Source organism: Anopheles marshallii, chromosome 2, assembly GCF_943734725.1.
Source record: "Anopheles marshallii chromosome 2, idAnoMarsDA_429_01, whole genome shotgun sequence".
NCBI classification, from domain to species: Eukaryota; Metazoa; Arthropoda; class Insecta; order Diptera; family Culicidae; genus Anopheles; species Anopheles marshallii.
In genome coordinates this window covers 81,783,835-81,854,261 of record NC_071326.1, presented here as the reverse complement: position 1 = coordinate 81,854,261, position 70,427 = coordinate 81,783,835, and the positions used below count along the sequence as shown (strand labels likewise).

The window sequence follows — 70,427 nt, the reverse complement described above, 5'->3', positions numbered from 1 at the left end:
TAAATGTTGGTAAGTGTTGAAAACATATAAGCTTCATTCATGTAGCAGTTTCTAAGTTTGAGCATAAGATTGTTTTGTTTAACACGCTTTCAAACGCATTAAAGTCCCTTTCACAATCAAAATATATTGTAAATAAAGACCTTTGCTTTATTTCTCTTTAAGAATTTTTTTTTTTTTATTGTTATGTTCATATCTTTCATTGAATCGGCATTTTGTCGACCTTAACTGCATGTAAATGCCTCTGTTCTTTATTCACTCAAACGTTAGCTCATTGAATTAGAACTGGTTGAAGAATTAAAAATAAAAAAGCAACTGCTATACAAATGGCACAGAGAGAGATGTCTCACATTGCACACTCTTTACATTCCAGCGTAGTATTTTTGGATTAAATGTGAAAAATTCTATTCAATCAATCTCTTAAGGTTGTTGTGCCGGTAAAGAAGAACATTAAGGTCGTGAATGTATTATGATTTATTTGTCTTGTCCAATGGACAATTTGTTTAAGCAAGTCTTTATACTGAGGAGCACAACAATTAACAACTCCAAATTAGTACAACTTGCAATAATTCTGATGTGTTCTGCAACAAAAGTTGCTTCCAGTAGGCAAATTTTCCCTGTTAAAAATGAGACCAAGAACTCCTCCAAGCCTCTTTTAATACCTCTAATTCGTTGCTGAAGTTTTAGTTGCAACAAAACCTACCTTTTTTTCTGACATTCGTCTTTAGTCGTTTCTTGGCGGATCGTTCTCGATTAAGTCGATCGTCGCGCATGATCCAGTGTTACCGGAGAGCGCCATCTAGCGTAAAACTAATCTACCGCCGCTGGATTCAATCCCTTAACTTTAATTCATATATGGCCAATAATACGGCGATAAGTTGTCATTATACAATAACTAATAAGTAAACATAATTATAGCTAAGTTTGTGATTTTTTCAACCAAAAATATTTCCTTTAATTTTTTTATTTATTAGCTGTTATTTAAATGTGACTGTTTTTTAAATTACTTAAATTAAATTAATTTTTTTTTAATTTTAAATTATATTAAATTAATTAAATTTTAAATTTAAATTTAAAGCATCACGATTATATAATCATATTTTTAAATAAATCAACATAAAACCTAACTTTGTTTGGTATGCTAGATTCCAATCAATCAATACTTAACACTTTCTGCCAGACAAATGCAGTTCAGTGCGTTCGGACAAACTGGTAACCCCTGGTAAATTTGATTACGAGCGATGCCGATCGGCTCGTTTCATAAATTGGCTCCATATTTATCCTTCAAAGCTACCACCAAAACCAAACACTTGACTGACTAGTTCGGTGAAATATATCTTCCAACGGCACCAACAAAAAAATACCCCCAACACTGCATTCCACGATTGATGGCGTTGATTAGCATTGCTATCGAATCAAACACACCGTACTAATTGGCACCACGTACAGCACGACTCTCAACAGCTCGCACAGGATTCAAATATCGTGCGGATTGAAGATACCATCGCCACAGACCAGCACTCAACCGCAGTTCGTAGTGAATTATTAGCTGTACTGTTGATGGACGAAGACAACATCCACAAAAAAAGAGACTGCCAACAGCATTTGCCATTCTTCCCAATGTGCCGGACGGAAGGAAACGAGATTTATTGCTCTCGTTGACGCGTCGGGAGTTTTCGTTGTTCTTTGCTGCTGGCCAGCACCACAGAATAATTTAACACATTTTGTTAATTGGAAATCAACACCCAACATCTATTGCAAGGTCAAGCGGGAAATGCAATGTCCTGAATGTTTACACAACACACAGCCAAACAAACCCCTCCATCCCCTCCAAACATTAGCAACATTCATCTCCGTACCGTTTCGTGGCATTGATTTGTGATATTGTTCGCTTTTAATTTTCAACGTTTGGTACAATTTCGTACAGAGATGTCGTTTTTTGCTCGCAAAATCCGTGCGTTTCTAGTTTAATTACTGTCAAATAAAACGATCGCTCACCCAGACGTAATGCGATTTTATTACCGTGCACTAGCAGATGGGAACGATTTTTCACGATCGTGAATCTGCCACAATGGAATGCAAACAGTGAAAATCAGTCAATCGCCGTTTGGTGCATGTGGTACAGTGGCAACAACAGCAACACACGCGAAGCCACACCCTGATTGAGCCATAAATTACAATTTGCTCGCATTAGCACTATCGCCCTCCACTATTGCAGTGGCAAAGGCATTACTCTGTTTTCTCACGTACTTCAACGGATATGTGTGTGGAAGCTCCTTTTTTTATTCTTGGATTTTCTCATCTGTATCATTACGAACAAGTCTTTCAACGTGGAGAATGGTTTAAAAAACGTAGCTTTCCATCGTGACAATGCTATTAAATGCTGACGGAAATAGAGTATGGTATCGTCTACCTTTTTCTCCATAAAACTACTTCTCTGTGTACCACTTCAACTGTGCAATGATCTAGCTTCTAATGGGATCGTTAATGGGATCGTGGATGGAAAAAACCAACAAATTATCTCTCTAATCATGTGTTAAAATGTTCGTCTAAAATCATTCAACAGCTTTCTCGTTGGAAATTAACTTGATTTTATGTAAACCAAATACTTTGTACACAGAACATACGAAAGTTTAACAAAAAAAACCCAAGAAATATTCGAAATTATTAAAGAATTTTAGCTTATTTCGAAGACCTGGACAATAAGTTGGAACATGAATTTTGGAATAGCTGTTTTCGAACTAGATCTTATTCTTGAACTAGAAGTCTTCCTAGGCTAGGAAACGAGTCATGAACCTGAAGAAATAGTATTCGGAGTGAGTGCAGCCCAGCGGATGCATCAGATCAGGAATAACAACCTTAGTTCTGTGTATTTAGATAATTTTGGTGACCCGAGAAACATTATGCCGATCCTAGAAAGTGTCAGCGGCTTGTAAAATTTGTTTTTGTCCCAATGATTGATTTTAATGTCGCTTTTATATAAAATTTCTGTCAGGAACTCATAATAGACTACGCCAAGTTGATCCCACCAACTACCCTATAATGGTCTCGAACTATGGAATTACTATTCATTCACGATTGCAATATAGACATTAGTTGATACTATGTCTCTTAGCTTTAATTCAGTTTAAGTTCAATTAATTAGCTCAATTATAATAAATTACTCTGGTCTTCTTCTTCTTTATTGGCATTTCGACATCAGAAGATCTAATACTACCACTTATGTTACTTACGCCATTAAAATCACTACATGGTAAAGCAACCCATGAAATCTGTGAGCAACAGCAATGAAATATAAATCAATCAAGTAAGAAAAAAAAGTTTGATGAACACGTCACTAACTATTGATAAAGTTGTATAACCACAGCACTATAACGAAGTTTTAGCAAATTTAACAAAAATACTAAAATCCACCATAAATCTTCGTAATAATTCTCCAAGAAGACAAGGGATTACTATGCCATCTGTTATCCCTACACCTGTCCACCTTCTTCTGTGTCCTTCACGCTCGCTTATACTATAATGCTCCCATTATTGAAGTAAATTGATTTTAAATTAATTGTACCAAAGATTTATTTCTGCTCACTGGCGACATCCGGTGTAAGGTATCGGACCCGCCTCAACTACCACAAGAAATTACCTTGTAACATTATAGATCACTGTTACCCGATGGCCAGAGTATCTTAACTACTTAACGTGTCTCTTCTTCTACCCTCTCTTTCTTTCTCTTTCTTGATTTTCTTCATCTTCATTAACTTGTTCCTTGCACTAAAACCACCCTCACAAAACGCACACCGATGGGTTTCCGATGGTTGGCGATGTTCCGAACGATGGGGGATGACTACATGTCCACATGTCTATCACCGACCGGATTATCCTTCGTTCGGTGGCGGTGCGCTAGTGTGCGGTCGATATGCGACGTCGACCGATGCCGAACCGCAGCAAACCTTCCGCATCACGCCGAACGACATCGAGGCGGCACAAGGCGACGAGGTGGTGTTGCGCTGCGAGATAGAACACCTTGCCGGGCGGGTCCAGTGGACCAAGGACGGGTTTGCGCTCGGCTTCGGTAATGAAATCGTCGGATATCCGAGGTTTTCCCTGAACCAGAACCACAGCGACGGTGTCTACAATCTGCGGATCACCAACACTTCCTACGACGATGCGGCCCTGTACCAGTGTCAGGTTGGGCCGGCGAAACACAACCATCCAATTAGGGCGCAGGCCAAACTGACCGTCGTCGGTAAGTACGGAGACATTCCTTTGATTTTGTTCGGCAAGGGCATGCAGGATTAGCCGTGTTCGGGTGGTTGACGGAACCGGAGAGTGTGAGCGTTGCTGTTTGGCAGGAATTAAAGTGACAGTTTGATGGGCAAGAATAAATTTCATCGCATACGGGAATATTGCCAGCAGCTGGAAAGCAAATTAAACCACAAAAAACCCTTACCGGGGGATATTGGGGTTTCGGGAATCAGGTGGGACACACGTTAGCGAATGTCCGGATAGAATTAAAAGATAATTAGTGTAGCTCTCTTGAAGGTGAAATAGCGCCAGGATAGGAAACCACTGACAGTGTGGCCCACTTTTTGACAGTTGATTAATTCCGATTCATTATTTTATATTAATTTTACACGCCAGACAGCAGTGTTATAGATTGAAGGTGTCATTACTTACCTAATTCATCAATTAAATTTAGACCTGTTTGCGAGACCAGTAATGTTGTTTTTTTTTTTACATCCGTTATACGTTTCAGCCACACCCAAAGACTTTCACGGAAAATACGGCCGAACTTAGGGAGGGTCCTATGGAACCTATGGAATACTGCGTTCAATTAGCAATATTGCAAACTAGAAATGGTCGCTCAGTAAACAGTATCAATTACAGATGACAATGATTGATGGAGACTTGCCAATAATATCAAAATTAATTCCTACTAATTCAAAGCAAAGGACACATGCCATAGCACGAGGAATATCCTTCGACGACCCGATTATCACATACAAATTGTCAAGACAAATTTCTTTAAAAAGGAAAGATTCTTATTATGACAGTCGTTTCGGCTGTCCTTTTGGGTTGTTGGAGGAATAAAATTTAACGAAAGGTCAGCTTTCAAACTCATTGATAAGAAGGTGTATTTTGTAACACAAACGGAAACCCGCATTTGTCAAACTGTTTTCAAAGAACTGGTTACAACTAAACTGTAAGAACTTTACGTCAGAAAAAAAAACTGAACGTCGTCAGTAGCTTCTTCAACAACCAACATCAGTGGAATACAATCCACTTTGGCTCAATCTCCTTGAGTATGTCTCAAGTATGAGTATGAAAATTCACTTCTGCACAACGAAATTGTTTCCTAAATGTAACAGAATTGTAGTATTTTATAGAGGTTTTGAACAAGGAAGGTTGTTTGAGGTTTGTTTTTCGCAGGCCTTGCTAACATTTGGCTAGTAAATTCGAAAGCGAACTTAAGTGCACACTACGCAAACAGTCGGCGATGTGCGGCTAGTTATTGCATTATCAAAAGTAGTTGGGCGATTCTGTTTCATTGAACTGAATGAATGAATCAAAATCGGTATGCGAGAGATTTATAAATCCTCAGAGGTTCACATTTTTTTAATCAACATTTGAGGAATCCTCTAAAATACTTATTTTTCCCAAATAATCCTCATGAATCCTCTAATCTTTTCACCGTATACTTTATTTTAGAGTTTTTTTTTATTTCTTTTCTGTTTAATTTAGATTTCTGACATAAAATAATTTAAAGAGAGTTAATATTTTGAGAATAACAGCCAATGAATAGAGCAATGATTCCTCTTGAATGAAGATTTATAATGTTCTTAACATCCACTAATCTTTCAAGAGCCGATTCCTGACTTCACTCCTTCACTCTAAAGACTCGTATAGAATGCGAAAATTATTGCGATAATTCATAAATCAACCACAAGAAAAAAAGTATTCTTTGACAGTGACTATTGTTTATATTTCTTTTGGCTTTATTTGCATTTGAAAATCAGCGATACGCATCCCTCTCACGAACGGATTTACAATACAATATATTTTTCCGTTTGTTTTGACGGGCTAGTCTTGAGACTTTCCGCATTTGTATGTGATAATTGGGTCTTGTATCATTGTTTTATTCCGCTTAATGACATAACTTAATGACCATAAAACAAAAAAAACGGCATAGTACAGCAAAGGCAGGCTTACTTAAAAACCTAGTTGTTTTCTGCGAATAACTACCGAGGCGCGTTCCTTTTAATTTCAATTCGGTGAACATTACAGCGGAAACAGCTGAGCGGATAATCGCGTATCGATAATGTCGCTGCGGGCAGACCCGATAATGAGACGGTGTACAGTACAAACCGTAACGAACCGGTACGAGGCGCGGTGGTTGATTAATGGCAAATGATCATGATTAAAATGTAACACTGCGGCAAGCGAACACCTGCAAAGCGGGAACCCTGTCCCGTGTTTTTTTTTTTTTTTGTTTACAACGCCCAATGAGCTCCACGAACGGACAGCACGAAATCGCACATATCACCATTATTAATGTAGGTTATCAATAGAAGCAATAAAAAATACGCCCCACTTTCGAAGGGGATAAAACACTGCTCCGATGCCGTATCGTATCTTTCCCTGCTTTGGAAGTGTGGTGGCTTCTTCATCGACATACACACACACACACACACACACACACACACACACCCGCCATAACTGATCAAACAGCGATAGTCCGCGTAAAGTCGATTTCCACCGAAAAGGATCCGAAACATTGGCACGAAACGTGGCGCAAAACAATGCGCACACGCACACACACGCAAAAAAAAGCACCACCAGTACCAATTAAACGAAGAGGAAAATAATTACCGGCATGCCAGTTATTTGAATTTCGAGCGTACGTTAATTTTCATTGCTTTCGCTTTTTCGAGCCGGCTCTGCGGAAGTTTGTTCGAATTCGACCAAAAAAATTTTTTTCCCCCCAATTTGTTCGCTTTCTTTCTCTTCCGACCATTTATACCGCATTGGATCATCCCTTTGTGAGATGGTTTTGTTTTTTGCTTAATTTTTCATCTCATTTGTTTCGTGCTTTCGCACACATCGGCCGATAAAACAAAGCAGGCCCATTGCAACATGATCAGGGGAGGCACGGGAAAATAGTGGCAACAAATGGCCGGGTAAGCTTGCAGCTTTTTCACGGGATAACGAACTCATCCATTAATCGGATGTTATGTTTTCTTCTGCTGCATTTGTGAAATGTTGTGTGTGGGCCTTTTTTTTCCTTCTTCTACTTATGCTTCAGATCCGCTCATTTCGCTCTATTTGATGCACATTAAATAACAAACTTGCCGCGACCGAAACACACGCCGACAACGCCGACTCGATCAGACACCGGCCCCTGTCAGTATGCAATCGAAAACACACGTGCAACCGAACTGCCCTGGGTTTCGATGTGGCCAGGCGACCTGCGATTCAAATAATTGTAGAATTTAACGGCAATATTCTCCCACGGTCACGGTTTCACGGCAGCGCCGGCAGGTTCGCGGTGCCGTCGGTGCAAATTTATTAATATGGGCTTAATATTTCCATAGTAATTAAAAATCCGCCAGTCGGGCCCGATCATTCCGCTTGTCTCGCACAAGCCGCAAACAGGTACCTCGCTAGGCGGCGAACGCGAAGGATTTGCGCGTTTTGGGATGGCGAAAATATCGTTCCCTATTGTGTCCGCATGATATTCGCTGCGTGAGGTGCGTTTATTAATTTCTTGTACAAGTTTGCTTCCTGTTTTTTTTTTTTGCGCATTAATATAATAAAAGCCAGTTGATAAAATGAGAATTGTTCATAACAAAATATAATCTTGTGATTGATTGATCTTAATTTAAATTTATTTTTTTAAAGGATTTGACATGATATAAAAGGAAACATCAATCAATAAAGTAATCGATAAAGCTGTTGCTTATTAGACAAATATTTGAAATTAATCCATTGACAAGAAGGCGGCAGTTGGTTTTCGAAATTTTGGCAATCTTTCCATGTGGATTTGTGCTCATCTTCATTTATAGAGTCATAAATTAATTATGAAACCATGTGATGCTTCAAATTTAAAATATTTGTTTTATTACTATACTTAAGTTATTATTGCTTACGTTAATGCGTTGTGAAACTGAAGCTAAACTTTCCTTGTTTTCAAGATATTAACGATCTTTTTTTTTCTACTGCTAACCTTCAAGAAGGCGGAGTTAAGATCACTTGAGTTTTTCAAACTTTTCTGATTTTAACCTCTCCTCTGCCAATATGACCACCAGGTCTACAAGGAGATTACATACTGGGTTGTCCGGTGGCTTTCTAATTTCAACTTCTGTCAACTCTAAAAAAAACTCTAACGTCTGTTTTGGCCTGCTGTAGGAGTCCTCCAAACCGTCGTCTACCAATCCCTCATCTCGGCCTTTCTGGCGGACGCATCACTCCATCTATACCTATACCTACCACACCTCCTCTGTCCATGTGGACGGCCTAAAAGGTCTTTACGGGCTGGGTTGTTCGGTGTCATTATCATTACATGACCTGCCCACCAGAGCTTAGCTGGTCTAATTCGTGGAAGGGCAGTGAGTTCCTCGTGCTCGTAGAATTCGTCATTATAACAGCTCACACGGTCCAAAATCCCAACCCGAACCATTCCCCCGTGACAAGAACTGACTATCCCGGTACGTGGTAAAATAAATCAGAAAAGGCAGATTTGATCTAGTAGGTCGTTTCGCTAAGAAGAAAAAGAACGGCTCCTCAATTGCCCTTTCTCACATACCAGACCAACCATCCTTCTGAGCATCTTCCTCTCGATCGCGTCTAACAGTTTTTCGTCAGTTTTGGACAAAGTCCATGTCGCAGAGGCCTATGTGAGTATTGGAACTATATGAATTCTATTGTTCTAGTCCCAAATACAACCGTCAAGACAGGTGTTTTGAGCCGGTGAAATAACAATATGCGAAAATTTGAATTTTAATGACATAAATCTCATATTTTTGATAACACATTTTATTCCAGGTTTGATCCAAGCAAATTGTAGAAATCATGACAGCTGCATTAAATATCGTATGAGCTGCTGCTTTCTATATTACGCACGTAACTCCTTTTTATGAACTACCAGTTCCATCTACAGCTAGTTACTTCAAGGCTCCGGTGCTATACAGTGGGTGTACGTTCTAATTGTAGTCAGGAGATATATCGATAGACTTATGTAGTACTGTATTCTTAAAGTTTTTCGTAGTAGGTTGTAAATACTTGCGACATTGTGGCTGGTTCTACTCTCAACCCCCTCAAGTTCCTCTGGAGCGGTTCAGTTATTTGCATCGATAAGAAAATTTGTATTCTCAGAATCGATATCTGTTTGTAAATGATTGTATACATCTCTGTTAATAATTGTTAATAACTGAGATATCTCACCACCGGGGGCGGTCTACAGAAATGGAGCGTGGTGAATTACCGAAATTAAGTTGCTCGCGGGGTGCGTTCCGTAAACGAGATCTCTAAACATACGATGCAAGGGTACTTCGTTTATTTTTAATGTACAACATATCTAACTGCATTTAGTTTTGTATTATTACAAACTTCTGAAACTTTTTTAAATAATTTGAAACAAAAAGCTTTGATTATAGCGTAAAATCATGAGCCTGGAGTGCTTTGCGAATAAAAAAGCGTTAAAAAAATCTTTATTTTAAAAGATAATGTTACTTTTAATTCACAATTCCACCATGCGAGAAAAAACAAAACGCAACTATGATTTATTAAAAGTACCATTGCCCCACCAACGGTTCATTCGGCAAGATCAATCTCCGCTAACGCTGCTCCGTACCCTTGGCAAAACCACAAAACCCACCAGGCGTCTCCATTTCCCAGATCAACCGTCAACCGTTCCGCGCGGCATAGAAACAGCTTCCGCATCCACGCATCCATGTTTAATGTGTACGGTGAGCTCCAATTTGCTACTCCGATTATCTTACCATGACATTTAATTTCATCGGTACGCCCGCCATTGCTTCTTCGCCATCGCACCGGGGGCCCGCATCTTCGCAGTCATTTATTATCTAATTAAGAAACGAGTGGAAAACAAATGACACCGATACGGTCGCGATAATGCGCCTGGGATACCTTTCCGGCTGACCGGTCACTCGCGGTGCTGACGAAAACGGAATGGAAATGCCGAAAAACACATCACCACCCGGCACGATGGTAGCGCAATGCATTTTTCCCCCGCCCGGCCGATGCGGCAAGACGCGTCGCATCATTAATAAATTTAATTCCTTTCCCTTTTGCAAAGATCGTTCCCATTCGCACGACGTTCGCGCACCATTAATCATTGATGAGTTTCCTGGTGTGATATGGGGGACAGGGGCGGGGGAGGGGGTCCGAGGACATGAAGCATAGGAAGAAGGAAAGAGAAAAAGGGATCCCTTTTTCGTGGAAAACGATTCGCCACCGCAGTCAACTTGTCAGAAAAGCAGGGAACAATGCTAAACGCCGTATACATTTGCCGTATCACTCTTCCGTTTTTTTTTTTTTCGGTTCGTCGGAAACAGTGGACAATGGACGGTTGTAAAGGAACCGGTTCCCGAGAAGCCGAACGAGAAAAGCTTCGCTAATTTGCTTCGGTCAACGAATTCCACCAATCCAAAATGTATTGCCCCCCACAACCGGCCCGGGCTGGACGAACAGACCCGCGTGCGTTCGTTCGCAACCGTTCCGTTTTTTTTTTTTTTGCCCCGTCTTCTCTGCTTTCGTCACATCATTCTTCGTTTGCTGTCAATTATTTTCCATTTTCGTCCCGTAAGTCACTTTAGCTAACCGTCCTGCATAATGAGACCGTTGCTCGTTTGTGTTCGTGACCATCGTGGCGGTGCCCGAAGACGTCGCTTCAGCGTCACTCGCTGTTAGGTTGCTGAAAAGCTTAACGTACAAAAAAATATCTTCTTCGATATTGGAAACCATAAACCCGCAAAATGCTTTCTTGTATCTTACAGTGCAAATATTAAATGTTAAGAAGAAAAGAAACGCTTCGCTCTAACCGTTTTTACTATCGCTGAAAAACTAACAAGATATTCGTCTGCCGTACGTACTGCATTTCTAAAGCTTATCATTTCGCTGCATGATTGATTGCTCGTCTAAATTGCACTATAATTGACCAACCGAATAGTAACCGAACAGTAGATTGCTTATAAAGGAATAAAAATTAAATTAATCATCACAAATCTCAGCGTTTCAGGCAAACAAAATGTGTGACGTGTGAGATGGTACGGTGCGTAACATAACTATGGGGCTCTTTTAATATTTTTGAATGTAAGGGATCATACTCTAAGCCAGGCTTTCAGGCTTATCCGCTTACAGCTCTCCATACAAATGGCAAGCCAAGTTAAGCCTCGCAAAAAAGGATTCGATTGTTTTTTTTTTAATGAAAGCTTCGGTAAGCTGCTCGATAAATGTCAAAACAAAAAATGTTGCTAGCTGGTCTGAACCGCGGATATGGTCTGAAGATTGGGCCATGTTTTCCGTGTGCTTAAAATGAACACAAATTAAAAAATAAAGAATAGAAAATAAGAATCAAATGTATATATTGTTTCAAATCAATCGATCCCTTATGTCAAACCTGTGTTATTTGACAGATACAGGCTGAAAGCTTCAGCTTTCTAGCTAATGGTAAGATCTGCCAAAATATTAGATATTTTTCACAGGTTTAATGAAAATTCAACCTTCAAATATCGCTGTTTGTAACATAACATTTTAAACAAAAAATGGGTCCTTCAAGCAAGCAGCAACAATTCGTTCAAAATTGTTAACGCTTCTAAAGTACTTTAATTTCAGTGAATTTGTATATATTTTTTAAATTGACGAATATTTTAGAATGACTGACGATTACTGACAATCAAACATAACAAATATTCTTCGTAAAATTCGAATATAGTTTAAGTAGCTATTTTCTTCCATTCATTGTTATTAGATGAATAACTTTTTTTATTCGTTAGGAATGAAAAGGCTGTTATTTAAGCAATATTCAAAACAAATACAAACGTTAATCAATGGTGATAAAAATAATAAGTTGATAAAAAAATTTCAAGGTGATTAAAAATGAATTATAAATATTTCAAAACAAATCTTGACGTGTGTATTGTATTCCACATAACATATTAAAACCTTTTTTATGCATCTCCTTTAAAAAAAAATAACTTAACTTAACAAAACGAAAAAAAAAAACGGAACGTATAGTTTTGCGACGCACTGTACTATTCGTCTGTGCGACGCGTCGAATGTTTAATGGTCTATTGAATGATTCGAGGCTGTTTTTTTCGTCATTTTTTGTCATTCCCCGAAGGTCATCCCGTCCAGTGGCTCGTGCGGTTCTCGGTGCAGTAATTTTCCACCGTCTCGGCGGGAACCATAAACGAAATATTGCCCAACATCAATAATTCTATGCCCTGACCGGGTTCATTTCCATTTATCACAACGCCCTTTTGTCCTGCCGGTACATTTGGAACCGAATGAAAGGTCTCGGTACGTGAAAGAAAGCCTCCCAGTTGCTGCACACACGAAAAAAAAAACCTTTCCCCCGAATCGCATCTCTCCGTTCGTCACGGGGTTATGCGGTTCGAATGTTCGTATTATGTGCAACCCCAAAAACACATTGAAAAATTGCGCATGATGATGACAAGACAGATCACTCCGTCTTTTTTTTTCTTCTCCAAATTATCTTTTCTGACCAAATATGTGAAAGTGAGGACTTTTTTTTGCCTAGTACTCTTTCGGGGCCTTTCATCGACCGCTGTTGTTCGTCGAAGAAACGTAGCGTATTGATTTGTTTTCTTAACGGCACGTTTTGCCCAATTCGGCGTGCAAGACATTGTACGAAAAACGTAACGCATAACGTCAGTCAGTCAAGCGTTATTCGATGCTTCAGCTCGTAAAAGCCAACATCTAATCAATATTTATGCTTCTGTGTAAAAGCTGAATATAGATCGCGGGCATATAGACATGATTCCGGTGAAGGGAAATTTCCTTGTTTGAAATAAATTGTTTTTATTATAAAAAAAACGGTTCCAAAAATGCCTTACTTTACCTTTAGAGCTTCCGAAATGAGTTAACAACAAACCACAGGAATGATTAGCAGTAGTAGTAGTAGCAGTAATAGTTGATGGTTGGGTGAAGAATGCCTAGCGTTCAGTGTATAAATAAATAACAATCCTTCCTACGAAACTACTCGCTTAAATTCGAAAGTTTAAACGCACTTTCCTCGCCCTCCCGGTATGTGTGGTCTACACGCCCGGCTCAATGCTTCTGGTGCCACTTGTACGAACCGTAGTACTTGAAATTGTTCTCATCACACTTCCGGTCCGCCTCCTTCGGTCCACGCGAGCCGTAAATGTATTTGATCGGTTCCGGCCGTTCCTGCTCGACGTAGTGCAGTAGCGGCGTAAAGATGCGCCAAGCTTCGCTCAGCTCGTCCGCACGCACGAAGTGCATCTGGGAACCGCAGAACACGTCCAGTATCAACCGCTCGTACGCATCCGGCAGCGCCACATCCTTGTAACGATGCCCGTACGTTAGGTCGAGCTCCGTTTCCTCCATATCGAACGTAATGCCGGGCGATTTGGTCATCATCTTCACGTACAGTGCTTCGCCGGGCTGCACACGAATCACCAGCTCGTTACGCTTCGGTTTCCCATCAAAGATATCTCCCGGCACATCGTGGTACTGGATGCGTACCTCCGCCTTGCGCTCATTCAACGCCTTACCGCAACGGAGAATGAACGGTACGCCATCCCACCGCTCGTTGTTGATCTTCAGCACGGCCAGCGCGTACGTGGGCGTTACCGAACCCTTCGGCACGGTCGGATCATCCAAATATCCCATCAGCGAATCCTCATCCGTACCGTTCGGATTTGCCACATACTGCCCAAGCACAACATCCTCTATCGATAGCTCCTTGATGCTTTTCAGCACCTTCACCTTTTCGTTACGAATATCGTCCGGATGGCAGGTGGCCGGTTTTTCCATCGCCACCAGCGACAGTATCTGCAGTAGATGGTTCTGCATCACATCGCGTATGATACCGAAATCATCAAAATATCCACCACGGCCCTGCGTACCGAACGGTTCCTTAAATGTGATCAGTACCGAAGCGACATGTGCCCTGTTCCAGGTGGGGCTAAATATCTGATTGCCAAACCGTATCGTCATCAGGTTCTGTACCATCTCCTTCCCCAGATAGTGATCGATACGGTACAGTTGATCCTCCGTAAATAACTTCGCCAAATGAACGCTCAGCACGTTCGAGCTCTCCGCATCACGACCGAACGGTTTCTCCACAATTATGCGATTCCATCCCCTAAAAAGGTGTAAATAACAGTTAATGTAGACACTATAATCAAAAAACAAACAAACTTCCACTTCACTTACTTCGCGCCCATGCAAGTGTTGCGGATGTGTACCGTAACTGATTCGAACACGGACGGTGGCAACGCGAGATAGAACAACCGGTTTGCGGCACGTCCTACCTCGAACTTGCTGATTTCCTGGTTGAGCAGCTCAAAATCACGCCGCGAATCGTAACTGCCCGCAACGTAGAAATTTACCGCCCAAAACTCTTCAAACTTTGCCATCTGATCATCCTTCACCTGGGAGTATGGATAAGGATAAAATAAAAATAGTTAAATGGTTAAAAAATAGTTAAAAATAGATAATGCTTGAGTTCCAGTAAGCTTTTTCCAGTTTTCCATTCTAGTTCCAGCTTTTTTTTTTCTTTTTTGCTGGCACAACAACGGAAAGAGGTGCATATAGGACTGCCATTTCTGGCTTTCTTTGACTTTATATGGTACGGAGGATTAATACGGATGGGATTTTGGACCGGTCCTGTTGTGTGAAGAACGGCGCCGCTAACAATATATCACCAAACCGCTCCAGACATGTTCATTTTACCTCCAAATTATCCACTTCAGCTTGAGAAGATTTCATAAACACAACTTTTCCCACTGGAACTCGTTACATAAAAAAGTATACGCCATTTACTCGATAATTACCTTCATGTACTGACGACATTTCTCCTTCAGCTCAGCAACTGACAGTTTGCTGCGAGCATACCCAATGAATTTAGTGTCCGAAGGGAGCAGATTGTCGCGGAACAACCACCACAGGGTAGGATAAATCTTCTTTCTAGCCAAATCTCCCTGAAAAAAAATACATAAGCCAATGAAAATATTATATTACTCAGTATGGCGTAATGTAACCGCAAGCGTAAACGATACACGAACTGTGGTTTAGAACCTATACGTAAGAGTTTCGTAACGATTTGTTAAGGCTCTATGCAAAAAAGAGGCGATATGAAATACTCTGCTTATAATAGAAATATTAAGAATTAACTTTAAATTATCAGGATTAATTTTTGGGAAGATTTTTCAAGTGATTAATGGCTAATATAAAGTGGAGATTTTTTTAAATAAAATTATGTTATATTTACAAGTGATGTAAGTAATGCAGCAACTTGAAACCAAAATAGAACTGACGCATTACTTATTCAAAAGCCCTCAAAGTTAAGACGCTAACATATAGTTACCATAAATTATCGCTTGAATCGAATCGCAACGCGATTGGCACACACAGACACACAGAACAAACAGTTCCCCAGGTCGGGTCTAAAGTTTGCGTGTCACGCTGCCCTGTTACTTACCGATGCGCCGAAAACGACGAAAATGTGCGGACAGTTGCAGTCGAAGTGGGTACCTTCCGTGTCCATTGCGCTCGACTTCAGGTTCCGCCGGATGATGGCCAGCGCCTGTTCGCCGTCCAACGATTCGCCGTCGAAATTGCGGCTGTTCAGATGTTGATTGCTACCGGACAGTGCTGCAAAACGTCGTGACGAACCGTCATGAAACGAGCAAGATAAACGGCACCCGGCACGTGAGTACGGACGATCGGATCGGTAATTGGCACGATGCAGGCGCAAGTAATTAAACGGTGTACACTAACATACGAGCCCTTTCCCAGGGGGGGGATTCCAGACTTTTGCAAACCAAGAAGCTCCCAACGACCTGTTTTGTCGCTCACGATCCTCACACTAGTACGGCCGTGCCGCGACTAAGGTGGTTCGCGTTTGCGCATTGTCTTAGCGCGCGCATTCGCGCGTTACACCACCATGCGTTTGTGCGTTGTTTTTTATGTGTGGTGCGGAATAAAATGAATCAGCCCGACCGATGATATTCGATAGCGAGGACGCGATGTGCGAATCATGGCACGCAAACACACGACAGAAAACATCGGAAAATCATCAACCGTAAAGCAATCGCATCGCGTGTTGTGGCAATGAGAGTAGCCTCATTCACTCCTTCCAGTGAACGTTTTCATCATCAAAACTATAGCAGCAAAAAAAAACTACATTTTTCTCACTAATTTTGTTTGGCTCACTACAGAATGTTGGCAATGACTGATGGCATCAGCCCTGATATTCTCTTCAAAAACATATGTTCTCCAAAACACACTCTCAAACACATTTCACACATTCAATGGGAAGTATAGTCATTTTATAGTACCTTCAACTAAGAGTACGTAAAAAATAAAGTAGAATGAAAAGTACAAAATGTGACGTTTCTACAAGGTTTCCCCAGAAAGATTGTAAACGAACAAAGTTTTCGGTTCCCATTAGAATCCCATGAGAGTAAATTAGGATCCAAAATTATTTTTTTAAAATGCTAAAGAGGATACTTAAACCAAGGATTTGTGACAGTCAATTTTAAATTGTTCCATCAATCACAAAATGGCGAACATTGGAAGTTGTTAAAAGAAGGTTTGATTGAAAGTTCGTGGCTCATTTGCTTATTAAACAAAAAGATTTCCATTTTAAAAACAAGAGCCTACGAGTACTACCATATTACTGCTAAGTACTACTAAAATTAATAATTTAAATATTTCAATCATTTTTCTTCTTTTTTTTATATTTCAAGCAGAAATTCTGGAAACTTTGCGATTTGCATAAAGCTGCTTTTAAAAACGAGGATTCCTCTTTTCCCTTGAGATTATATTGCATATTGATTTCCTAATATTTACCAGACATTCAAGAAAATTTAAAGTTCACGAAAAAGTTGCTTTTTCATTCAGATCATGCCGTGTGTATATCTTCCCGTTAATATGCCTCACTTACAGGACTCTTCGACAAGCTGATCCGGCACACTGGACGTGGAATCGGACCGTGCACGGAACCGTGCATGCAGCCAGGTACTTAAACGTCTCATTGCTGTCACACACCTCACTTGCTCATCGAAACCTCACCACACCGGGTGATTGATGAAATCAGAAACTTGGAAACTTTTGGGCGATAAAACGATAACTTTCGCGATGCTATAAACCTTGCGGACTCCGATAGCGCAAAACAAGACATAAACACTAAACACTGTGTTGCGCACCTGCGTTCGGTGCAATCACCGCGATCGACTAACGAACGACTGGTCAGCCGAACGATCGTTCCGAACCATGGAAGTGTTAGCATCCGGCAGGTATGTAGCGTAAGGTCAGACAATTATCCCCCACCAACGTGTCCGTGTAGCAGATGCCGTAACCATGTACAGTGCAATAATTTTTCTTACTGTTATGTATTATATTACTAGAATTATATCATGTTACCGCTCGCACCGGTACCTTTTCGATCAACCGCTTCATACGATCGCTTCTGTCACGTGTATGGCACGCTTCACCGTGTACGCGCAGCACAAATTGAAGATCACATTAGCGCCGTCACTGGCGGCAGCCATCGCAACGTGTTCTGCTGATAAGGAGAGGAACGCGTGTTTGTATGCGTTTGTTTACCCGTTCGGTCCCGGTGAAAAGGTCACAACGGTTTGGTAGTATTTCGACGACCCAAAGCCCTCGTTTAGTGACGTAACGAGGAGAATTAATTTTTTTTTTTTTGTTTTGCTGTTGCTGCTTTCCAACGACGCCTAACGATTCCAATTTGTCAAACTCATTGAGGGGAGTTAAAATTACGTAAATTAGAAGACGCGGTAGAAACACACAACACCAATACCACTGCTGCAGGTACGTACGAAGCCCAGACATACATCCATCGCACCACGGTCACGGTACGGCGGTCGAGTGTGCCGTCGAGAAACTGGCGAGTCATTTTCCAGTTGCTGCGAAAGGTAAATATTGGCCACCACCGCCAATCGTCACCGATTGCAGTAGATGGCCATTTCCTTTCGGTTTCGAGTGTGTGTGTGTGTGTGTGTGCAGGTGAAGTTCAAAGAAAATAACACCTGCCGCTGGTTGTAGCAAACTCATTGTTTGAAGCACTTCAAACGTATTGTTTTCTCCGATCATTCCTTCTTTGACGTCAATTATGTTCGTGTTTGTGTGATCGGTAACGTACGTTACGGTCGAACAGTCGCCCAGATTTCAACGATATCGTGGTACTTTATGCCCTTTCACTGTAAAGGTCAATAATATCATACCTTTACAATACGTGTTTTTTTGTGGCTTTGTGTTTATCAATCTAATTTATTTAAAGTAACCGAAATGTCTTTACTACAGGGAGGATCAATCAAAATTATATTTGAGTCCAGATCGTCCAGCGGTTTGGGTGAAATACTAAGTTCGGTAGTATCAACTACCGATACTAAATTGCCCAGCCAGCTTTTAATGGTATCAGATGATAATTTAAGAGTGTCTTTAGTTCTAGTACTAGCACTAGTGAATTTGTTCGGTCTTTTATGTAGTGTTTTGTAGAGTCCATAGTTTAGGCAAAATTTAACTGAGAAAAGAATCCTCTAAAATATTTAAAAAATTTCAATTTAACATATTCTAAATTGATTAACTTTGTTGTAAAATAATTAAAGATAAGCAATGGAATCATTTTTCATAGAATCGAAAAGAATATATTTTTGATTTAAATTCGAAGAAAATTAAGAAAAATTTTAAAAAAACTTTTATGGAGAAACTGAATTTTTGTTCCTCAGTCCACCCCTATTTTGAGTCATTTCTAGAAATATTACAATATTTCAAACCTTTAAATGGGATTAAAATTAAGTACCCCTGGGATGTAATTGGATTAATTCAAATTCCTCCTATCGTTTAAATAACATTTACTAAATAATCCCTCATCCTTTTTGGTGGACCGGTGCATAATGGTAGCGGCGCCGGTCTTCACACAAACGGACCGGACCAAAATCCCATCCAGACCAATCCCCCGTACGCAGGACTGACTATCCGGCTACGGGTAAATAAAGTGACAGAAAACCAGAAATGGCATTCCTAGACCTCTTGAGGTTGTTGTGCCGATGAAGCAAAATAAATAATCCCACAGTTAATTTGCAATCAACCAATCCTAACTTTAATTGACCAACTTTCGATCATGATCAAAATGGTCCTGTTGATGATCGAAAGTTACATCAACAAGCTCTACACGCGATAAACCGATTTATGAGTGACAACACCAGTAGCGAAGATTATTTTTTACCAACGCCCAACATCCACAGCCAATCAACGCTGTGACATAACGAGTTCAAGTAGAGCTTCGTCCCTCTGTTCTGCGGTACATTGTTGTATACTAACAGCAAATACCGCACATCAGTGCATCACAATGTAGCCACCGCGTTAACCTTCGCTCACCTTTAGTTTACTTTACCTGAGAGCTGCAAATAAAAAAAAAGATCAACCGATTCGATCGGTTCGATCTCGTTGCTGACGGTTTTTCGAGAACTTGTCCCGTGAAGGAAGGTTTTGGAAGATCCGTTCACTTTCGATAATGAAAACTTAATCCAGCAATGCCAAATCGTGCAACGTCAAGGGAATTGCATCCATCCCAAAGCCCTTGGCCTTGAGCAGAAACGGACAAGACATGGCATGGGCATGGGTGAGAATAGAGGGGCAGGATTTAGGGGGTCGGTGGGAGACTGTAACGTAAACATAACCAACGTGTAGGACGCTACGCACACCACCAGGCAACTTGAAACCGTTGCTATGCAACATACTGTCGGCGCTGTTAGGTGTACGAGTAAGTTGTATTAGTACAGGGTTCGCTATGCGAACTTCAATTAAGCGACTAGAATTCAAAAAAGCTTAAACTGTTAAAACGTCTTTTTATGGTATGATTATTAGTTCAAACAGTAGCTTTATAGTTTTTAGTTTACACTGCTCCAGTCGATGGTTTGCAGATGGAAGTGTCAATCGTCACTAGGATTGTAAAACATCATTAGTGTTGATAGAACTTGAGCGAACTGGTGCGTTTGTTGTGAAGAACTGAACGAACTGTAACGAAGTATTGCCCCGTTTCAACCGGGTAAATCGATAAACCAACCGTTCAAGGTTGCTTTTCATATTGTTCCTGTATTCCGAAGAGCAGTTCGCTCAAGCTGCCTAAATATAGGTTGTAATCCTAATTATGTTTTGCCAATAAGAAGATCTGCTTTTTCCTTTACTTTTTCTACTTTCTTATTCTTTCTTATCCGACGCTACAACCGCTTTGAGGTCTTTGCTTGCTGCAGCAGTCCATCATTGCCTATCCATTATCCCATCTTTTTTGGCAGACACATTAACGGCATCACTCTCCTTCTATTTGGACCTATTATGCCTCCTCTGTCCATGTGGAAGACTTTAAAATAACCTTACGAGCCGTCTCGTCCGATGCCAATTTAATGACATGACGAGCCCCTAGAAGTATGGCGCGTCTTATTTACTTATTTAGTCTTATTTAGCGAATTAATCGTATAGTTTGTAGATCTGGTCATTGTAGAACATATTATTTAATCAGATTCACAGGGACAAAAATCCTTGTGAGCATCTTCCGCTCAAACATGACTAGAATGGTTTTGTGCGCATTTCTAAAATAATTAACACAATAACTGCTAAACCAGTTATGATGACTATGACCAGCTATTTAAAATCACTTTCATTTAATTTTAATATTCCTATAAAGAACCCAAAAAACATTAGAATATGATTCAGCTACACGAAATTGCTTATAAAGTAACCATGAACATAAGACTATATTGTTGTAAGTATGCAACTTAGCCTTCAAAATAAAAAGAAAAATGTTTTCGTGTAGTAACTGAGATTTAATCTCCTTAAACAATGAACAAGAACGGGGATTAAATAACTTTTTATGTACATAAGTTCGATTTTCTGCATGTTTTTTTTGCCGTTTAAAACCTCCAAACACTTATTTGTACACCCCATCCATTCCACGCACACTTTGATCCGACCATACGCAGCACGACGCGCAGATTACGCTTGCCGGTGTGTCACCCTTTCCAGATTCCGCTCTTCCCCTGCCCCACAAACATTTCTCCTTCCCATAAACATTCCACATGACGTGTGACTAATGCCGCCGAGAGCCACGCTTTATCGCGGTACCACGGGGCACACTGCGGTGTGCGAATTTACCCTTGTCCCAAAGTCACATTCACCACAAATTCGAAGCGTTCTTTCTATGGAGGCACAATGCTCGGATGACCTCCGCACGATCGGGCCACTAGACACCCGCAGCGGGGCAGCGGTTTCGCTCTGACCTTATCTCGCAAGAGAGCGCCACACAACTGGAACTAGCCACGGACGCTGTCGATCCGTCTCGTGCTCGCGTACCCACTGTTGATCTCGGGGCTGTGCGTGATCACCCGTATCACGTGATTTAAATTTAGGATTCTTTGCTATCCTAATCCGGGCGTGCGCCTTTGGCACCGCGTCCTGTAGGAGCGCTTTTAAAGCTACCAGTGGTCAACACGGAACTGCGCCGCGTTCGTAGTTTAATCGCGATCGCGAAGGTTTTCTTATCGGCGTAATGTGTTGATGCTGAAGATGACGCGACTTTTTAAGGTGTGTTAATGACTGCCGCAGTGTGGCGACTTCCCTGCACGAGCTGCTGTTTCTTTTTGCATTGTTTACCTGTTGCCTTTCCACCAACGGACCCGTTGGATGATGAATTGGCCGGATTCATGATGGTGCGCTAATCGGAGCTCAGATGTCGACGTAGAAACTGGTGCAGATATGACCTCGGAAGTGTGGTTGGTACGATGGGTTTGCTGCTGGTGGTAAAACCGTACGCACAAAACGAGTCACAACGCGGCGAACGACTGCGAACAACACAACCGCACGGCACAAAAGAAAGACTGATCGCTTCACTGAGATCTCCCCACGACGCAACACAATGTTGACTGGCAGCCCAAGCAACAAATTTTACCCCGCCACTCGTGTTTCACTGCGTTTCACACCGGCTGACTCCACATACTGAGCGGCTCTTGGTGAGATATTAAACCTATCCCTTTCGTACGTTGTGCTGCTTCTTGTACCTTCTCGCTCTTCTGAGACTTTGTTTTTTTTGCGCTGTGATAAACACATTCGCAGTTGTTAAAGGTGGCGTCGAAGAGAAGTACACGTGTGGATTATTCTAAAATTATTCTAGATTAACCTAGGATATCGGTTTATAATGGTAAGTAAACCGAATATAATCGATCAAATAACATTTATTTTGCTATACTGAAAGTGCTTTACATAGGAAAGTGTTGCTAAATATTACTTCTGCCAGGGCGTCTTAATTTGGCACCACTTTCCTATCTTCTCCCAGAGCAAGAAGCACAAATTATACGCGTGGCCATTTCAGCAATGCAATAATCATTCGCGTATGGCATCCAGGCAATATCCGTACGGCCCCTTCCGCATTCCTTCCTCCTTCTTTACAAACCATCTCGATGGGCCGAACAATCCTGATATTCGGCAATAAATGGGGCAATCTTTTCGCGTTCGGTTCTTTGCTAGTGCAGGGTTCGTCGCTTTAGGTAGATTAATATTCGAAGCATCGAAATAAAGAATTTTTATTATGGTTACAATTAAACAAATTGAATAAAGTTGAATAAAGTTGAATAAATAATCGTTCTGTAAACGTGTGCTTGCAGTCTAGTTCTTTTATCGGAAACATCGGGCTATTGGTAGAAACGTTAATACACAATATATGTTGAAGAATTAGATTTAATTTGTACGCCTTATCGCAGTGGATCGCTAGTGAGTAGGAGTAAACGATGACCTCATTCTAAATTTCACTATCTTCTCTCCACACCATTATCGGACAAGTTATTGTTTACCACTTCAAACCCATTACCTACGATACTTGCTTTCAAAAAACGATCGGAAGTATTTTCTATTTAACGATTCGCATGACGGTACTATCTTATCCCAACGGCAAGTTTAATCAAATACACTCGAGTTCGTGGCTTATCACAAAACGTACTTATCATCATTAGACCTCATAAAATCATAGCACATATCCAGTGGTAAGCATCGACAGCATAGCGTAATAAAAAATATATTTAATAGTGTTCTGTGGTGTAGTCTCTGTCCAATATTGCATTTGTATTGTGTAAGTAGAAATAATGCTTTGGTTTTATTTGGAATAATGGAGTTGACCAAGAAATGCTTGATAAAATTGTCAAAATATAGCCACCCAGCTAATAAATAACCGAATTCAACAGCTTGCTGAAAAATTGTACGAAGTTCTAATCAAACAAAAGATATTGGAAACATTTATACAAGTTCCTCGTAATGGCCATTTTTAGAGGCTTTTTAAGCATTTGTCTCCTCTTTCCTCATATCAAACGCAAAGTAGGCATTGGACATGATTTTTTTGCGTTTCTTAAGGATGTAACAGCACATAATATATGACGCTGAGTAGGTCCCACCACATGTTGACCTTGCCTCCATCGACACGAATCATACTTAATTCGTAATTTTTGCTGCTGAAACATATGCAATTATACTAAACGCATACAAAACCCCCAACTCTTTGTATGCACAACGTTCAGGCTTTCAACGGTATTAATATTTATTGATACAGTATACTGTAATCAATTTAGATCTTGTTTCATTATTAATTTATCTTCTTCAACACCGCATCACTTCCCTTATCTCGGTCCAAAAACATTTCCATACCAAACAGATGCAAAGCACACAAAAAGAAACAGCTACCGCAACGAAGGACATGCAAACGGACCAAATCACAGACAAATGGGTAACGAAGATGTATAAATCTGTCGAAATCTAACGGAGCGGGACAATCGTTCGTCGGTCGTACTTCACAGTTTCTTAGGACGGCACGACTCTTACCCCCAAAAACACTTTCTTAGAACGGTACCCTGATTACGTCCACACACATCTCGCACCCCTTTCAATATTTGGCTACGCATGTGCCACTCGTGTTTCTGGAATTGCACCATACTCATGCATGCACACGTACGGCCAAAAGTTCGGCGAGAAGAATTCCAATTTTCATATTTTCCTCGGTATTAGCATAATTTCACCCTCTTCCCCCGTCACCAGCCAACCACGAGCTCGTTAGTACGCAGCGTATCGTTGGTAAAGGCCGACGATACGTTTCCAAGGGTACAGAAAGATAGGTTCTTCCCGTCCGACAAACACACACGGTATACTACCTTCCAGCACGGGTCGGAAGTTTATATGGTTCGCTACTATGCACTCTGCGCAAAGTTCCACACCACTCCAAGCGCAATGCAATACCCACTACAACAGTCGGGTCCGGGATAAGGTGACTTCTAGCAATAGGATTATGTTTGCTTTTGCCTGTAAGTTTCCTACGTTTGCCACAGATATGATACACCTCTTCCGGCTTGCAGCTGCAACCGTACCATCAGAAGAACAAAACCTCCGGGGCAGATTCGTTGCGTTTGCTTCCCAGATAAAAGGAACTTACTTATGAAAAAGGAAAACCGTGTAATATTACGTCGGTTACCACCAAAAAGCGAAGCATGGTGATGTTGCTGAAAGACAAAGTCAAGCCTTTCAAGCTTCTTGGCCGCAACCAAGCGTTTACAGCAGGCAGAAGGATGTAGCAATTTCAGTATTAAATATGCACACGAACGCATCGTTCTGTCGGGATTTACTCACCCAGACCATTCGAGATATGTTGTACGCAAGTTAAACAATTGCTTTATCAATATCATGTTTAAAAAACAACTAATTTCAATAAACACTACAGTAGCTTTGACTTGAAATTACACAAACTGAGACAAATTAATTCAATCTTTCGCCAAATGAGCTTGAACGTCGCTTGTTGTTGGCTTACTCTCGGACAAAATTAGATTAAAAACATTTCAACTTCAATCTCCTCCCAGTAGTATATGTTCTTATTTGGGAATTAAGGAAAGAAAAATAATAATTTAACTGCTTAATAGTGGATATTTTAAACCCTAATTAAATACACACAATGAACAGATTTGTTGTTTCGGAAATGTGTATTTCGGTTGAGTGTTGTAGTTCACTCGTTAATCACTATAATATATTTGGGTGAATCAGCTTTAACTGTTCTTTTGTTCGGTCTTTGGGAAAAGAAGTACCCACAGCAGAATCCAACATGGGACAAAAATAAGCGCTACCAAATCGAACAGCCAGTTTCCATAGATCTATTAAGGAAAAGGGATGGAAAAACGTTATTACACCATTTAACTAGTTTTCATACTTTAAATTAATTAATTACCATAGAATCGACAACGGAATACGTAAGCGCATCCATTGTAGCTGTGTGCGCTTTGATTAGCAGTGGCTTGAAAGTTAGCTCCGGAAATAGATACCAAGTAAGTCCGGTCAGCACACAGTACAACACCACAAAAGGATTTATCAGTACACAACACAGCCTGGAAACCCTGTAAACACGAAAAAACGATACAAATTAGCTACATCTTCATCATTACTTACATAGTTTACTACTACTTACAACATTGCGCCTCTTGATACGGCCGGTCGAATAAGAATGATAAACGGGACGAGGAAAACGGAGAGACTCAAGCCAAGGGAAAAGTTTAACATTCCCACAGCCAACAGGACGGTTCCCAGTTCAAGCAAAACGGCCACGTGCAATGCTTCCCCGTTGCTGCCATTCAGCGCACAGAATACCGGAAAGGTGATGGCCATAGTCAACACGCCCTGAAACACGCTGTATAGCCCGTATTGTGTGGAAAAGTTAGCCTGATGCAGGTACTGGTTGATGGCTTTGCTGTGTGGCAGAAATACGGCCAATGCGCCAATTGAGTGCGCCACTAGCAGAACAATGCCGACAGAAAAGTATCCAATTTCCATGGAATTTTTCTGTTTCGGATCCACTTCCTCCTTTTCGTCACTGTCATCGCCGGAGTAGTACATCGACAGGTAGTGAATGAACGCTTTGATCAGCAACGATCCAGCCATGAGTGCCAGGCTGGGCATATAATCGCCGATCGAGACGAACCGGTCGTTCGACACCAGCAAATAGAAGAAAAAGCTCTGATGGAACCGCTCCAGAAGATTGTTCAGACTGCGACTAATGCCTTCAATGATACGTAGCATCGAACCGATCTCCTGAAACTGTTGCTGTGCCTTTTCACGCTTCACAGCTTCCAGCGTTAGCGCCTCGATGCCGTACTTGTGGAAAAGCCCATGGTTACCCGTTGGCACACCGCTGGCCTGCGAGAACACCATCGACAGTACATTGAACAGCTTGTCCTGATATCGGAAGGACCGCTTCGGGCTTGACGATGTTTGTTTATACCCGGCGATGATGCCGTTCTTCGAGGACAGTTTCTGCACCAGATTGTGCAGGTCCAGGTTGGGTAGCTGTCCGTTGAGTCCTTCAATTTTAAGATTTATATGGCTGATGTCTAAGCTTTGCACTTCGAGATTAATGGCCGCCTGAATGGAACCGGCCCGTGCACGCAGCATGCCAGAATCGAGAATGCGTCCTTCGTCACCGCCATGATATGCCTCCAGCCAGGCCTGCATTCCCAGCTGTTCCTGTTCGGTAACGAGGAATATTATATCCTTTGCCCAATATTTCTTTTTACGGGCAAAATCGGCAAAGGCCAACATCAAAGGAACGCCAGCAGATACATCCGTGTGAACAGTTTCTGGTGGTCGATATGGAACGCTTATAACGATCGATTCTGTCGATGCAATCCGGGGCGCACGAAGTATTCCGAACACATTTTCACCTTTGAAACGCTGAAATGAACATGAGATCCATTATAACATGTTAATGTAGCCTCAAATACAATCATATCCGACCTACCTTGCCACCACCGAACGGATAGTTGAGCGTGAAGTTGTGTGTGTGCGTTTCCAGCCCAAATCGTCGCATCTTTGCCAACAGCCACGGGTAGGGCATACCTTTGGGATAGCTCTCACGCTCTCGCTGTAGCTCAGCGGACAGTGACTTGACCAGATTCACCGTTTCCATCTCCAGTTCGGAATTTACCAAACCCGGCAGCAGCGCATTCTCCGAAAAGTAGGTAGCAGAGTTAAAGTTTCCGTCCGGCAGAGCACAGAAAAAGCCAACGCCCAGCAGATACAACGTTAAGCAGATGAGCGTATTGTAACGCACCAGCTTGCGGCAATATTTTGCCTTCTGCGAAATCGATGGATTCGTCAGTAAACCCATCGTGCTTGCCAACCTTTTTCCGTTTCCTATTTAGCCGGTACACAAAAACTAGCGAAAATTGCACGGATTTGTTTGGTAAATAAATAAACACCTGTCACCCATCAAATGCACTCCCTTCAGGAACGGGGCTCTTTCTACGCGGAACGTCAAAGCAACCGTTGACAGTTTGAATGTTTTGAAAAGAAGGTGCGTCGTGATCCGCGCGTTGTTCATACGAAATTTTACCGGGAAACATGTTGCCAGAACTTCAGGAGTGTCTTAAAACGGTGCAGGATAATCTGTATCATGGATTCATACCGACTGATAAGAGCGGTCTCCAGTGGCTTAATGTAAGAAATGTAGTTTTTATTTTACATTCACTTCTAACCGTAATTATCTTTGCAGTCCGTATGCGCTGATTTGCATCGTCTTTTACGGATTGTCCACAAGCATCTCATCTTTGATGGAAATGGCAACGTTGGAGTGCTTGAAGCAAGTTTCCTGTGCATCTCACAGATCGTTATGTGTATCCGGTGGTTGGAAAAAACAATCTCCACTGAACTCGATACGCCAAGCAAACGTCAAGGCTTGCCGCAAGCAAGGCAATGCTTTCTAGACCGAATTATCTGGTGCCTGGAACGGCTTAAATCCGTACTGGAAACCGAAGTTTCACCCGAGAGTATCTCCGACTCGAACTTTGTCAGCTATCTAGACTTGGCGCTCAGCCTGATAGCTCCACTAACCGTTGCCAGTGATGCAGAGTGCGCGGAAGATGAATATGAAACGAAGTACAACGAAGTCATCGTGGAGAGTGGCCGTATTCGCTCGGTCGTGGAAGCATTAATATCGCAAACGTTCGGCTTTTGCAATGTACTGCCCGATGCGGACAGAAAACGCATTTCCACCATTTGTCAAAAAGTCCTCAAGGAATGCATTGCTCTGGAGCGGGAAAACGACGGAAAGGACTCGAGTGACAAAAAGCTGCGTGTAAGCATTCTTGAAAGTGCCATCTATCAGCTGGAAACACACGTCAACGAATGTCTGATACGACTGGTGTACGACACATTCGGTGACAACGATCGCCGGCTACTTGCGCAACTAAGAACCAGCATCAGTTCCGGCGTAAGCGAGGAGCAAATAGACGAGCTTACCAAACCGTTCGATAACTTTGTCGAGCGTTTGATGCAGATAGGACTGTTTGCCATATCGTACGCCGATAATCTGAAAATATCGGCCGCCATTCGTAGCTGTTTGGCCTCGTTGGAAGCACTCGATTCGTATCTTATTCCCTCGCTGTACGTAGGAACGGACAGCAATTCGATGGTGCTCGAACAACACTGGCTAGAGGAATCGGCAACGTTGTGCGTGCTGGTGCACAAAATAATCGACACCAATGCATTTGCTCTATCACTAATTGAGCTGTTAGACGAAGCACTGGATGCATTGCAGTTAAACTTCAACCTACCGCAAGCGCTCGCAATGGTTCGTAAAGCGGAAATATTTCTACACCATCTAGAAATCAATTCGCTCGAAGTAATGTTGCAGGACAAGAATCTTAAGATCCTCTACGGTGATTATCGTACGATGGTGCTAGAATGTCGAGCGATCGTAAAATGTGCCGAAAAGGACACGAACATTGATTCGTCGCGCATTATCAAACGTTTCCGAGTGCTTCAGGCAAAATTACGCAAAATGCAAGTCGCTATTAACACTGATAAGGACGTAAAAACAGCGCCCGAGGATGATCTTATATCCCACAAGCAGGATATATTGTCTACCATTTCGGAACCATCCCCGGAGCGGCGTACAATTGTGGCGAACCTACAGGAACTGATTTCCGCCAGCCAAATGCGCATGTCGTCCACAAACATTCTGTACCGTAGCCGTCGTGGCGAGCCAGGAAAGAGGAGATTAGAAGCGGCATCGTTGCTTGAAATAAACACATTTTCCGATATCATCGCTCACCGAAGAGATCGTGCCGTAACGACGCCTGAGAAGGGTTCGATCAGAAGGAAGCCATTAAGAAGTATGGTTAAATGAGTAAAATTTATCAAAAAGGACCATTATTTTAACGCTACTTTCCGTTTTTTTTCTTTTGCAGGAAACAGCCTGCGTGTGGCAATGTTCAAAAAGCAGCAGCGCGATCAAACGGCGGAGTTGTACGAAAGCATTAAAAGTGACATCGATTTGCAGATTACAGGTTTGTAACGTTATTTTCCATGCGTATTGTGTCCGTTGTTGTTTCTAATGTTATATTTGTACCTTCATTAGACATACTCGATGAGTTAACAGACTTATCGAACACGTTCTCAACGCATCCTTCAAGTAAGTTAACGTCCTCTGAAGATAATCCATCAACGACAATTATTCGCAAGTCTATCACCAATGAGGAGATAGCGGTCGTAGATGGTAATAAAATAAGAATCAACATATACACTGATATATGAAAGTGGGATAACAGAAAGTATCTAGTTATGTAGTTAATAATTCTCCAACAGCAGACATGAGGTTGTAACGTCACGTAACAAAACTTCGGGGCGAAATTGTGTGTTAAAATGGACGTTCTGGCCGTATATCTGCACATATTGCATTTTAACCAATCGACAAAAGATGATTTATATTAAACATTCGTAGAATTTATTTCATTGCGTGGGGTATGGTTTTAAGTAGTCAAATAAAAAACATTGTTCCATAAAATCAATCTTACATCTAAGGAATGTAATAAACGTCGTAAAGTACATTATCTACTATGGTAAGAAAAAAATATCTTCCGGCAGGCAACCGTAGCCTGGCATTAATGCACCCGATATCTAGCACACTAAAAGTTGAGCGATCATTAGTCTAAAATCTGTACAATCTGTAAAAATGCGTTTTGCGAGACTTAAACATACAGCCCTGCTCTGTTCCGACCGTCTCAGTCATGCGTTATGTGCTAATTATTATTCACTAATCGACAAATTGCAATGTAACTAATGTAACGTTACATCACTCTCCGTTACATCTCTATTACTATCGCTGGATGTTCCTATTATCCGAAACTATTCGATTTTTCTTTATCACACGCATACCGAACGATCTCCCCATAACGTGTGCGATTCAATTATTTTTATCTAGACAGTAGGAGCTTCCATGAAAGACTGTGAAAATCAAACACTTGCACGCTACTTTGGCACAGTTAAGGGAGGGATAGTTTTGGACGCTATATTAATTGTAGTAGCAAACATGCCACAAACAAGCAAATGAAATCATATGCACTAGCAAACGAACAAACGCCGTTACACGAGTAGTAGCGTTGCATTGCCTGATATTGTAATGTTTTACCGGTTACTAATTACCGTAAAAAGGCAGTGTACAGAATGTACAGTAGGATGTAACAGCACCCAACCCGCAGGTTTCGTTCGTTTGCTAACAACCGTCATATGAGATGTACGGTACGCGAACTGCTGTTGCCGTTGCTGTTGCTCCCATGGCTAATGCTCCCGTCGTCCATTGGCGTAACCGTCGCCGGCACGGCAGGCGGTCCCATCGCAAAGGTTGCGGGCGGTGGAAACAGCAGCTGGTTCGAGGATGGACGATAAAAGCGTAAATAGTGAATGTAACCCTCATCGTCCATTGTGAGAAATTTGCTAAACTCTCGATTCATGATCAACCGTTTCGCCCGTCCGATCAGTTTGATGCACGACAGAAGGTACGGTTTGCTGTAAGAGCCCCGCTTATCGCACCAATATACCGAGTCGGCGAACCGTTCGCCCAGGAAACTTTTCTGCACGGGACTGCCCACGACCGGTGTGGAGAAACCCGAATGGTTGCTACCGTTCGACCGACGGTTTTCGTTCGATGCGACCATTCCATCGGCCGTCCGGCGCTGTATAAACCGACCCGACCGCCGTATGCCCGATACGCTCTTGCGCGGTTGATTGTTCACCACATAGTCGACGCTCCAGAACACGATCAGATCGCCGACGCTAACCAATATATGCGGTGCGCCCGGTTCATTCCAGTTGCTAAAGTACAATTCCGACACCGGGAACTGGTGCGATTCCAGCACACCGAGCTGCCGGTTGAGCTCCCGCTGGTGCAGTATGATCCGACCGTCTTGGCAACCCACGGCCAGGAACTCTCCGTCCGCCGATAAGGCACAGCTGCAGATCACTTTGTTGCTACCGGTGACGGACGGAGTGTGTTTGCTTTGGGCCGGTTTCACCGTCAGCAGCTCGTCGAACGGAGCCAAATCGGACGATTCGATGAGGCCCTGTTGCAACCCTAGATGGTAAACGATACCATCGGCTGTGCATAGTATGAGTGCCGATCGTGGCTGCTGCTGGTAAGCTGATGCACCGTACGAACGTTCGATTTCTTTTTGTACTAATTCCGGTGGTTCATAACGTTTCTCAAAATCATAAATCTACGAGATAAAAAGACAAAAAAAAAAAACAAAACATAAGTGTTAAGCAATGGGGTATTACCATTAACAACCTCCTAATCTCACTTACCTGAATCGAACAACGATCACCAATTAGCAGCAGGAAACGATCGTACAGTAGGTAACACTTCCGTACGGTATCGGGCAGTTCTTTGTCCTCACGTTCGTTCACGTATATTTTGCAGATACCTTTGCCTGCTACCACCAACACTTCCAGATTGTCCCGATCAGTGGCACATTGGAAGTAATCCAAATACGTTACCTCCGTGCCGAGATTCACCACATTCACCATCTGGGTGCTGCTGTGCCATTCGGACATCTTAAGCAGTTTTCCATTTTCAAGGCCAAAATAGTACGCCGTTGGTGTTTTGATAACAGACAGCACGGGCGCATCGATATTTTCATTGGTGAACGTTTTTTCGTGCGACACACGCCAATCGTTATCGTGTAGCAGTGTCTGCTGCAGTCGACAGTGCCGATCTACGGTGTTCAGCAGCACCGGATCATCTTCCAGGCTGGCGAGAAACACTGTGGTACCTTCCAGCTGATACTGGTTGGTTGTGTCCAGCGATAAGCTGTACAGATTCATCGCATTTTCTCCATCCTTCGAGATGGACGCCAGCAGTACGTGGGACATGCTTTCCTCCATCATCAACACGTCCAGATCGACGATCGAGTGACTGTTGTTCATGCGCCGTACCTCGACACCTTCGCTGATGTTGACGATGGAGATGCCGCGCTGTGTACCGAGCACAACGTACCGCTTGTCCTCCGTCACCACACTGCACGTGTTGACGGCATGTTTGCTCTCGTACACAATTCGGGCCGCATCCGGTCCGTCCTGATGCACTGCCCGCAAACGCACCTGATTTTCGTTGACGAAAAGCAATCCTTGCGGCAGCTGGTGCACATTGAGTGCTTTTTCCGGTTCGACGAACCGTGACTCGATGCTTGTCGACATCATGTTGAAAACGATTCCCATATGTGTGTTACCAACAACGACCAAAAACAGGCAGCGTCTGATGGCGCTACCACTGTTCTCGTAGTCAAAATCTCGCAACGGCAGCAATATGTACGCGTTGTATATGTCCGTTTGGTGTTTGATGTCCGGCTTTTCCGTGCGGAACTCGATATTGTACACCTTGTACACGCACAGCAATCCCGTCTGACTGATCGCGATCAGTTCCGTGTGTCTGCTTTGCTTCAACACACAGAAACAGCTGAACCCACCGGATATGGATAGTGTTTTCTCTACCTCGCGTGCTGTAGCGTCGCGCATGCGATAGTCCGGCCGGTCAGGTGGGTTTTTGGTCGACCACACCTTTATCAATCCTCGCCTATTGAGAGCCACCAAAAATTGGTCCGTCTTCTGCATGTCTTTGATCTGATCGCCATGACAACCCTTAAACGTCATCGGCGGCACCACGTAGTCTACCGAGAGATTCCACAGCTGGATATCGTTGTTGGCCAGCGACACAAACACATGACTCTGATCCTGAAAGCGCACCACATCCGGACGATGGCACAGTTTAATCACCGAAGATTCAAATCCATGAGATCTGCAAAACAAAACGAAAACAAGCTGATGAACTTCCTCTGCTTGAAGGGATTGTGTTTTTTCTCCCCAATAACTTACACATCACAGAACCAGAGATGGTTCTTAAACTGTTCCACCTGCACCTTCGCCATGTTTCCGATCTCTCCAGGGAAGTTTAATGCCCTCTGCAGGAGCCGCGAATCATCGGACAGCAAACACTCCGCCACCATCAGAAACTCGATCAGCGCGTCGATGATGAATTCTTCATCGACGTGGGGAAATATCTTGTCCTGATATTTGCGCAGATCGCCGACCGTATTTGCCAGCCCAGCGATGCGCAGCTTCTGCTCCAGAAAGCCGAAATCTTGATACAGCACGGGGAACAGATCATGCTCCCCGGCCTTATCTATGTGGTATCCAATGTAGAAGTGAAAGTAGTCATCGTTCGGGAACTCGTTAGTCAGTTCTAGCTCCCTGCGGTTGTCGAGTTTCTCGCGAATGCTGTATGATATTCGAATAAGCGAGATGGACATGAGATAGGATTGTGAAACTAATATACGGCGAATGCTGTTAAATGAGTCGTTGATTAAAGATCATTAGTTCCGAGAGTGGAGGTTAATACCGTTGTGGTAACGATTGTTTTTTTGTCAAGCCCAAAACATTCCGGTTGCACGTGCACCTAGACGAGAGCATGTGCGGATAGGGATTTGTTGGTCCGGTGAGCATTAGAGCAAGCGGTGCATACCTATAGTTTTTTAGCAGACGACGATGAAGTTTGATCATATCTGAGCCCGGTGGATGCATGATATCGTTATAGCAAATGTATTGCATCGTATAAAACATCTTATTCTTACAGACACGCTTCTCCAGCAGTCCACGTCGTTCCAGCTTTGACAGGAAACATTCGGTCGACTTGTTATCCTTCCCCCAGTACATCTCCAGCACCTAGATAGATACACGTACGCGATGTGCAAAGAAACATTGTGAAACAGTGTGTTAGCCATGTGGGTGACATTAACTGTGGCTTTGAAGTTTGGTTAATAGAGGGCGCTAGTAGCTAGTAACGCTTAGCGGTGATAGTAAGTAAGGTAAAATCATTACACTCGGCGATAGTGGCACGTTGTCCCGGAAGATCACCAAATCGTGGAAACACTGCTGCTCCTCCTTGGTGAACTGCTCCAGCGTAGAAGCGATCGTTCGCGAAACCCGCTCCGATCGGCCAATGCTAAAGTTTTGCAGATTGTCAATGTGTTGCTGCCAGTCGATTTGCTTCTCGTTTTTGGACTCTTCGCTCATCCGCAGCGCGATCAGGTTGATGAGGAATGGATTACCCTGCAACGCACGGCACAGCTCCGTCGCTTCGGGCGGCAACATGGTGCTTTTCTTTTTCAGCGCCCTCGCAAACAGCTCTAGCCCTTCGTCTTCGGTGAAACCTTGCGGGAGTTCCACCACGAATCGTTCCGATTCGCTCACCTCGCCCACCACGTCCGTGTTGCTCGTGATCACGACGGTTTTGCACTTGAAGTCGAAATCCTTGATCAGTTCGGCACTGCGCACGTGCCCCAGCACCAGCAAGCTTTCCGACAGTTCCTTCTCGAATGCCTGGGTAAAGGTGCGCTTCCAGTAGTCGATTTTATTCGAGGGATAGCTGTAGTTATTGCTGCGCTCTTCCTGCTTAACCGCATCCCCCAGCTGGACGCGCAACTTTTCCAACATTTCCAGCGTGGCCTCCTTGGTGTTACAGTACGCCAGATCCAGGTAGAAGATTTTATAGTTCATGCGCATCACCACCGTCATGTCTTCACACGCCTGACAAACGAGCGTCTGCTTGCCGGTTCCGATCTTGCCATTGACGAACAGATACCGATGCTCGGACGCCCCGTGACGCAATGACATCAGGTGCTTGTGTATTGTCCATCGTAAATTCTTCCTATACACGCCTGTCGAATGCGATGGCATGAATGACTCATTCCTGTACGACTGATACTGGGTGTTCGTCGTTATTTTGCAATAGATTTTCCACTTTTCTACGATCCAGTCGTAGTATTCCAGCAGTGCTTCCATAAACCGGCCTACTATGTTTGGATCGCGGGGCTGCTTTACCTCCAGTATCATAAACATCAGATCGAGTCTAAACGTTTCATTCGGTTCGTTTGTGATCTCGATGCATTCCTCGTTGGTGAACACATCGAGCTGTATGAAGTTGTGTATTACATCGTACACGTCTAGGTCCCCCATCGCCGTCCTGAGGGACTTCAGGCAGTTAAGATCGTTCATGTTGTATTATTGCTTTGTGTTTATTGCCAATGATTGCTGTCGACGAGACGAGAAAGAGAATAATCAAACATAAATTTAATGGATTCATTGTTTTGTCAGAGTAGGTTAATAAGTTGGTCTTGTGGTGATTTCATAACAGATGTCGCTGTAAGTTTAGCATTTTTGCTAACGTATGGACAATATATAGTGTTCTTCAGCAATTGCAACTACATTGTATGTTTTTTTTTTGTTGGGTTATTATTTATCTCATTACCTCATTATGAAGAAAAAAGGACTAAACTACTACTATTAACACTAGAACTACCAAGCGTTTTGCACTGATGGTCATTTCATAAACAATTTCGATGTCCTGGATTATGATGTGATACGGTTTTTGAGTTCATACTATAGGAAATATTTGTAAAAGTCATGTATCAGCTGTGGTAGAATTGTTTTACCCCAAAAATTAAAGTAATCAAGATGAAGCGGACCAGTCACAATGACGGGTCCGGTAGTTCTAGTGTTAAAAACCATTCTAGTACATTTTTATGATGATCATGCTCTAGTGAGAAGAGATGGTTTAAGGGATACAATTTTGGTTTGACAAACAGCATGAGGTTGTCTACCCTAGGTACAGCCCTCATATCTTCCAAATTCTATCGATCGTTGCAAAATGTTCTGACAAACCAGCCTACCTCCAATTATTAATTCGTGAAGGAATAACTCGTGCATGGAATTCTAAAGATTTATTTCAGTTCGATTCGATTCTTATTCGGCAGTTGCGTTCAACAACCGCTAGTTAATACAACACCCTCTACAAACATGTTTATTGTAAATGTTCCAAGCTTCGCCAGCATGATCGTTCTAGTAAACGCGCCTATATGCTACGAGTCTGCCAACATCAATATTACGAAGCAATTTTGGGTCGGTTTCAGTTGCTACATGAGATCGGCCAATGCCGGGCCTGCACAACATCACATTCTCGAGTCTCGTCATGTACCATGGCCGTTTAGGTTGCAGTACATGACGCGCGCGCCAGATAGAAGCCTTGTTCTCCAAAGTGTCCCCGTGTCTATGATTTAACATTACAACGCTGACAAGAAGCTCACGGTTATTCACATCGGTTATTGCGACTCTATATGGAGATAAAACCTTCACAAGTACAGCGTCGCTTAGACATCCCCCTAAGTGAAAGTGAAACTAACATACATGTTTACGTTTATTGGACGTCGTGTTGGTCGTCGTTTAAATTACGTTTCATTTTAACGAACAAATATTAAAGTCGAGTGTGTCTCGTTACCAGTTTTCGTAGAATCATCATCTATTCTTCCTCGCTCCCTACACCAGGAATTGGAAAAATAAACATCTTGCCGACTTATCAGCTAAATCAACAAGTTATAGGACCTTATGAAGATTGAAGTGCGAACGCTAAATCCATTTCAATCACTTTTACTGGCCGATCAGGCCGCGCACTGTTGAAGTGTGTTCGCCCGATAACGGTCGGCAATAAAACTCAATTACGACACGTACGCCAATGAATCGCGCTTGGACCCGCAATGACTCAGTAGTGTCTTCTTCTACCGGTACCTATATATTGCGACGCCAATAAAAAAAAACCAAGATGATTGCATGGAATGCCAGAAAGAAGTCGCATGCAACGCATCGCACTTAGGTACAATGTATACATAGCCGTATCTTCAATAAAAGCTAAGAAAAGAGGCAAGAGTTCCTACAATTCTGTGATGTATTTTTAATATCTACCTTAGCGTCTGCTTTTCTTAATTGGAAGATGGGCACACGCTAAATCAGCATGTCTTGCCACCCTCGTGTGAGACAGATCGCATTGAAAGTTCATTGCACCCGTACTCGGCTTCATCATTTTCCATAACTAAACTCACGTCACACCCGTTCCGCATGCCCAAGATGTGCTCTGCTGTTTGCACCGAATAAAAATCACATCGATATATTTATCAGCTGCAAAAACACAGTGGGCACAGCACTGGCACCTAACAGCAAAGAAAAACATCGAGTTGGTCGTTGGGTAAATACGAGAAACACACATCGACACCGTTTGCCCAGCAAAAGAAACGAACGCAGCAACCAGCGAGATCAGATGTTTCGCAAACAGCAAACTTCAAGTGCTTTCACTGTTTCACCCTACACATCATAAAACGAGCACATCATAAACGGTTGTGCGCGGGCACAAACATACAAACACGCAAACGAGAGAAGGAAAAAAAAACCACATACAACATTATGATAAGATCGCACGAAGGTCATCGAGCGCAAGAATTCTGCGCGATCTTCACAAAAATCCCCCGCAAAACCGGTGCTCTTTCCGGTTACACTAGAGTAAATTAATACAAGTTTGCGTCATCACTATCTTAAATTCTGCAAAAGGACACCCCTTAATTAACGCTTCAGGTCGTGTCCTCCCCTCAAAAAAAAAAATCAAAATGGTTGCAAAAAAAAAGGGAAAAAGATTCAATCCGCACTTAACGCCAAACTAGTTTATGCAGGAGGAGCTCGGTGCGTTTTAAAAATAAACGATCTCTCCACGCTGGGAACGATAAGTTCACGATCAACTCCACCATTTTGATTTTTCATCTCGCCATCTTCCAAACTGCAGACGTTCAGGGGTGGTAACGCTTATCTGTTACGCATCCGCACTTGATTTGTATAATTCTCGATATGTGCTAACCAGTTCTATGCTGTGGGGGAGGGGTGAGAGAGGTTGTGTGAGTGATGATGATGCCATACAGCCCGTGGAGCACACCTATAACAGTTGGCTAAGAACTATCCCCAAGGCGTTTCCAACACACTATCCAATTTTTGGTGGTATTTGGGTTAAGGTGGGGAGTTTTTTTTTCCTCCCTATCCACATTGGAATTTCCATTTGCAGTCTGTGATAGGAAGATAAAAAAAAAATACACAACACACAATATGGGACCCACAATCGTAAGCCACGACGACACGCTGCGACAGCGCCTTTAATGGAAGTGGGCGACAATTATCTTCTGTCCGTTTGGGTTGCTTGTCGTTGGTACAGTTCTTTAATGAAATTCCTTGCACCGCGGTTCACTACCTTTCCGGTGTGGTGTTGGCAAGAGCTACAATTGCTGACTGGGTCACTTTTGCCGTAGCATACCTGTTCGGTTTACTCGCACGGAGGCGCTCAAGCATGGCATCCGTACATGCGGCGTTCGTTGCTTGTCGAAACAGCTGCTCCTTTGGAGAGGAGCTGCCTTCAGCTACAGTGCTTGGCGGTAGGGCAGAAGGTCAACACTAAAGAGTGCACCGCAGCATCGTATCAAAACGGGGAAACCATATACGGCCACATACACACACACACACACACACTGCTTTGCACGAAAAATGCAACTTCCACTTCCACTTTGCTCGCGATCTTCCACCCCGTTGTCCGGGCTAATCCTTTCCCACTGTTCGCCGTGCTGCTTGATCTTGCACGGCGTTAAACTCAATAAAGACTGATCTAACACAATAAAGATTGATCGTGCGATGTCTAGCGAGTTTGCAGAGCGTGCCGCGTTACGCTACAGCACGCGTAAAATGGTTGTGTGGAGTTATGGAGGGTTTTTTTCCTTCTTTCTTCTCCTTTTCCTTCCTTTCGCAAAAACCGAGAAACACACAGGAACCGCACAGCTGAGCAGCGCAGCCGCTCAGCGCACTAACTCTCTAACACACACGCGTTCGGAGCCTGTTGCGTTTTAACTCCATCCACCAGGGCACGACGAATTCAACTGGCCGGCCAGTCCCGCGAATGTGCGTTCGCGACCGCCCGTCGTTCGGGCTGGCCGAAGTTGGCGCTTGCCGTGTGTACCAACACAGCAACAGCTCAGGTCACCATTAAGAACTGGTTTCTAGCGACTCGCGTATACCGCGGCAAAAGGTGGCACGGTGGCTCGCGCTGGAAGCTTGTGCTTGTCTGTGTTTTATCTCCCTGCACACACGCCCCGTATCGCGTTCTGTTCGCTATCCTCCAAGCCTCAGCGGCCGTAGCATAACGATGACTAACGCGTCAAGATACTTGGGTTAATGATTACCTTTTTTTTTGTTTTGTTACCTTAATATCAAGGGTGACCGATAAAATTCGAATTGGCCAAATTTCTTTGTCCGTGCCTCTCGGCGGAATGGAAAAAGTGCATCCCGGATGTGCAGGGCATTGGTTGCGACAAGCGTGTACCAGTTGCGCGCGCTGTGCAGGTGAACGAACTGCGCTAAGGATAGCATATATACTCACCGAAACACCCACCCACCCACGGGACCCCGAGGACGTAAACAATGGAAAGTCACAGGGTGGCTGGGTGCCGTTTTCCGTCTGGTTCCGTCCGGTGGATGCAAACGACCGCTGACGGCACAGTTATTTTTCCACTGTCAAGGACAGCTGACTTGCGCACAGGGGGCGGATAGGTAAATAGTGGGTTTTCGGTCCGTGCGAAAAGAAAAGCGCGCCGGCACAGTGTCTGGTGCAGGGTGCAGTGAAAGAGAGAGCGAGAAAGCGTGGGAAAATCGTAAACCAACCCCACAGAGAACTGTGATACTGTGCAAGATTTACCGGAAACAAGCGAACAGAAGGAATCCGATCCGAGTGGAGGCAAGAATGGAGCACAAATAGCTTGGTGTGGCGATTTGACAACAGATGGCGCCACTAGATTATACTATATTTGTTTACTCGGCCAGTTTTAAGTATCGTCAATGGACATCTGTTCCTCTATCTGTCGTTCGGCTAAAATGTGTACAAATTTCTTACCAAAGAGAAAGGTAATTTAAAGATAATAAACTTGTTGAACTGTAAAAATGAAATCTAGCTAAAAGTTCTTACAGGAAATTGCATTGCAGTTTCACGGATGTTGCTCGAAATCTTTAGCGTTCTCACTTAAAAACGATTGATCATGATTCAAATATTGAGGATTTAGAAGTCTAGTCTTGAGTCTACGCAATGAAATTATGGATAAAGCTGCCCAAACGCTAGGTTTTCTTCGCAGTCGAGAGAATTCTCTGACCCACTTTGCATCTTTCGCTTTACATAAATCATTAGCCATTAGCAGTTTGATGCCACGCCTCGTCTGTTTCGTGCTCAAGTAAGATCGATTCGGTTCAGAAAAAATGTGCGCATCTGATGCCATGCCTTAACATCTTGGAGTAACGTTGTGATTATTCCTAGCTATTCACTAATTATCTGTTCGTCTCGAAGCTGCCCAATATTCTTTTATAAGAAACCTTATTGTGGGAGAGATCGTTTTGACTGACTTCTGGTGTTCAAAAGTTTGAGGTTCGGTTGGGACTCTTAGTGTTAAAATTAGTAATTGTTCCACAATATGCATGTTTCTTTTCTGTTTTCCTCGTCATGTACGTCAAGTCAAGGCATACCAAAATATGTAGGTCAAGCACACACAAAAAGCACTGTGAACATTGGACAGACAAGAATTCAAGAGTTTCCAATATTGGAGTCAATGAAAAGCTCATCTTATTGAACGATTTTTCTGTTTTTTTCGATATTAAGGCTCACAATAGACAACCGCTAAAAGATCCCACCATGTGTACAGCATCTTTTCGTACCCATTTTCTTTAATTTTCCCCAAAGGTGGTTCATGTTCGTGTGATTTTGATGTTTTTTTTATTTGATAAGAATTAATTCATTATATTGCAGTACAGATTGCATTAACTCAAGCTCTGTAAAGATTTAAGCCTATATTAGTATAATTACTCTTACTCGTCTTGGTTGTCAGCAACTGTGAGAAACATTTGCACTTAATTTTCAAAGTATTAGTTCCTATGTATTTCAATTAGTCATTATAGTCATTGGAATTGAACAATTCCCCAAATACATTCAGATAAGATGTCAACATGTGTGATAACCTTGGCGTAGCTGTCTGTTTCGAGTCCATCGCCTTTGCTACTTAATCTATTCATCAAAGCCTTATCGTACGATCAAACTCGCATTTCACATTTCGTATCGGAATGCAGTCCCCTTAATGGGTGTAAAATCAGACGAACGGAACGCCTCTCATGAACCCACTTCAAGCGGCTAATGTTTCATTCAAACCGCTCCAAAGGTACTTGATTTTGCAAATTAACACTCTTCGCCAATGTGGTTTAATCGTTTTAGTAAAACAAAACCACAGCATCGTGCGGGGCGTATCACTTACCACAACTTCCCGTTTTAGTGGCGGGATCCAATTTCGCCTCTCCCCCCCGTGTGTACATTATGCGAGTTCCATTTCAAACCACCCGGTAGCAGCACCTAACCGGGCATAAAGTGAGCGGAAGGCAGAGAAAAATAACGATAGATAAAACGTTATTCGTTCGTCCTGCTCGGTCGCCACTTCACACCGTCCGTCCGTCACAAAGATCGCGACGACGCATCCGCCGGTGAGAAATCGTGTACCGGGAGCTTTCGTCATCGCGCCATGTATAGCTGAAACACAAAGAAATGATACGCATACACCGCCACGCCGTGCTGGAATCGGGCGCAAACACACGATTCTGTCCCCCACCGCCGTGATGACGCACCTTCACCTTCGCGTACGCTTCCCTCCCGAGGGGGGGGGATGTATGGAAAACTCACGAAAAAAAGGAAACTCCCGCGTCTGGCGTCGAGTCACACCGGCAACCAAAACACGGGTCACGCGACAAAGGGTCACGGACGTTTGCTTGTTGCGCTAGTTTTTGCCATCTGGAGGAAGTTTTTTCCCCAGTGCGCAAGCTAGGAAGAGCAGCACGAACTGTGCCGGTTGTTCACCTTTTTCGGCCGGTGTTGGCATGGTGTGCACCAGGCGTGGTATTTGGGGGATGGGATTTTCCCTCCCCCCGAGTCGGAGTATATCGAAATTCCCGCTTTCTTCGGTGCTGTTGGATTGTGCATTTGCGGTAGGTCAGTAACACCGATCGATCATTCGAGTGGGTGGTGGCTTTTGTTTGGACAGTTACCGTTCCGCCACTTACATCACCTCGTCTGTTGGCTATCACGCGACAAATCTGCAACGGGGACACTACCCGATCGGGGAAGTTCCGCTTATTTTGCAATGTTTGCGTTCAGCACACCATCCCGCCATCAGATTTCAATTCCAGCCACACAATGAACTTGTTGGTGGTGCTAATGATAATGCATTTCGTCTGCTTTTTTCGTCCATTTTTTTTTCTCCTTTCAATGCGGAAGGTCGTTGCCTTTACGGTTGGGTGACTTTCGCCACCGTTGCGGGCACAAATGCGGGCGTTGATAATTTCGGCGCTCTGGAGGTCGTTCCACCACACCGTCACGGTGTCGTAGATTAGCTAACCCTGTTGTAATGTGTGCCGTCTTGAGGTAGGTCGGCAAGCGTTTTTGTGTCCGCGTACGGTCGCGAATGACTGCTTCCCGCAGCAACCATTGGTGTGAATGAACCACGCTGATCCACTACCGGTCTGCTTTGAGTGTGGTATATTTATTTGCTTCGGCGGGTGAAGAATGCACCTTGTGCAAATAGCGCCCACCACCCCCCACTCCCCCCACACACGGTTGCTTAGTTCATGTATCGACCCGCCAGCAGCATATGCAGTTTTGTTTGTTTATTAGCGTAGGAAAATATTTATTGTTTGCGATCAATTGTACGCTCAATCAACGCAGCGGGCTAGATGGATGCGGGGGTCGCTGCTCGGAAGCGCGAAAATGTCTATTTTGTTACGGTTTTGATGAATCACTTTCGTTGCAAGTCGTGTGCACGCTTAGTGAAATTATTTACAGCACAATACAAATCCTTTTTCGCTTGTCCACTGCTATAAATCTTCCAGCGCGTATCAGATAACTGTTGAATCATTTGCAAAATGGTCTAAGCGGAATGTGTACTACCGGAACACCCATTTGACTGGTACGCTTCCTGTTTTCATCGTGACTTGTACGTATTTATTGTAGTTTACGAACTTAAAAGAATACTCAAATGTTAGAGTTAGTGATGTGCACAATTATTCAGAATTAAAGAATGATTTAAATTTTTCTAGGGAGTGAGTTAATTCTAATCTCGTTGAACAGTATTTATAACTCTGCGATTTAACTCATTCCCGAAGAAAAAAATCTTTCAAAATAATCAGGATTTTATTCTTCACGGCGACCTTCAGCCTACTATTTAAATTGTGAGATAACTCTTGCGGGAGGTGAGTCGCGACTTAATTGTTCACGGTGAGCAACTCACGATTCAAAACGCGAACTGACTCCCACAAGTGTTAACTCACGATTTAAAACGTGAGTAACAGATCACCGTAAAGACCTTAACCGCAAGTTAACTCACGATTTAAATCATGAGATGAAGACCTCGTTGAAATTATTGAAATCTTGAAGAGTGAGTGTAAGCGTTAAACCTTCATTCTAACTCTTTAACTTGGATTCAAATCCTTAAAATTTATTAAATTTTCCATCTCTAAACAGAACAAAGCTCTTGGATTTGTTAAAAAGGTTAGTATCCAATCAACATAACTTTTCAACAATGACATAACTTCAGGTGTCAGTGAAGTTACACGGCGAAACATTTTGATATAACAATCGCATCATTGTATCAGCTATTAAAATTATCTTACACAAACTATTGCGCAATTCAGTTAACCATTCGAGTATGACTTAGACTCCCTGTCTTTCTATGTGTCGTGAGGCGTTTGTGAGTATTAATAAATAAACTTCTCTACTCAAAATATCTGACAGTTATCGATTTCGATTCGATTGCTTAGAATATCCGGTCAACAACTAGCAACTTGTGATTGAAGGCAGCTTTTTGACGCAAGATATTTTGGACAACTTCGGTATCTGATAACTGATCACTGTTTGTTAACAGAGTCACTAGTAATGTATTTCAGTTGAAACAACTTTGTTACTTCTACGTAAAATGTTGCTTTGGATTCGTTCGTCACGGCTTGAAATCACATATGCCTTTACGAACTTAAATCAACCGAAAGAGGAGCGGCCTATCGGGTGCCTAATGGAATTTAAGACGACTTCCGGTAGAAACGCACCTGCCTCCGAATCGATCTTTATTCTTCTGTATTCTGAAAGCTTCTCATGACTCATCACTCGTAGCCAAAGAAACTCATACCCGCGATCATACGACAAAGAAGCTGTCTAACCTGTTTTAGGAATGGTCATTCGATTTTTCTTGACACGGAGCTGCTATCTCATTATGCAAACTTAATGTTAATTTACTCTATATATTTTATCCGAACCGAAGCGAAGTGATCTTGAGGATTATGTATTTCTTTCTTTTTATGTATGCGATTTCTTCTTTTGGTTTGCAAATTATTAAACGCCCTCAAACCCGATTCTACTTTGTAGGACGATGGGAAAGGTACCAAGAGTCTTCCATAAATTGCGATAAAGTTGTTACACGCTATTTTGCAGCCAAAACTGTTGATATCATTGGCTTTTATTCCTCATTAGTTTCAAGCTCACTGAGTTCTTTTTTTGCATGTCCTTCGCATTTTGAAATGGATAAAGGATCCATGGGACATCTAGTTTTAAAATGTCGTTAAATCTTGTGTTGAAGTGCATTTTTCGTAGCATTTCTAACAGTGAGCAATATCGTCTTGTAGATCGTCATCTTTCAGGTTTATTTGACGTTGTTTCCGATATGGAAACTGGCACAATTCCTTACGTTTCATATTCTCCTTAAAATACACAAGTTTCGATGTGAATGCAGAAATAACTGCTTTAGTTTTTATCATTTATAAAATTAGTTTCATTAACTTTGGAACACAGTTCTGTCAAATTTCTTTTTGAGAAGTTTTTCGGCCAGTAAACTATTTTTAAGTTGTTGATGTTCCATAACTGTATCAAAAATATAAACTAAACCACTAAGGCAAGCTCCTTTAGAAACAACAACTCGGCCGCATGCGTCGAAGTCATACGCTGCGATGTTGTCGAACAATTATATCTAATTTAGTAACACTTTGAAATCTAAGCTGATTTTTTTTTCTTCTGTCAGTTCCAGCGGCACCAACAACGCTAAAAGCCAGCCGGTACATGAGAAACTGTCAATAAAATTGACTATAATCTTCGATACTGTACTGTATGTTTTAAGCTAGCATCATGCCACCGGGCCGCACGAAATTCAATATAAGAAATTACTAAATGAGAATTCTATGACAATATGGTACTGAAAAAGAACTTAAAAAAAAGACTCAATATTTCCCACCGCCCACTGTTGGGTGTTAGGGACCACTTTGGGAATGATTGATTTAGAAGATCATATCCTTGAGGACAGGTTCAGAAGGTATTACAGATGATCTGCATTCTGCATTCCTGGTAAGACGAGTGTTTAGAACTGTCATTAGCGATTTATATTTACTTCTTTACTATCAATATCACTTCACAGCTCATGATGGTGGGTTTCTGGGCAACACAATTAAACAATCTTCATATTCCCCAGTACTGTTCTGTTCTGGCTCCAGAAGAGCGCACAGAAAACGATTAAAAGGTGCAGACATTTCACACTCATTCGACTCACAAGTTCAAACGATCTCAAAAAGTGCTGCATCATTAAAAATGGCGAACTGAGTGCTTGCTTTTCCCAATAAAAAAACATGTGTTAAGTATGTCGATAACCCATTAGCAAAACAGAATTGCTTTACGATCAGCCATAAAATACTCGTCACTCGGGAGGGGAGCATAACAACAACCCTTCCAGAAATGTATTTATGTGTTCTAAATCATATTCGCACTATTGGAATATCACTTTGTCTTACTTAACCATGCCCTTCCTATTGCCATTGGCCAAATGGCGAGGTCATTGTAAAATCACTGCCCAAACACAAAGACAGGATCGTTGAGATATTCCAAGGGCAGGTTAAAAGAACGCTTTCTGCAAGTTGCTGCAGCGCTCGGAATTGTCCAAGGATTTGCGAAAAATCGGGACCACCTCTTTGTGCGAAATCCCTTTGGCTTCCGGATCCGGGTGGGGTCAAAACCGGACATACCATCGACTCCGGGTTCGGTAGCAATATTTCCACCCGAACAGCAGCATACATTGGAATGCGATGTTGCCTTCATTGTTCGCGTTCATGGGCAATGGAACTATAACCGCGCAGGGATAGCCCTGCATCTTGCCCATCAAGTCAAGGTTAGGAAGACGCTCTCGCACATTACATAGCCGCATGTAGACTAGCAAACAACAACAAAAAAGGAATCTAAAACACACGATTCCATGCTCAGGCGCGAACTACAACCGCCATTCATGTACATTCTTCGTGTGGCGAGAGTGAGATAGACAACCGTACGCACGTACACACACACACAGCTGCAATCTGTTGCACTCTGCAAAAGGACTTGTAGCGTAGGTGTGCGTTTGTTTACGCCGCAGCGACGCGCATCCCTTTCGTAGTTGTGTTTGTGGTGAACGTTTCGTTGTCATGGGCAACGGTTGGCAGTGGTGTGCGTATCCTATTACAGCGTTAGCTGGTATGCGCACCAGAAAGGGGACGCCACCTTTATAAACACCACGGAAACAAGTGAAGAAGCACAAAATGCTCACCGTAAACTATCGTCGGCCTTCTGCTACCGTGCGCAACATGACACTCGAAACGATCTGTCCTTTTTATTTTCGCTGGTTCTTCTTCTTCTAACAACGTGATCATCTTCTCGATCGGTTCGCATGCATCCGATAGCCTTCGTGTGCGTGCAGGTCGGAGCGGTCGCTCTGCTATACATGCAGCTGCCAGCTGCCAGTTCAACCGTGTCGGTTTGCATTCGTGTTTGCAGCATAACAACAAGGGAATGTGCGAGTGAGGAGACACACGAGGCAATAAGGAAACCCGTCTCATGGAAAACGTTTGAAGCGTTTTGCTGTAGCATGTGTTTGCTTCGTCTCTTTGTTTGCGATGTGATGATGTAGCACCACCACCACCACCACCACCAGCACACTTTTGATACGTTTTATTCGTTTTTACCCCGTACACTTGCAGCACATGCAGCGCTTGTACACGGGATGCACCAGCTCAGGGACGGTGATAGGCGGTGCATTCGTATGCGCACTCGGAAGGTTCAGGGTTAGAAGGGATATATATATCGCACTTACCTTTAAAACTGACGGGAAAGATTTCCCCGTTAAAGTGTGCAGCTTCCCGTCTTGATTGTTTGCGCTGTATTTGCTACGACTCTGCTCTAGCATCTCTTCTTCGCGAGGAGGGTAAGGATTTATTTTCTATTTCGAACACACACTGTACACTGGACATCTAACATTGATAAAAACACAACACGCACATCCAAACGCACTTATCAACTTAAAGAATTTGACTACACAATTGAAGCTATCTGTCTGCTTTTGCTACAAATTCACTAAACTGTCCATCGTTCCGGGGAGCGGGCGAAGGAGGACATCGAACGATAAGTAAATCACCTTAACGCAACACATCGAAACTATCACAGCAAACACACGAACGGAAAAGCTACAAAGAAACAGGATCGGGGCCTGTGTTACGCTGCCACTCAAGTTCCATCTATCACACACGCGGAATAGCCTTAGCTAAAGAGGCACAACTGCACGATTCCTCACCACGCACGCACTTCCTTCTTCCACCGACCAACCAACCGACGCACCCGCACGGACGAAACATCATGTCATTGTGGGCCAGCAGCGCGGGTATGGATTGGGTTTTATTTTTACAACAGCTACCGAAAATCCACTTGAGAACCCGCGGCGCACAACACTTCACGCGATCGTGCAGGGAGCGGATCGACAAATCACCAAGCCTTGTGCTACGTCCCCGACGCGCGGCACTACACATCTGCACCGTGTTGTGCGTAAACAACAATTACGCTCGCTTCCTTGGCCAACAAACGGCGCTTGTGAATGTTTTGAAACTCGAAGCCACCAGCGTTCATTGTTTATTGCTATCAGTAGCAGGGTTGAAATTTGTATGCGTTACGCTGGGCGGCTGTGTGTGTGTGGTATGTTGCGTAGCAACAGTAAGGAACGGTTTCGGTTGATGTGTGCGTGTGTTGGTACGCTTTATTTGGACCGTGTGGCAGGGTTTCTCCGATGACGTGCAACAGAGCGATACAAACTAATGTTTCAATTCATTTCCCTTTTTATTTAAAATGATTCTACGGTAACTGCTACAGGTGTTGCAAATTTTGTTAAAATGTAAAAACAATACAAATATATTACAATATTCATGTAGAGTTCAATCCTTTTCGTCAGAGCAAATAGTGCCAAAGCACGCAACATAAATTTACTTATTTAAATATTTTTAATGAAAAAAACATTTATGAAAGTAGCATTAGAAAAGAGTTTTTAAATATATTTCTGTTCATTTACGTTGCACGATAAGGGTTGCACTTCTTTCTCGCTTTACCGAAAATAGGTCTGTCAAACACAGTCTTCCGAATATAGGAACAAAAATTAGAATTTTTTTGAAAATTTCACATAAATTTTAGTTAAAGCAATAAAAAGAGAATGCATCGAGATAAGTTAATAATGTATTAAACGAATCTCGAACGAAACGAATTCTCACAAAGATGAAAATTAATAGATGTTTTATACGTTGTTATACCGTAACTTAAACAGTAATACTTTTTCTTTGATATCGTTTTTATCTTTTTTATATTACGGCTTTTTTGAACAAACGCTGTATTGAATACTTTCTTTTCAAATATAGTTTTAATAGTCGTTCTTTTTCGGGATGTACTGTAGGACAGCGTTGTCCGATAGACGTCCCATTGTGATGGTGTCTGTAAAACATCGCACGGAATTACAGGCTATGTTTTTGATACTCTTTCAATTTTACAAATATACCGTTACGTTCTATGTAATTGTTCGGTCCTAATAGCATTCTGTTAGTTATTAAAATGATTTAAGTGAGAAATTAAAACGTAATATCATTTCGTTATAGCAATACAGCCTAGCCGTTCTTTTTAATTAATAAAAAAAAATTGTCGTTTTGCTAAATTTAAAGTTACCTATAATTGATTCAAATTTATGCAACATTTTTACACATTTCTTCAATTTATGAATAAACTGGTGTGTTGCTGGTTATTGAGTAATAAATTAAACAAAGCTCTTTATTTCTTTGTTATACTTGTATTGTACAGTACGTAACATCTTTACACAAACACCTGTGCTTAAAATTATGATATTTTACATGATGTATTGAAGTCAATTAACTGAAACCAAAAACATAATTCATGATGGTAACAATGGTAAATACATAATCATTTAGTTTTTTTTATAACTTCAAAAAATAATTGATATAAGTAATTTACAATTCAAGTACCGTATTTTATAAATTGAATGTAAAACATAAAAAAACGGTGGTAATACGTATTTTACTTAGCAATATCACTAACTAAAATATCATTTTTGGACATCTAATCAATGTTTCTCAAAATTTCAAAACCATGGCCATGGCGCATGGAACACATGGCCATGGAAAATGCGAACAAAGGCTGCTTTCACTATTCGTCGCAAAAAGTGTCACGCTTACAAAAAATAATATTTCCATTAAAATTTTTACTTTTTAGAATTAAAAAAAAAAAACAAGAAAAATACAAAATTAACAATCGTCATAACTGTCAAGCAGTTGTTGATAGTCCACTGGAATATTTAATTTCTTTAAAACGGATTTCTTCAGTATCACGTAGATGCTGCTGCGGTTTCAATGTCCCCATCACATATCCATGTTACCATAAACGGGGCTCTAGTGCGGGTAGCGCCGGGCACGGTACCAGAGGATTAGCGTTCGATATCTGCTCGAATGCACGAGGCTGCATTTGCGCAACGCCGGGTGAATTGTCGCACAGTATCCGTGCCATGCTAGCCTTCCGTATTTCGTTCAACTGCGGTGGCGTGAAAGATCCTGAGGTATTTCCGTTTTCAAAGAAGAACCGGTCGCCTCGTCTTGTGCGAAGGAATTGCTCTATCAGAATGCAGTGATACGTGGGACCTGCATGGGTACCGGGAAGATGACGCTCGAAGAACTCTGCCACGGTTAGATCCACGTCGTCAACGGTGCGATACAGTGAGTTCAGCAGTTGAATATCCTTTAAAAGGGAAAGACGTATACGGCCGGGTTAAATTAGTGCTTAAAGCGATTCAAAGACATTAATTACTCTCGGTCCACGAAGTTCAACGAAATCTTCCCAACGAGTCGCCCGTCCCAATCCGCAGTACTGACGGAAGGCATTGAAGCCCGCTATGCCATGGTCTCGGCTCCTTTGGATGTCCAACGCTTTCAGATCGCTTCCAAAACGGCCGCTGCGGAACAGGAAGTGCCTAATCTCAGGATCAAAGCTCAGATCATTGCGTCCCATCGGTTGTGTGGTCATGCCACGGGTCAGCATTCGATAGCCATCGTTTCGCTCCAGAATCGTCGGATTGAACATATGATCGTTGATGTTGAGCGCACCGGCAAATGCGCGTGATTCCTGCATAAGGCTTATAAAGGAAGTTGCTGCTATTAAAACTCTTCTCAATCTTTGCACTTTAGCCAACGTCCTACCTTAAACTGCCGAGAATCGACGAATGGAAATACCGGAAGGCACCGTTAGCGTTCTCATTCAGCACCGTAGGGTTGACCGATGGGGTGTAATCATTCACGTAGTCACGCGTGCGCACCAACATTCCCCGCTGGCTCATCTGGCCCGGGCCGAGAAAATATGGCAACCATTCGTAGTAAACGATCTGTTGGTACTGCGCAATGTTGATGCGCCGCGCCTCTTGGAACACCTTCTCATCGTTCCACAAGGGCCTTACTTTGCACAGCTGTTGTGCGATACGGTTGTGTTCTCGCAGGAACGCTATTTGGAGGATTGTCAGTTCCGGCGTAATATTGCTGCGTTCGTCACCGGTCAGATAGCACGTGTCGGTGGCACTGCTCAGCGTACAAGCACTGTTCGGCTGTGGATGTCTTGGAGGCCAATCGGTACCGTTGCGATTGTCCACCTTCAACCGACCACCGACAAAGGCGCGCAGCTGCGCATTTTGTTGTCCACTGTTTCCGTACACGACGGACAAATCCAGGAACGAGGTGGCAGCGTTCAGCTGCTGCGCCTGTCGCCCGTTACCACAATTGGCAGGATTGACGTTGCAGGTGTTAAGGGTGCGAATAAGATCGAGACACTGTATCTGACCGGCTGACAGGACTGGGTCGTTCGGTTGTACCGGGATTGGGTAGCACCGTCTGTCAGGATTCTGGACAACTCGTCCATTTTGACAGCAATCCAAACTATCAGAACCTGCAGAACGCAAAGAGACGGTGGTCAGGCGGCGTAAATTTCTATCCTAATGTCCAACACTTACCTCCCGCTCTCAGTCCCATATCGTGCGCCACCAGCTGTCCGAACTGCATGTTCACCAGGGTGGTCTGCGGATCGAGAATGTTCTGCTCGTTGAACATCGTCAAGGAGAGCAATCTAGCACTGGGCAATTCCGCGCCGGTTCGGGAACGGCGTGGTGTGGACACACCGTCTCCATACTCTGCCGCCAGTAACCTACCGTACGGTGTGTTTGCCGCACCCCAGGATGGATTCTGCAGATTATTACAGGTACCGTCGAACGTCCGGTACGGCGAGTTGCCGACACACTGTCCCAAAGCGTTCCGCACTACCATGGTGAACACAAAAACCGTGCGCACCAAAACCCACATCTTGCTGATCGTTTGCCCACTTTCGACAGGATTATGAAGCCTGCATTGGATCGGTACGATCCACGAGGAATCTCTTTTATACTGGATCGTGTTCCGAATGAGACGGGCGTCATTTTTTCTCCAGTGACATTAGCAAACATTCGCAACGTGTGATAGATGTGGTGCGTTGTTACATTTTTCTTTGCGCGGAGCAGTACAATACTCCGTGTTGATCTTCGGGTAAGTTGCACCTTTTCCCTACACAGACCACTCGTTTGTATCGCATGCAATGTGTTCCATTAGCTTGTGTTTTTGAACACTTTTCGACAACAATGATTACATTTGAAGGCTGTACCAGTACCATCTGCCGAATATTGCAAACTTAGACAAACATTTCCCATTAATAAGTACAGACCGATCGTTTGAATCGTATCATATCGCGAGTTAGTGAACAAACAGCAGTAACAAATATCATGGCATGGAGTAATTTACACATTTTGGGCTTGAAGATGTTGAAAAGTTCTGGCTAAGAGCTAAGAGGTTCTGGCAGGTTTAAGGGGTTTGTTCACAAGAGTTAGGCTTTAGCATTAAATATTCAGTTTAATTAACATATCAAACGGATGATTCCATCGTATCAGAATGCCTCCAGTAGATCGCTTGATGCATTTGTAATTGCTCAACTAAAAGTACACTGCTTCAAGCCCTTTGTGTGAATACTACCCTTATCCATGTGCACCGCATCTGCAAGTCGCTATGTTTGAACAGTAGGCATTGGTAGGTACCTTTCCCCTTTATATAGCGTCTTTACCAGGAAAAGATATAGCAAACAAATACACTACTGCGGGTAAGAAAACAAATGATCAATTCATCCCACACCATTGATGTATCATTTTCTGTTGTTTTCTCATCAATGCAGCGCTTTTGAAAATGTTTTTCAAACTATCCGCTTTCAAACACACAGATTCGTTAAAATGATGATTCACAGTTGCGTACTTAGAGATTTAGGAGCAGCAACAATAACTTCGGAACGCAAATAGAAAGACATCCGAAATTGAGCTCTGTTTTGAGCTGGCATAGTTCTAAACATTGCTAGTTTGTTTTCTGTATCAATTTGTAATAATCCAGTCCTAAATATTCTTCAACAGACTTGCACTCCCTGTTACAGATGTCCTGAGGAATGATTGAACTAGCTTTGATAACCTCCAACTATTTTGTGGTTATGTGGCTGATACTCTGCAGTTGTAGTTATTAGATCCTGAATATAGATTCTTGGAGAGATATTGAAACCATGAGAACATACTGCAGAGATGATACACATCTTCGCGATTACTAAAGTCTATTCTGAAATCTCTAGCCAAGATTGGATCCCAACAGTAGAGCATATGAAAAGATCTTAGTGAGGAACACCACTGTACATGATCAATATCAGTAGAGTTCTGAAGTCTATCGCTCAGTCAAATCTTGCATAATGAGGTATCCATTGATTTCCATACGACCCGAAGTTCCTGTCGGACAACTTTCTTGTCCATTAGTCTATTACCGGAGCAAATCCTAAAATACATCAGTTAGAATTCCAATGCTCTTAAAAAAATGATACGCTTTCTGATTGGGTGGTTCGAATGAAGAAAAGGAATGAACAACAAGTTACTGCTTAATGGAGCAAATATGCTAATTCTGTGATGAATGTCACAAGTATACGATTGTTGATAGTAAAAAGACCAGAGCCTAACTCGCCGTTTGCTCAAGATATATTCAACGAATCGTGTGGTAATCGTAGACCAACGCACCAAAAGATAGAGTACTTTGGAAAAAAGACTCAAAACTTGCTCATGTATGAGCCTGTCTGGAGTCCGCAAGCTGGACTGAACCCGCGAACCTAGAAGAACACGAACGAAGCTGGGACAATATAGAACTTTTATATATAATTGAGACATGGACTTTGTTCGGAAACTGACGAAACCCAAGTCAAGGAGGATCTTTGATCCCGTGTGTGTGGAAGGTCGATGGAGGAGCCGCTTCGATGACGAGTTCTATGAGCTGCACCGCGAACTCACTGTCGTACAGCGGCTTAGACTCGTCAGGGTCCGGTGGGGCTGGTCACGTCATGAGAATGACACCGGACGACCCCGTCCGGCCCGTAAAGTCTTCGGGGATCTTATACGATGTTTCACAGGGATGTGCAACAGGGCAAGACCGCGATGCGGTTGTGGCGCCTGCTAAGCAAGTAAGTAGAATCCTCAAACAATGAGCGGAAAATATTTTTAAAATTTATTTCTCCATAATATAGTGCAATGTTAAGGCTTTGTGTCAAACATTTATCTGAAATGAGGATCAAATTTTTTCGGTTATTTCAACCAAAAACGAAGTAATACTACACACGTTGAAATTCTTTTTTTTTTTAAATTTAAGTTAGGAAACTTTATTCACAAAACAACATACAGCTACAGCTAATATAATTTCATTTGTTTTTTTAAATAACACTATTTCGTTTTACCACTACACTAAACGGAGGAGAAGGAGGGCGGGGGTGTAGTAAGGGGAATGAGAATGGTTGCTCGGCAGATGAATCGTTCGGGATGTAGAGTTTGAGTGTTGTGAAATGGGTAATATCTTGGCTTGCTTTTCACTTCTTTACCTCGCTTGAAGTCTGCACGGTCGCGTTTTAACGTAGGATGCTGCTTTGATGCTAAATAATGAGGCACGATAATAATGCGGTGTTGACAAAAAAAAACTCATACAATGAAAAGTGCACGAATGGTGGCCACCCTGAACCGGAGCGCGGGGTTACCGGGAAAAACGAATATGGCAAAACAAAAATACAAACAAAAACCCCAAGCCAACAATGTTTCTTTCTAGTGGGCTTTCCTCCTGCTTACACACTGGCATTCGATTGGTTTGGTATTTGGGGAGGGTGCGAAAATGCGTGACTGTTATGCGTGGGTTTATACGCCGGGGTTCACAGTTCCGGTGAGCCACTGTCCAAGCAAAGTGTGAACATGTGGACACGATATGCGGCATGGTGCTAACTCGGTGCGGGGGTCGGAGGATTAGTGCACAGTATGCGAATGTGTCGATCAGGGATGCGAGTGCAAGGTATGTGTGTGATCAACGACGAGGCGTGCGTGCACTAAAGGGAGGAGGGAGTATTCTTAATTTCGCTTGGTTTTGTTTCGCTACATGCAATATCACTCGAAAAGCGTGCCTTCCCCGTGTGAAGAATTTGTTGGGGGAGTAAGGGAGTAAGAGAGCTGATACAAAACTACAAAAAACATTCGAACAAACCTTATACGCGTTTTGCTTATAAACGTACGATCGCACTGCAAGCTGGTGCTGATCACAGGCGTGCGGTGCGAACGGAAAATTAGCGAGTGTGGAAAAGGAAAAACCATGTGAGGAGAGGTTGGTGCGGGCGGACACACTGCACACGTTGCGCAGCACATTCATCTCAGGCCTACTTCTTGTAGTTGTGGAAATAGTGGAACGAGTTCAAGCTGTTATCGTACGACAGGTCCTTCCACAGCGATAGATCGACCTCCGGGATCTGCGTGCACGGTACCACCTGATTGCTGTGGGAAATTCGCAGGAATGCCTTCGGCTGCATGGACGCGACGTGGTTACCGTTGTCGCAGAACAGCCGGGCCATGGTGGCCTTGCGCAGTTCCGCCAGCTGTTCGCGGGTGAACGCCAGCTCCTTATCGCCCCGCTCGTAGAAGAACCGATCGGCAACGCGCGTGCGGTAGAACTGCTCCGTCAGAATGCACAGGAAGGTGGGCCCGGCAAGGGCACCGTTAACGTGGGCCTCCAGCGAACCACCGACGGTGAGATCGATATCATCAATGCTGGCGTACAGCGACTGCAGTTTCGAAACGTCCTGCGGATACGGAGAGAGAAAAACACTTCGTCAATGCCATCACCCCGCCGAAAGACCCAACCAAGAGTGTATTACCTGTGGCGAAATCAGATCCATCAGATCTTCCCAGGTGGAGGCGCGCTTGAAGCCGCAGAACTCACGGTAATCGTTGTAGCCGGCCAGCCCATGGTCACGGTTGCGCTGGATGTCGATGGCGCGCAGATCACCACCGAACGGACGTCCGCGGCGGAACAGGAAGTGCTTGATCTCGGCGTCGAAGTTCGTGTCGGTGAGTTCCTCCGGCTGGGTGGCGAGACCGCGCGTCAGGAAGTCGTAGTTGTCACCGGCTTCAATGATCGAGGGACGGTTGAACCAATCGCTCAGGCGCAGCGAACCGGTCGGTTTGCGGATCTCCGACACCAAGCTGTTCGCAGGACGATACCAAAGATTAGTGGCGTTGCCTTCGCCCATCACGCGCCAGGGAGTACTTACTCAAGACGGCCCTCAATCTGCGAGTGGAAGTAACGGAAGGCGGCCGTAGCATGCGAGTTCAACACCGAGGGGTCCTGGCTCGGATCGTAGTCGTTGATGTATTCGCCACCCTTCACACGGTAGATCAGCCGGTTCTTGACCATGTTCTCCCAGCCGAGGAAGATTGGCAGCCATTCGTAGTAGTTGATGTGCTGATACTGTGCGACGTTGATGCGGCGCGCCTCCTGGAACAGCAGCTCATCGTCCCAGTGCGGGTTGTACTTCTGCAGCTGGTCGGCGATGCGGTTATGCTCGCGCAGCAGTATGATCTGCATGATCGTCAGCCCCGGGTTCTGATTGACGCGGGAATCGCCGGCCAGATAGCACACCTCATCGCGCGACTCGTTCTCGCACTCGGCAGTCGCGTTCGGGTTGTTCGGTGGCCACTCGTAACCGTCACGTTCGACCACAGCCATGCGGCCCCCGGTAAAGGCACGGATGCCCGCATTCTGCTGGTCGGAGTTACCGTAAACGAGCGACAGATCCAGATAGGAGGTGACGGTCGTCAGCTGTTCGGCGGGCTGGGACGGGTGCGTTGGCGTGCACTGATCCTCCCGATCGGTAAGCGTGCGGACGAAGTTGATGCACTCGGTGTCGGTCTGCGAGTGGGCTGGGTCATGTTCCGGGACAATGATCGGGTAGCAGCTGCTCGGGGCGCGCTCCTTACCAATCAGCTTGCCCTCATCGGTACAGCATCTGGTCGGGTGTTTCTCTGTGAAGATGTAAAACTCCTGCAGTCAGTGAGAACTACTCATCTCCCACCTCGCATCTCGCACTTACTCGACTGGGTACCACCGGCCTGCATGCTCATGTCGTGCGTCATGATCTGTCCCCACTGCATGTTGCCGAGCGTGTACTCCGGATCCGGGATGTCCTGCTCACCGAACGCAACCAGCGACACGACGCGAGCGTTCGGCAGGTCCTGTCCGGTGACGGAAACCGTCGGCAGGGAAATACCGTCACCGTACTTCGGCGTCAACAGGCGGCCGTAGCGACGGTTCGGCGTACCCCAGGTCGGGTTCTGCAGGTTGTTGCACGAACCGTCGAGTGTGCGGTAGCGCGACTTGAGACAGGACGGCGGTGCCGGACACTGCGGTTGCGCTTGCAGCGCACTCAGGAACGGGACGGTGTAGCGCGTTTTGCTGACCAGCGGGCTGTAGAAGTGATCGAGTTTTAAGCACAGCAAACCAAAAGGAAAGGACGGCTACTTACGCGTAGTGTGGAGCGGCAGCATGGCTGTAACTGTGGCCGGCAGTAACGACGTGGGCGGACGGTGCGTACACATGGGATGCTTTCTGCAGCAGCCGCGGCTGTGCGGCCGGTTGATCGTGGTGGACCACACTGTACGAGGTAGCCACATTCACTGCATCGACCTGGCTGAGGGCGATCAACGCTGATGCTACTACGAACAGCATCATCTGTAATAGGGAGGAGCAATGGAAAAAAAACCCATTCAATTAGACCACCTGTAGTTCAATATTGGAAACAATTACATGAACAAGAGTTCGCGCTCCCATAGGGGGTGGTGTGTTCGATTTGCTAAGCTGTGTATTTTCCCATACGAGAGCATACCTCTGACCTCGACATGTCAAAATGATTGGCAACACGCATGGCAAGAACCGCAATTGATTGTTTGCTTTGATCCATTTTACACACTAATCAGCTTGTTGAGCTGCTTCACGGCACTGTTGTGTGTGCCGCCACCTTAAAAGCCTGATTCAAATACTCCACTACATCACGTGCTTTCCCGTACCAATGCGCGAAGCGGTTTTGTGTTTGGCGCATTCTTTCCAAATGGAAATAAATTCATAATTCATCTCTCTACCGGCATTTTTTTTTGTTGCGTTCGGTCGCTACCAGCAACCGGCTAACACCAGCTGCAGCGCAACCACGGTGTGTGACCACAGTCAACTCCCAACGCGTTAGAGGCGCCTGCTACTAACGCTTTTGTGTGTAGTAGTCGGGGGTTTTTTTTTTCTTCTTCCAGCGTTGGCTGGCAGTAGGCGCTGGAAGGCGTTGTTTGTTCGAAGGAGTTCATGTTTATTCAATGTCGACAGCTTTGGGGGCACGCGCACACACAAACACACACACACGTTTGCCAACCGTTTTTTTCGAGTTCGCGTGCGCTTTTATCAATTACCCCCTGTTTGTGAAATATAATTGCTGCTATCCGGTTATGTTCTTAAGGTTAGGAGGTTAGGATTTGCGTGTGTGTGTGTGTGTGTATTTTTATTTCTCGCTAGCAATAGGCAGAATTGTTTTTTTTTTTTGCTATCCGAAAATTTTGCTTTGCAGTGAGGAAACAACTACATGACGATTTTTGAAGTCTGTAATCATTATCTCTTGGGCAATTCTTGGGGAGACCCCTAAAGTGTCGTCTATTTTCTATGACTTTTTTGCCTCCATGCTAAAGAGCTTCTCAAGAGAGATATTGGCAAGAGCAAGGAGGAGAAAGGGTCTTCAGGTTGAGATTTTGTACCCGCGCTGTCGTGTGATGGCCATCACCGCTGCCACTAAACCATTTGGGTGACCCAATGCATCTCACGCTAATACCTCTACAGGTTGCGACTAGCAAACGATCTCCAGCTAAAAGGTAATAGCTTTGAAATGACATCCAAAAAACGACAGCGAACACCCTGCCAGTGACAGAGTTCCGTTGTAAAAGCTTTTCATCACATGCTTTGCGTGATACCGCTTCGACCGGATCCTAATTTACTGCAGCTTACTTTTCGCCCGGCAAGGTCACACGGGTTTTGCAAACAATAAGTTACACATTTTATTGCCTGTCCGTACGGTGCCGATCGTCCGACAAACACCTGCGACACTCACGCCAATATGACTATCATTTCGATGCTTAATTACGCTCGAAAGGGTTCCAAAGCGCGCATTCCTTCCTTAAATGGAACGTACACTTAAAATTATCTCTAATAGCACCTACCTACCTTCCCAATGCAATATGGTCGATTGTTGCGCACAGGCGACCTTCAAACTTTCATCCCACTGTTGCTGCAGGTCCGGCCGCGGTAGGGAAGAATTGAGTTTTAATCTTTTCATACCGTTGCGTGACTCACGCCCGTTTCCCCGTGTGGTTTCTTATGACGAAGAGTGACCGTTGGCGAGATGCTCGAGTCTATCATCGAGTACGAATGGCTGGTGTAATTGCCAGCCTGGTCAAACAACCAAATAATGGTACGGTATTGACTGTACCACGCCAAGGACGCATTGACGATGCCGAGTTAGTTGGATGCCATTACATTTACTTCCATTGGGTGTATTCTGACGCTGAGGCGCTTGCGTTCTTGGGGCCGGGGTGTTGGCTTGGTTTGGACTAAAGGCGCAGGCATGATTGGGATTGGGTGGTTTTATGATTAATTCTTCTTTATGCTCGTTTTTTTTTCCTTTCGCACACCTTCTCGGTTTATGCTTTGTTTGGCTTTGTTTCAGCCCCATAAGGTTATTAGTTCAGTCAGATAATGACATCGGTCAGAACACAAGTACTCCACACTGGCAATGGGCCGCTTGTGGCCGGTTCACGAACGGGTTTGATTCGGTTCAAATTCAGGAAGCTTGAAACTTCAAACTGACCTTAACTCACCGATGCAAAGTGCGCGGGTTTTTATTGCTGGCTAACGGGGCAAGCAACCTTAGCAGGTATCCGAGGAACCCACGAGAAGCCTGAACGGACACTGCAAAAGTGCAACTCGTGCATATCCAATGTGCTTTAAACGAATCAAAGGGGAACTCGATCCGCGTAACCGCTGGAGAAAAGAACATTTTATCAGTGCACTCGCATCGAGTGGTTGCAGTCGTGGTCGCTTCAAGTAGCGTAACGTGCCCTTCCACATAGAAGTTTGCCGCTGGTAAGCGAGCGGATAGTGCCGGGAAGGTACCCGTCAGCACCAACATGATCAACCTACATTCGATGAACGGGGTACCTAGTGGCATTCTGGTGCAGTTGGGATGGTGATCTGGTGAGCTTGTGCATTTCGTGCCGCCATGCACACTGCTTCCATCCGACCTCTGTCCACACCGCCTATTCCTTCGATTCCGTGAGGCTCTCGGGGAATATAAGTAGTGCAAAACTTGCCCTCCCCAAAACCAAACAACGACTCTTAAAGTGCGCGACAAAGAAGCATGGCAATGGTAAACACCTCCCCAGAATACCTGGAGTCTTGGTCCGGGTGAATCGTGCCTGAAGGGGCATGTCGTGAATGACGTTCGGGTGAGGGGAGAGTATCCCACCGAGAGGGAGGAAGGAGGGGGGGGGGGGGATACAAATTATGTAATACTCGATGCGAGAGACACAGAGATCCACACGGACAACCCGTCGAAGGAAAGCATTCTTAAAGCCGTACGTATGTTGGGTATGGTTTATTAGTTTTACGATCGCAAAGCCGTCCCGCGGCTCCTGTTGGCTGGCAAGACCTTCTCGGTATGGTGATCTGAAGGGCATTAAAAGCGAGAAAAAAAATACTCTGCCGATCGAGAAGGCACCGTTTAAGTGTGGCTCTCGGCGCAAGCTGGGAACCTACCAAATCACCGACAAAACGGTGGAATATTGTTGCATTCTTTACCGTCCGTCGGCTGTGACCGGTGTTGACGCCTCTGTTGCGCTGTGTTTTAATTAATTTAAAGTTTTTCCGCAGCTTGTAAACCGTGGCGAAACGGATTGGTTTCGCTACCGTGTTTAAATGGAGCCGAGCCGGACATTGGTTCGGTTTGCGACGCGAGATTGATTATCCTGGCGGGGAGGGGGCGGCTAGTGGTGATTGTGATTGTGTTGTTCGTTGCTTCCTACAAGCTGGCGGGTATTTCAATAGAGTTATTCGTACCTTTATTGATGTGACGAATGGATGTAATGGTTCTATCCGCCTTTTGCAGACTCCGCCTAGCAACGGCGTGGTAAATTGAGTTAAAACAGGCAGAAGTAATATTAAGCTCTCACATTTCTGACACCGAAAGTATACCATAACGGCATGATGTTTTACGACCTTGGATGAGATCATGTCTCACCGGCAAGCGTGTGCAGGCCAGCAGAGTGAGGTTAGATGTAATAAAACAGTTTATCTCTATGGCGACCAATGCTAATGTGCTCCAAGTGTGATGGTAGTTAGGTATGAACCACCAATTAGCCGATGGATATGGATTGTGGGCCTCCGCGATACGATCGCCGCTTGTAGCTGTCAGATTAGTAAAAGGTGGCGCTTTTAAGGCGCTGCTCCCCTGGAGGTTCCAGAATGACGGATGGTGATCGACGGTGGCTCACAAATCTCGATCACGATCGTGCCGCTCTAGATGCTATCGGGCATTGGATTTTCTCATGTCTCGTGCTGATTCTTTCCACCCGAAAGGGGGGGGGGGGCTGGTAGGGGGGGGAGGGGTTTGATTTCACATTGGACTATTCCAACGAAGGCTACTTAATGCCATCCAGGGAAGAGAACTCGGACTCGGTACATTCTTAATGGAATACCACCACCGCCGCAGTCCGGCGGTCTCACAGTCACGGTACGCGGATTTCACTTTCACCCGGCATCGACCTTCAACTTGTTTTGTTCACAAATTGATTGTTCGGTGAAGGGAAAGATAGAAAGAAGATAATTTCCATCAGCGTGAGCTAGTTTCTGCTTCACCTCCACTCTCCGCTTGTAGCTTCCAAAAACAAAAAATCAGCTGTCCAAACAAATCGAAACAGCAACAACGTTTAAGGCATCCTTTCACACGCTGCGTTCCATCGCACGCAATCGAATTTTGATAAAAATTTGAGAAGGTTGCTGTGATCCGGTTTCGTACCGTCTGGTCCATTAGTAGTTGACAGGTCTAATAGGAGGAGTGTAAGTGATTGCTTACAAGCTGGCGGGAAACGAGTTGTCGCAACCGAAACGGTTGATGTTTCCACCTGTTCCCAAAGGATATGTGGTCAGGTACTCCAACCAGAAGCTGTTAATCTTGATTTGTGTGTTTCTGCCAGGGCAACACACTTAAACACAATTATGTGCTGTGTGTTTTGTCCTACCGGCCAAGGCACAATGAAAGCTTTCCAATGTATTGCTCACAATATTTACAGATGAAGATAATGCCCGGTTTGGTCCGTGGGTGTCCGATACCCTTTCAAATATTAAGCAAATACAAAACATTGTCACGGGTGTAGAAATGTTTTTCCAACCGCGATCTACACACCTCTCCAAAGTGTTACAGTGTGTCGAAGCCTCTACTCTGCGCTTACATCATGCGGCCCGTAGTGCGTTTGCATGCTGCCGTGGCGACCGTCAATTTCCGCTCTAGGACATGATAATGACAGCTGCAGCAGACTAGACGTTCAGCTCGTGAGCTCCGCAAACCTTCAGGCAAGGGCCGCAGACCGCACCAACCTTGCACACAGCTGTAGGTGACGAACCGGCGTTTAACAAAACGAAAGCAAAGCCAATGATTTTTCGCGCGATCGTTAACGTTGTTCGGCGTGCTGGATGGTATGCGGTTACATGCTGGACCGTTTAGGGGGGTATATCGTACGTGAGCCACGAAGACGTTTTTGTGGTTTAACTTCGCCCAAGAACTGACAAAAAAAAAAATCGTTCCTTACACGTTCACATCAATGTAATGACTGCCGGCAGTATCATGAACATGGTTACACATTTTTAAGTTGCATTATTAATTACCCGCCCCGAGGAGGCCATCGCTAACGGATCGGATCGTGTGATCGCGTGTGTGTACCGAAAGTATCGCACCACTGTGCAGAGGTACCTGTCGGCACTTAAATCCAATTATCACATGTCATTAAACATTGATTGCAGAGTTCGTGGTTTGGCCGATCGGTGGAAGCACTTGGATGTCATGGACTGTTTCTAATGCTTCGCAAATTGGTCGAAGTATTTTGAGAGTCCTGGTCTGCGAGAACCACCACCGGTCGCTAAATGTGTCGTATTATGACGCTAATGAGTCGCTGCGAACAAATCATCAATCGTCGCCGGGGCAGCCTAACCGTTTTCGATCGCACACTGTGCCTGTAATTTACACCATTATGGTGTACACCTGATGCCATGTACCTCGGCAGGTGGTGTGCTGCCCGTGGTGCTCTTAAGGTTATAATCTTGAAACGATCATGGTGATGATGAAGTAATGACTGTGCTCAGCGCGTGAATTTCACACCAGCGTCTTTATCGCAAATGTAGTTGGAGCTGTTGCTTTTTTAAGCTAACTTTTACCCGGTCATTACCCTACAGTGAGGTATGCGATTTTCACCCAACGGCGGTTTAAGAAGGAACCAAAAAACGGAAAAGAACAACATCAAAAATAAAAAGAAACAGAAATGCAAAAAAATGAAAAAACTGAATAGAATAAAAAGGAAAGAAAGGACAAAAGAAGATAACAAATTAAACAAAAAGGTACAAACTCTATCAACGAAACATAACGAGAAAAAAAATAAGAGAAACGATATAAAGTACGATACAGCCGACAACAAAAATAAACAAATAAACGAAAGGAAACGAAAAATAACGAAAGACATGCAAAAAAAAACAAAAAGAACGAAAGTAATAACAGGAACGTAGAAAACGAAAGCGAAAATATGATAAAAGCGGTAGTAATTGAAAGAAACGAAAAAGAACTAAAGAATCAAAAGGGAAAGCAAATGAACTAAAGATACAGAATGAACACACGGAGTGATCGGGATTGAAAGAAAAGACCTAGTTCGGAGATTCGATTCGATTTTTTGTCACATTTTTATACACTTGATAAAACACTTGGTCAATAACCCTCTGGTTGACACTGACAGTCTTCGCTTAAGATATCATTAGTTCAATGTTAAGTTCAACTTAGAATCAAAATTGATTTCCAATTCGATTTTTTATCGAACGGAGGATAAAACCACTGAGCAACAATTTCGCGATCAACGAAACGGCCCCCCATCAAGCGAGATTTAAATGCAACCGAATTGCATCACCAACGGTGCATTGTTCAATTTTGATGTAACAAATTTTACAATCACCATCCATCGGCAGTTTGGATTGATGCTGCACATTCGGATGGATGTTACGCTACGCTCTCCTCCAGCTATGTCTCAGCTCCACTTTCGATCACATTTTCACGATCACGAATGCGAAGTTTCGTGCGTTCCAAGTGGATCATCGCACGGGCGACCCGATTGGGCAATGCGCTCCTGAGTGCTCGAGCAGAAGAGTTTTTTGTTGCTGTTTTGCTCGCATTATCCATTGATCGCGATTGGTAAATTGTATTTACACAAACTCTAGGTCCGGATTTTGCAGGACGGGCAAAATCTTCGTCACGACCTTGTGCCGTGCCGTGTCCAGCGTTTGTACGGACCCAGGACCCAGAAAAATTATGCTGGCCAAAATGCACGCACAGCGCCAACGCTTTCACACCAATGCCGGCGAGGTTGTTGGTATGTTTTGCTAAACCGCTTACGTTTCGCGTATATGAACACCACCTGAGTCGAGGCTGGACGAAGGTTTATTTTTGTGCGCCAGCAAAACCAATGTTAATGGCTGTTTGGTTGGAGTTTTAAGGGTTGGCTAACAGGTTCTACGCCGGCGTGCCGAAAGACTAGTTTCAGTGTGGGGGGCTAATGTACGGAGAGGTCACTAGTGGTACGTGGAGTGCATGTAGTGGCCATAAATCAATCCCTTCGACCTTACTTCGACACATTGCCCGGTGACGTTAAATTTGATTCAGTTTTGCGCTTTCAATTTGCATCACAATAACCCGCGAATGGTATGATCGTTATTGTAGTATTCAAATGAATAATAAAATCATTTGAATATTACGGTAACGGCAAGCGGTAACAGTACCGTTCCGCAAAAAGGGAACTAATTCCATTCCAATTTGCCACCATCAGTTTGATTGAATTATAACTCCAACGATAACTGATGCAATAATTTACAGCAAGTTCCAACACTCATCATACGTCTCGTCTTCATCACGATCACTTCCCATTAAGACATTAAACACTGGCGTAGCGGCATAAATCACCATCATCCGGTGCGTCTCAATTTCCGATCAATCACCGGATCGGACATCTCTCTCTCTCTATCTGCATGTTGAGATAGCAGACTAATGCCATTAATGACAACACAACACGTCCACGAGAGGTGAACGGTGTCGATATTTATCGTCTTCATAATTGCCACGATAAACAACGCGACTTCTGTGCTGGCTGCCGTCACACCGATATGGCTCGCTGCTTATGTTTCAATCGAAGATCAATATCAGCGACGATCGATGACGATCATCGCGTACAATCCAAATGGTCCACCGTTGGTGGGTGCATTCGTGCATCGAACCCAGCAACCGTGTGGGGACGCCATTAGACGCGATTGGCCACCTGACATTGGCATTACTTCTCGCTTCTCGGTACTGCGGCCCGACCACCACCCCCGTTTCGCTTCATTCCATCTGGCAAGAAAAATGTGCCCACTCATTAGAGCGCGCTGTGGTCGCCAGTTTTGGGCAGCCAGCCATCCCCCTTTCTGGTTTGGTGGTTCAAATGGTCCCGCTGGTTGGACGGTAGGAATCTTTCGGTCCTTTAACTTCTTCGGGTGATGATGGTTGCGCAAGACAAAAGCCCATGTACACCGCGAGCATTAGATGTACCCCGCTCAATTGTGGCCATTTAGGGCACACCGAACAACAACAACAAAAAAAAAGGAAAATGCCCCCAAATTATTTGTTCGCTTGCGAGAGCTTAAAAGCCGGTGGCGTTAGTTGTGTTCGTCCGTGTTAGCTGTGGGTGAAAATTAACGAAGGATGAAAGGATTGCCCCAACAGCTCCACATTGTGTCGCTTGTCGATGATGCAGCTGCGTTTTGCGACAGCCACCCCCGGTTAAGATTGTGCACACATGTAACGGGCGGACATGGCTTGTTAACGCAAACGCGTCGGGCGTTCGTTGGCAAATTTGCTACGTTGTGCCCTCTGCTGTCTGTGGAAATTCAAAATCGGAGCTGCGTATTGTTTATGGCGGATGCCACGTGTTGTGACACCGTTGCTGGTTAAATGGCAATTGTATAGAAATTAGGCACAATTGCATTGGTGGTGCCAGTAATAAGAGGCTTTTGCAAAAGTCAATTGGTGCGATTTGTTTGCCGTTGGAGCAAATTAAAACAATCAACTTTGTTCAAATTCGCAACCTTTTCGTTGTCTCTTTTTTAAGAATGCACCTTATTTGATAATTTTTTCTAACTCCAAATTCAAAGGTCTGTCAAATAGGTTCCGCTGCTTTTTCATAGATGGCGTTAGCACGATTTAACATGCAATTACTATTCAATTGCGTTGTGCCTAGAAAATCTTTGAAGAAGAGTTATTCCAATGATTTTTTAGTAAATAATCAATGTGATAATAAGTATTATTTTCTGAAAATTCTGAAGACAACTGCATATCTGATTAGCTTAAAATTAATTGATAGAAGGTAAGAGACTTGTACGAACAAGAGAAAGTGTCATGAGAGGCACTAGTAATTCAAAAGTTCGGACCTCGACAACAACATGCTTTGAGGCCATTCCAAACAATTAGACCTAAATCAAATCTTCAGATGGCAGATCTTGAAGAAGATGTCAATAAATGTCAAACCCAACTATGGAAGTTGGAAGTCGACATGAATGTGTTACTCAACAAATCTCCTCTGATGAGATGTATGTATTAACTGATACTAAGAAATATCGAGTGCCAACTATTGTTTACTAGAAGTAGTTTTAGGGACACAAAAGGAAGGGTGGCTAAATCATGGAATCCTCCAGAATTTCAATATACAACAACAATACGGTTGTCCTGTTTCGATCATGCCAGAGATGAGCAATATGAGCTCTTGAAACCTTGAAATCCATAGACACGACATTATCACATTATTCTTCGACAAAAAAGTTCCAAATTACCTACTTACGCTGATGTAACGAAATTCTCAGCTACTCGACGTCTTCGTTGCACGTCCTTTCTTCCGACTACTATTTATACAGGTCTATGACTCATTCTCTGACCAAACCAAACAGATAGAAGTTTTGGAGGATAACTGGAACACTGCGAATCTACTGCGCGATCTAAATGCCCGTGGGAGGCCTCAAGCTGCAACGGGGCGCTTCGAGATACAATAATGCCAGAAAATTCTGAGCTTCTGCCAAGTATTAAGGGGTCTTAACTGTCATTTTACTTAGGGTCTCCAACGGGTTTTGATCCGCCATTGATGAAGAGGATCTAAAAGAAGATCCTCTATAAAGATATCTTTCTAATAGAGGATCTAAACGACGATCTTCCATAAAAAAGAGGGAATCATCTTTTTCCTTAAGTATCTATTAGTAGTTGATATATAGAAGCCTCAATATTTTTTATCAGGCAATGCAAATATTGGACATTCTGAGTGGCCAGGAAACACTCACGCGAACCAAAAAGAAAGTTAAAACAGGTCCGCAATACAACATTGTCAAGAGTGTCGTGTTTTTCTACGACGGTATGAGCTCCATAATGTGGAGAGTTAATAATTATTGCATAAAAATGGTGGCCCGGTAGCCGGCAGACGTAATAGTTCGCAGTTCGCAAACGAGCTCACTCCGTCACCGGAAGAAGCACTGTCAACATCACGTTGGAATGGAAATTTGCGGAAATCAAGTCCGGCCAAACATCTAATGACATGCAGGTAACCTGTGCACGAATCATACGCCACATACTTCTAGCAAATCTACTGCAACCGAATGGCAAACATAGTTGCACACGTTCCCAGCGCCACTCACAAATGCAATGCAAACAAATTCACCAATCGTGCTTGGCAAACAGTGACCAGCGGGAACTGTGCCATTCCGGTCCCATGTCATAATAGCACCCACGGCACCGCCATCATGATCCGGATAAAAGCCCACCCCCCCCTTTTTCGGAAACTCCCGCACATTGTGCCGAGTGCACACACCGAGTGAACATTCCCTTTGGGCAAACAAACTCACAAAACAAAACGAGCCCCCGTTGTGCGGTGGTAAAACATGCCCGACAGACATTGCAGCGGGTAGGTCGGGAAGGGGGAGAGTCTTTCAAATCAAACGCAAACAAAACACGCGTGTACGGTGCGTGCGATTTGGCAACGGGCCTGGGCGCCCAGAAACAAATGGTAATTGTTTAACTCTGATAAAGAAACACAACCACCGCGAGTGATTCGCCCCGGACACCAAACTGGGGCTGACTGGAAAGTAATTGCTTTCGTTACAAGATGCACACGCGCGCGCAGTGCAATGATCGGTGTGGGCCAATTTTTCCTTCCCCACAAGAAAAAGGACGCAATCAGTCGGCAAGGTGAGAAAAGTCACACCCATTCATTGCTTATTAGCGCGTGTGTACTAACAAAGCGTTGTGTGTACAATTTTCATAATTTCTTGTTTAAATTTTATAATGCAATATCAATATCAGAACCGCTCGGCAGCACAATCGGATGCCGTACCGCATTGCAGGTTGTGGGACTTTTCTGCAACTGCTTCTGAGCGAAGCAGACATTTGCTAACGATAGCTCCCGCTTCCACGGATGGTGTGGAGGCTGTGCGGCTAGTGTAAATAAGAAATTCAACCCATCCGTCACGACTAATGTCTATCATCAGCACGCCGCAATCGCTACCAAACATCTTCACCAACGCGGGCCCCCTCGGATGGTCGGTTCTCTGTTTCCTCGTTCCAATCCGTGCTAGTAATTATGTACCTTCGTACACGGGGCGTACAACACGTTGGAAGCAATTTGTCTAAAGTGTTGCCCAGTGCGTCGCCGTTATCGGTTCCGAACGCTAGATTGCAGGGTTCGCACAAATGTAACATTCGATCGTCGCGCTAAACGCGATCGCGTAACGTTACCCAAACGCACACTTCCGCCTATCTTTGGTAAGAAAAATCAAAGCTGGCAGCCAAACTGCATCACCACACCTTGCACCGCTACCGATTGCCCGAGGTTAAAGGTTTTTGCCATTTATGTATATGCCTTCCGTTATTTATTTTTTTTTTTATTTTCAATGGAACAATTCGCATCAAAAGTCGAGTTGCGTAACTAACCGTGTAAGCCACTCAAGCTCACGCGGGCACAAAACTGGACCGGATCGTAATAATCGGAACAATCGGCGGGGGGAAGGTTTGTTGATTTGAAAAACGGAAATATATCAAATATTGCACCAAATGTGAGTGTGATTGAAGCAAACGCCAAAAATTAGATAAATGACAAACGGACACACAAGTCCCAATGGGCACCCCAAAAAAAAAAACGGATGATGTCGAATGATGGAGGATGTCCAGTGTCCTCGTACGCAAAACAGTAAACCTAACCTTGGTGTTTCTCGGGGTGAAAGGCAACCAGCTGGTTATAAATCTTTCAAAAGCTTCTTTTTTGGGGTGGAACTCCGTTCAGATGCAAAGCAACGGTTTGCGACCGTTTGGGCGAGCTGTCGCGCTGTCATCCTGCGGTTTGCCCAACGTGAGATCGTATTTTACGCACGACCAATTAATCGATCTCAATGACCGGCCCGAACTAATGATCTGCTGGCTGTAATCTTGTTCGTTACGGCATGGCACTGCAGTTGGTCACTTCCTCGCAACAAAGTAGCGCCCTCCTAGTGGGCTAGTGAGAAAACGTGATTAGAGTTGGTGGTGACACAGCAAGAGATTGTCCTGGCTGACAGCACGATGGAGTGGGTCATCGATTTGTGACCACTACCATTGCCCCCTCCCCCGGATCTCATAATTGTGAAGGGGAATTCATTCGAAACGCCTCGCAGCAGATCAGTATCTGTCGTGGATGGGTGGAATTTTGATTTAAAAGTATATATTTTGCTGCAATTAAATGTGTCCCCCAACGTAG

At 43.8% G+C, this 70,427-nt stretch overlaps 7 protein-coding genes across 7 annotated transcripts in view; 2 read left to right on the top strand and 5 right to left on the bottom strand.

The window, feature by feature from the left end:
* LOC128709033 (irregular chiasm C-roughest protein-like) overlaps positions 1-4,791 on the top strand; it is a 4,834-nt gene extending 43 nt beyond the window's left edge. Inside the window, exons 1-3 of the mRNA XM_053804017.1 lie at positions 1-9; positions 3,899-4,240; positions 4,751-4,791. The exon at positions 1-9 is cut by the window's left edge and continues 43 nt beyond it. Of these exons, the coding sequence (XP_053659992.1) occupies positions 1-9; positions 3,899-4,240; positions 4,751-4,791 (392 nt within the window). The remainder of the gene's footprint in view (positions 10-3,898; positions 4,241-4,750) is intronic.
* An 8,514-nt stretch (positions 4,792-13,305) lies between these two features.
* Positions 13,306-15,784, bottom strand: LOC128709393 (glucose-6-phosphate 1-dehydrogenase). Its single transcript, XM_053804391.1, has 4 exons — positions 15,704-15,784; positions 15,057-15,203; positions 14,437-14,654; positions 13,306-14,365 (listed from the first exon to the last, which is right to left on the bottom strand). Exons 1-4 carry the CDS (start codon positions 15,767-15,769, stop codon positions 13,306-13,308), a joined length of 1,491 nt encoding a protein of 496 aa, XP_053660366.1. The 5' UTR covers positions 15,770-15,784.
* A 9,535-nt stretch (positions 15,785-25,319) lies between these two features.
* On the bottom strand, positions 25,320-27,430 carry LOC128707561 (glycosylphosphatidylinositol anchor attachment 1 protein). The gene is made up of 4 exons (XM_053802518.1): positions 27,062-27,430; positions 25,736-26,994; positions 25,499-25,664; positions 25,320-25,424 (listed from the first exon to the last, which is right to left on the bottom strand). Exons 1-4 carry the CDS (start codon positions 27,428-27,430, stop codon positions 25,320-25,322), a joined length of 1,899 nt encoding a protein of 632 aa, XP_053658493.1.
* A 233-nt stretch (positions 27,431-27,663) lies between these two features.
* LOC128706806 (serendipity locus protein alpha-like) lies at positions 27,664-29,856 on the top strand. Its single transcript, XM_053801747.1, has 4 exons — positions 27,664-27,759; positions 27,815-29,435; positions 29,511-29,609; positions 29,681-29,856. The coding sequence occupies exons 1-4, from the start codon at positions 27,664-27,666 to the stop codon at positions 29,854-29,856; spliced, it is 1,992 nt and encodes a 663-aa protein (XP_053657722.1).
* A 968-nt stretch (positions 29,857-30,824) lies between these two features.
* On the bottom strand, positions 30,825-35,646 carry LOC128719787 (uncharacterized). Its single transcript, XM_053813424.1, has 5 exons — positions 34,471-35,646; positions 34,115-34,314; positions 33,469-33,870; positions 31,903-33,391; positions 30,825-31,814 (listed from the first exon to the last, which is right to left on the bottom strand). Exons 1-5 carry the CDS (start codon positions 35,644-35,646, stop codon positions 30,825-30,827), a joined length of 4,257 nt encoding a protein of 1,418 aa, XP_053669399.1.
* A 14,635-nt stretch (positions 35,647-50,281) lies between these two features.
* Positions 50,282-52,245, bottom strand: LOC128718692 (peroxidase-like). Its single transcript, XM_053812312.1, has 4 exons — positions 51,900-52,245; positions 51,100-51,835; positions 50,711-51,035; positions 50,282-50,641 (listed from the first exon to the last, which is right to left on the bottom strand). Exons 1-4 carry the CDS (start codon positions 52,243-52,245, stop codon positions 50,282-50,284), a joined length of 1,767 nt encoding a protein of 588 aa, XP_053668287.1.
* A 3,430-nt stretch (positions 52,246-55,675) lies between these two features.
* Positions 55,676-58,023, bottom strand: LOC128709643 (peroxidase-like). Its single transcript, XM_053804648.1, has 5 exons — positions 57,818-58,023; positions 57,386-57,759; positions 56,567-57,317; positions 56,171-56,498; positions 55,676-56,095 (listed from the first exon to the last, which is right to left on the bottom strand). The coding sequence occupies exons 1-5, from the start codon at positions 58,021-58,023 to the stop codon at positions 55,676-55,678; spliced, it is 2,079 nt and encodes a 692-aa protein (XP_053660623.1).
* Between the last annotated feature and the right edge of the window lie 12,404 nt (positions 58,024-70,427).

Bases quoted from the DNA above. Each gene is read 5' to 3' on its own strand.
- LOC128709393 (XM_053804391.1), bottom strand. From the start codon at position 15,769: ATGGACACGGAAGGTACCCACTTCGACTGCAACTGTCCGCACATTTTC. The intron at 15,204-15,703 runs GTAAGTAACAGG...ATTTTTTTTCAG, and splicing joins TCGTCGTTTTCGGCGCATCG to GGAGATTTGGCTAGAAAGAA. The intron at 14,366-14,436 runs GTAAGTGAAGTG...ACACCTTTTTAG, and splicing joins AACACTTGCATGGGCGCGAA to GGGATGGAATCGCATAATTG.
- LOC128707561 (XM_053802518.1), bottom strand. From the start codon at position 27,430: ATGGGTTTACTGACGAATCCATCGATTTCGCAGAAGGCAAAATATTGC. The intron at 26,995-27,061 runs GTAGGTCGGATA...TGTTCATTTCAG, and splicing joins ATCCGTTCGGTGGTGGCAAG to CGTTTCAAAGGTGAAAATGT. The intron at 25,425-25,498 runs GTAATTAATTAA...TTTCCTTAATAG, and splicing joins ATTCCGTTGTCGATTCTATG to ATCTATGGAAACTGGCTGTT.
- LOC128706806 (XM_053801747.1), top strand. From the start codon at position 27,664: ATGTTGCCAGAACTTCAGGAGTGTCTTAAAACGGTGCAGGATAATCTG. The intron at 27,760-27,814 runs GTAAGAAATGTA...TTATCTTTGCAG, and splicing joins GCGGTCTCCAGTGGCTTAAT to TCCGTATGCGCTGATTTGCA. The intron at 29,610-29,680 runs GTTTGTAACGTT...TACCTTCATTAG, and splicing joins CATCGATTTGCAGATTACAG to ACATACTCGATGAGTTAACA.
- LOC128719787 (XM_053813424.1), bottom strand. From the start codon at position 35,646: ATGAACGATCTTAACTGCCTGAAGTCCCTCAGGACGGCGATGGGGGAC. The intron at 34,315-34,470 runs GTAATGATTTTA...GTATCTATCTAG, and splicing joins ACGTGCCACTATCGCCGAGT to GTGCTGGAGATGTACTGGGG. The intron at 33,392-33,468 runs GTAAGTTATTGG...TTTGTTTTGCAG, and splicing joins CATCTCTGGTTCTGTGATGT to ATCTCATGGATTTGAATCTT.
- LOC128718692 (XM_053812312.1), bottom strand. From the start codon at position 52,245: ATGTGGGTTTTGGTGCGCACGGTTTTTGTGTTCACCATGGTAGTGCGG. The intron at 51,036-51,099 runs GTAGGACGTTGG...TTCCTTTATAAG, and splicing joins TCGATTCTCGGCAGTTTAAG to CCTTATGCAGGAATCACGCG. The intron at 50,642-50,710 runs GTAATTAATGTC...TCCCTTTTAAAG, and splicing joins TTGAACTTCGTGGACCGAGA to GATATTCAACTGCTGAACTC.
- LOC128709643 (XM_053804648.1), bottom strand. From the start codon at position 58,023: ATGATGCTGTTCGTAGTAGCATCAGCGTTGATCGCCCTCAGCCAGGTC. The intron at 57,318-57,385 runs GTAAGTGCGAGA...ACATCTTCACAG, and splicing joins GGCCGGTGGTACCCAGTCGA to AGAAACACCCGACCAGATGC. The intron at 56,499-56,566 runs GTAAGTACTCCC...TCCTGCGAACAG, and splicing joins CAGATTGAGGGCCGTCTTGA to CTTGGTGTCGGAGATCCGCA.